General features: G+C 39.1%; 3 protein-coding genes, 1 long non-coding RNA gene and 1 pseudogene across 5 annotated transcripts in view; 2 read left to right on the forward strand and 3 right to left on the reverse strand.

Annotated features, from left to right (window-relative positions):
• Positions 1–2,166: 2,166 nt before the first annotated feature.
• Positions 2,167–3,966, forward strand: LOC139780045 (X-ray repair cross-complementing protein 6-like; annotated as a pseudogene).
• Positions 3,967–22,369: 18,403 nt separating this feature from the next.
• LOC139780039 (uncharacterized) lies at positions 22,370–42,861 on the reverse strand. The gene is made up of 6 exons (XM_071718566.1): positions 39,806–42,861; positions 36,186–36,239; positions 24,225–24,340; positions 22,816–22,912; positions 22,669–22,752; positions 22,370–22,594 (listed from the first exon to the last, which is right to left on the reverse strand). The coding sequence occupies exon 1, from the start codon at positions 42,859–42,861 to the stop codon at positions 40,240–40,242; it is 2,622 nt and encodes an 873-aa protein (XP_071574667.1). The 3' UTR covers positions 22,370–22,594; positions 22,669–22,752; positions 22,816–22,912; positions 24,225–24,340; positions 36,186–36,239; positions 39,806–40,239.
• A 6,165-nt stretch (positions 42,862–49,026) lies between these two features.
• LOC139780046 (uncharacterized) overlaps positions 49,027–72,089 on the reverse strand; it is a 32,815-nt gene continuing 9,752 nt past the window's right edge. For both annotated transcript variants that reach the window (XR_011720091.1, XR_011720092.1), the window contains one exon: positions 49,027–49,204. This is a non-coding gene — a long non-coding RNA (uncharacterized lncRNA). The remainder of the gene's footprint in view (positions 49,205–72,089) is intronic.
• On the reverse strand, positions 61,868–69,316 carry LOC139780060 (uncharacterized). Its single transcript, XM_071718579.1, has 7 exons — positions 69,187–69,316; positions 69,002–69,100; positions 68,843–68,896; positions 68,489–68,671; positions 68,041–68,383; positions 62,214–62,288; positions 61,868–61,953 (listed from the first exon to the last, which is right to left on the reverse strand). The coding sequence occupies exons 1-7, from the start codon at positions 69,310–69,312 to the stop codon at positions 61,868–61,870; spliced, it is 966 nt and encodes a 321-aa protein (XP_071574680.1). The 5' UTR covers positions 69,313–69,316.
• The window catches only part of LOC139780058 (uncharacterized), a 2,595-nt gene continuing 502 nt past the window's right edge, over positions 69,997–72,089 (forward strand). Inside the window, exons 1-6 of the mRNA XM_071718578.1 lie at positions 69,997–70,480; positions 70,742–70,845; positions 70,943–71,098; positions 71,187–71,288; positions 71,379–71,475; positions 71,638–72,089. The exon at positions 71,638–72,089 is cut by the window's right edge and continues 198 nt beyond it. Of these exons, the coding sequence (XP_071574679.1) occupies positions 70,183–70,480; positions 70,742–70,845; positions 70,943–71,098; positions 71,187–71,288; positions 71,379–71,475; positions 71,638–71,921 (1,041 nt within the window). The 5' untranslated portion in view covers positions 69,997–70,182 and the 3' untranslated portion in view covers positions 71,922–72,089. The remainder of the gene's footprint in view (positions 70,481–70,741; positions 70,846–70,942; positions 71,099–71,186; positions 71,289–71,378; positions 71,476–71,637) is intronic.

A 72,089-nucleotide genomic window follows, 5' to 3' on the forward strand; every position in this document is an offset into this window, starting at 1 on the left:
TGATCTGTATTTCGTCAAAATCTTTGGTCTCGAGAATGAAATTGACGCTATCTACCAAGCCTGATAACGCTGTTTCGAAATCAAAAATTTGACGGTGGTGAGTAAATATTTCATCAGCCGCGTTTAAATTATTACCATGAATCAGTTTCGTCATTGCCATCCCCGCAAGACGATACTGCGATTCTGTTCGAAAGATTTTTAACCTTTCCTCTTAATGGTGTGAATCATATGGGAAGAACAGATCCGTGTAGAAATGTTCATAAGGCTCTAATAAGGGCCCAACTAGTTGGCCTGAATATAAATCAGGCCTTGTAGGGCAAAATGATAAGGCCCTTATATGGCATGTAACAAATTGTTTACAAGGCCCTTATAAGGAAAGTTTTTCGGGCTCTTATAAGGAAAGTTTTTCGGGCCCTTATAAGGAAAGTTTTTCGGGCCCTTATAAGGAAAGTTTTTTTTTTCAGGCCTTGATAAAAAGGCCTTATTTCGACCAGAATTACAATTCATGCTTTCTTAAGGCCTTTCAGAGAAAATTTTAATATACTGGTCAGCGACATCGGTCCAATGCTACGTGCCAGTATCGAGCCAGTATCGAGGAGCCGACACTGATTTACACGCTTTAGTGGCCGCGCATACACGTTAAAATAATTGCGTAAAATTATTATAAGGGCAGATTCAAAGGGGATTCTTCATCTGCATACCGATCTTCGGCATTAACCGTGCGGACATGATCTATCAGTCTTGCATTCAATAGACTGACGTATACATGTTGGAATGTGCAGAAGGGGACTTCGCGGCGTAGGCGTGGATTCTCCGCCTCCAGGTCTGAGTACACTCTTTCCAACAATAGTGGAAACGTAGACATGCCAATATTGTGGGAGTACACTCGTGTGACAGGCTGTGTACCTGTGTATGGACCTTCAGTCCACAGGGGCTCGTCTCGTAACGTTTCCGTTTTTGCCTTCACTAGACCGGCAGTTACCTCCGCTGGGTCCGTGATAGTCGGGGGTTTCGCTGTTGGTAGTTTTTGACGTTCCTTGTATGTCCTAGTCCTGGGAGTAGGTTTTCCTTTCCTTATTCTATTAGGATGGTCCTGTGGATACGTCTCAGCGGCAGCCTCTTCGGCCCATTCCCCTTTCTCACTTGCTTTCTTTTGGTTGTAGGCATTCATTCGACGCGCGTTTCGGTTCATTCTAGGTGCTCCTAGGGAAAGCTGGCAAGTATTCTCGCCCTTATTACCTTCTATTGCCTTTTAATAAATGTATTTATACATTTTCTTTATATACATTTTTAAGGTATTCGATTCTTATAATTATGTGTCAGGTTTGAAAATAAATACTTTGTCTCAAAATCTTTTTTCTAGATTTATATTTGCACATTACTATCAACTTATGACTATCCAAGTCTTATAATGCTCAAAAATATAAAAAAATTTGCAAATAATACTACATGTGCATTCTTTGTAATAGTGGTAAAGATAAAGATCATAAGTACATATTCTGTATGTTTTCTTTATGTTTTCTGTAACGATATTACAATTGTGTTTTTTGTAACGGTACTACAATTATTATAAACAACACGGAACATGAGCGACAATTTTCCTTCTAATAAGTAACACTTCCCAAGTGATACACACCGATTTTTTTCATTTTTTGAGGTGTGATTCAGGAACCAAAAAATGATAATTTATGCCAAAAAAATTAATTAATATTATTTAGATGACTTATACAAGGTGCTCTCTTTTAATGATGTTGGAAGGTATGACCAAAAGATGAAAAAAATCGGCATGTATCACTTGGGAAGTGCTACTTGTTAGGTTACTTGTTAGGTTGAAATTTTTGATTTATTGGATAGAACTCGAGTTCTGAAAGAAATTATAATGGTCGAAAACAATCAGATCACTGATTGAGAAGTTATTTGATCTCAAAGGTCTGCTGTGAGCGTTATTTGTGTAACTTTTGATGATGATTTTTTTTCAATATTAAGGTTTTGCAATTTTTTACTCATCAGGAACTGTAGAACTCTCCGAAAGGAATCAAATTCAGCTATTTAGAACTGTTCTGGCTTGAAATCATATTTTTACTATTTTTTGTTTTTTTGAAAAAATAATGAAACCGGGAATGAAACATGTTTCTTCTATCAGAAACTCTAGAGTTCCTTTTTTATAAACTATATAGGGAACTCGAACGATTTTTGCGTATGAAGTCAATAAGGAAGAATGAGATAATCTTTCTATCGACAAATATAAAGATAAAAACGTCGTAGATTTATGTAAATTCGTCAGAGATTTGCAGAGTTCTAGTCTTTGTGACATCGACGTTTCAATCCCTTCAGAGAAATGGCATTCGTACAAGATTACAATACGGATGGGGAAGACGATTTGCAAGCGAGTCAATGGTACGGAGTAAGAGAAGCCACATTGTTTCTCGTCGATGCTACACAGAAGATGTTTGAGATAGAACCAGAGACCAAGCTCAGTCATATCCAAAAGTTTTTCAAGTTGTACAAGCAAATTCTTCGGCAGAAGTTAGCATGGAGTATGCAGGATTGGATGGGTGTGGTATTATTTGGTACCAAAGGAAGCGACGCGAACTCAACATGGAAGAACATTCAGAGTTTACACGAACTCAGAGTTGTTACTCTGGACGATTTACAACTGGTAAGAAAACTAATTAAAAGCGGCATGAAGGGTTACCAGAGCATGAAATCCGAGGATGCGTACCCGCTTCACGACGCGTTGACATACGCCATGGATATTTTCTTAAAGATAAAGACAGTCCTTACCAAACGCAGGATAGTTCTGATTACTTGTCACACCCCTAAACTCGCGGACGACGAAAAACATCGCATCAGATCGAAGGCAGCATCCTTGAAAGACTTGGACATTAAATTGTACGTGATTGGTTTGGAAAACAATTGGGTGCACGATCAGTTCTATAAAGATTTATAGATGCTGTCAAGGAAGACGGACATAGATGTTTACAGAATGACATCACTGGTGGATCTGGTGCAGCAGATTAAAGAACCGTCCAAAAATATTGCGCGATCAAGCTTTCAGGTATGTGATGGCCTGGAGATTGATTTGGTCGTGCGTACTTTGGGCAGAAAACGTAGATGCTTGCAAACGAAATCGCTGAGCAAAGCGACTAATCAAGTTTTATTGAGATCGACGTATTTCAAGGGTGAAGAGGCTTATAAAAAGGACAGTGACAGTGACAGTGAGGAACCTGATTTACCTTTTGTGATACCAGAGGAAGTTAACTTGGAAACTAAGGAGTCAATCGGTGTTATGAAGCTGCGTTTCACGCAAAAGGAGCTGCACCGGATAAAACATACCTATACATCCACCAGCCATCAAAATAATCGGTGTAAGGTCTATACCCGACGATTTTTTTAGATATCACATTAAACGGAAGTACTTCGTCAGAGCAGATTACGGTAGCACTCGTAAAGACACAATCTATTGTTTTTCGGCGCTTTATTAAATAAATGTGCCACTCAAGGAAGAATGATAGTGTGCGCGTTCACGTTGCGGATGAATACTCAAAGTAATCTCTGCTACATGATTCCAAATGCTGAACTGGGCGGTTTTTATCTATCGAGAATTGCATTCTAAGGGGACATAGGAGACAAGAGCGAAGCATTGCTGCATTACGACGCCCAGAATTGTGTAACCGATAAGCAAGTTGCGCTGTGGAAAAAAGCAATTGATCGACTCGACGTGAACTACCATCCGTATATGTTCAAATTCTATAAATTGGAGTGTTAAATACAAATAGTGGAGAAGTTAGCTCTGGACAGAGAACCCGGTCCTCCGCCGATCGATATCATCGAGCAATCATTTTTGAAGACCTATAAGAAAACAGCTGATTTAGTGCTCGAGTTTAAGAACATGTATATAAGCAAATCCGACGGTCCGACAAAAGCAAAAAGGGCTAGAAAAAACAAGGAAACATAATTACTCAACAATTGGAAACATAATGAAATTGAAGAATAGTTACGCGGTAATTTGAGTTGTTGTGAGTAACTCGTTCTGTAATTATTGAAACTTCAGAACCCTGATCGATTATTGCCCTGACTCTCATAAGTCGTCCTGAAGGGGAAACTATGATAACTTGTGCAGTAGCTAACAAAATAGAAGATCCGAATGACATATTACTTAACGAATGTAGAACTTTAGCTTCGGATTTTTTAGGAGTATTTGATGGAGAGACTCTTTCTTACTAACAGAATTCTCCTTTTCTTTAGACGTAGATGCGTTCGATTGATGTATCGTAGTGTGGTGCTTACGTCCACACTTTTGACAACGTTTTGTGACTCTACAAGTTGAAACACGATGTGCTCCTAAGCAATTGTAACAGAGTTTATATCTTGATATAATAGCTAATTTTTGTTGTAACGTTTTTGGACTGTATTGAGGGCAAGATGAGATAAAGTGCTTTCCTTGGCATATAACACATGTAGGTTTATAAGTAGAAGAAGTATCATTTGATTTTCCTTGGTGATACACCTTAACTGTAGGTTGTTTTGCTTGTTGCAAAACTTTTCCGTATTGAGACTTCTCAAAAGATTGCAGAGATGACATTCTTGCGAATAGGAATTCGCTGAATTGCTTCCAAGAAGGGGGAGCTCTTGAAGAGTCTAATTGAGACTCCCATATTTTTATCGTTTCCGAGTCTAATTTTTGAGAACAGATAAATACCAAAAAATCATCCCATTGAGAAACAGGCCTTTCAAGAGTTTCAAAAGTACGATAAATTTGCATGATATTAGAGTATAACTGCTCTAGCTCCTTAGCAGACTCTTTTGTCATACGTTTGAAATTTAATAACGACTGAAATGTAGTATTTACGAGCAAACGAGTATTTTCATAAAAGGATATGAGAGAATCCCACGTCTTTTGTAAGTTATCTGCTGTCAAAGTGGTACGTTACACCAAGTGAAACGCAGAACCTGTAAGATTTGTTTTAAGGCTCCTGGATGGTTAGCCGAGAACTCTGCGTTGACGGTGGCGACACAGTTGTCAGCGGTAGCCGCGGTAGAAATAAGAACTTTGTCGCACGACTCTTACAGAGTATCGCATGATAAGTGGTGCGATTCCGAGCTGAGCACATCCCTCTCCACTTATGCACACAGACATGCTCTGTCTCCGTATGACGACTGACGACGCGCGCTCGGCTAACAATAAGTTCGGCGCGTCGTGCGAGCGAGAGAATATCCTTCCCTCCTTCTCGCTCTGACAGAGTATCGCATGATGAGTAAACACTGAATACTGAACACAGAATCTGATAAAATAGATTATTGACGAAACTAATGAGAGAGAATATTATCAAAAACATGAAACGTAATATTAAGTGATGTTATGTAAATGATCTTTTATTATTATGAATAACATTAAAAATTGTCAAATTAAAAATTTTCCTATACTCATTTCTCCGGCAAATCTGCATATAATAGTACATAATAGTATATGTATAATCATCACCTGTGATTATGTATAAAATTCGCAAGGACCTTTGTTTCTACTTGCAAATAACAATGGCAATACGGAAAAGTTGCGGACACTAAAGTATGTTTCACTAAATTACGTACTAAAATGTTTTATTTTATCGCTGACACAGGGGAGTTCAGGATGGTGATCTGATCGATTTTAATAGTACTCTTTATGTAGATAGGCCTCGATACAAACCGTCATTGACCGAAAAGAGAAAGCACACTTGTCAAACATTTTCCAAAAAAATCGAAGTTAAAGATTCCCAAGCACTTAGAAGTAATTCTTGTGATAAGTACGTTTGATCGAAGATCGCGTGGCTCGGCGACAGCGTATCTGACTCATATGTCCGAGTTCGCTAGTTCGAGTTTCGATGTGTCAACATTTTTTTTAGATCAAAATATCTCTCGAAAATTTAATTTGGCAGTTGGATTTTTGATATTTTTTATTTTATTTCACATAATGAGTAATAGCAAGTAGTTTATTAAAATGTTAAACACATATATCATCTTATATCAACTTTTAAAATAAACTTTATCACATTAACATGTTAACATTAATATAAATATATACTCATTCTTTTAACTCTTTTTCTATATCTTATAATCCTATATCTAATGACTTCCTATATCTAATGACTTTCTATATCTAATGACTTTCTATATCTTATAACTTTTAACCCTTTTCTATTTCTGAAAACTTTTGTATGTAATCTTTTATATAATTTTGTAATTATTTTTATATCTTATAACTTTTAACTGTTTTATAATCCTATGACTCAATGTTTTCACTAGCATCTTTTATTGAACTTTCAGTTCTTAAACAGATTTCATGCAACATAATGCCATAATATACTTTTTTAAATTCTTTTAACATTGTGGTAAGAAATATTTCATTTCGAATCACCCTTAGTGTTTAATGTACAAGCTCACGCATGAGCCTGGCCTCTAGATTTGGGGGAAGAAAACGGCACACACCTTATATCAAGGGAGATGGAGAGAGATTGTGTATTCTTAAGTTCCTTTCAAAGTAATTGAATGTATCTTAACCTTCCTTTACAGAGATCAAACGGTTCTATATATGCGTTATTTCAATTATTTACAAAACCGTAACCTTGTTTATAACTTTCACACAACTAGATAAATTATTGAGAACAGGAAGGAAAGATAATTATAAGTTAAATTATCACATATGTTGACAAAGTCAAAATAAAATTAAATAGTCAATGAATATCGCAATATAAGAGATAATCATATAACGAGTAATCCTTTTAATGAAGAAAGATAATTGTTTCTGAAGCAAGTTAGACATAAACAGTCTCTTATTGTAAAACGTTATTGATGAAATATATCTCACGACATATATATACATATATATATATCTGTCCTGAAGTTGTGAGAGTGTTCAAATTATTATTCAGGAAGTAGTTAGTAAATTAAAAGGATCATTCGTTGAGAATAATACCAAACACAAATGAGCAAAATATCATGAACACATATTGAGATAACAAACTGAGATGAATTAATACGTCAAGTCAAAATGATTAAAGCAGATCAATTTCTTTAAATAGTATTGTAACTAATTCATACGTTTAATGTAATTATAGAACACTTCAAAAGCACATTGTGATGTTTAAGCAAATGATAATAAAAAGATATCTTAAACATATATTTGCTATAAATTGATGAACACAAATTCGTGTAATATGTGACGTATTATTTCATGTAGAATAAAATAACGAAATGGGATCGCAGTAATATTCCAAATAATAGAACTCTTATGCAACGAATAGCTCAGACGTAATACAATTTACGAAATCGAATAATAAATGAAGCGGTAATCAAATTCCTTTTGAACGCAATAACAATATACGAAGAGTAAATTCTAACTTTGTATGAGCATAGAGTCCAATGTTACACGAATACTTAAATCATCTTAACAAATCAGTCTTTTGCTCGCAAAGAATATAAAGATCATAATCTCTCGCTAAGAATGTAAAGATTATGAGATCACGCAAAGAATTTACATGCAGATTAACGAATCGTTTGAATAGCTATTCTCGGTTGCAACCGTATTATGAATTTATTAAAAAGAGTGTACTGAGCTCAGTTTTCTATCATTGTAACGCGGGCCCGTGATGCTTGCAATCCTTTAGATTTAAGACATCTCTTTCTCAATGTCTCGTGGTTTCTGAAACCAAGATCGTGATTTAAGGAACTGCCAGTCCGTTATATCAGTCTAATCATGGATTAGCTCTGTCCATCGGATCTGTGGTTTATATAGAAATCAACGAGTTACCTCATTTGTTGCTGAAGTTTCCATAATATGCAAGAGATCCTTTAAAAAGGATCTCTCAGAGCAGCACAAATATGCTAGCTCTCAAACAGGCTGTAATGGCCGCTCATCTTGGCTTTTCCTTTTCACGAAGCCACAATGGCGGGGTCTTCCTTCTTATGGTACCACGATACAATCATGGCGTGATCGTACGCTGAGCCGGTATAGTCCCGTGGCGGGAGCTCGATCCAATCTCTCGTCTGTACAATACTCCCGTGATATCGTCTCAACGGATTCAGTCTGGATACTCGCTTCTACCGAATCGTTATTCTGGAAGATTCTACCCGATCGTCTCAGGCATGAGAACGTTGTTACCTCGACCAAATCCCGAAAACGAATGCCCGCTCGGCGAGCCGCAAGCCCGGGCACGCTCGTCCCGCGCATGAGCTGTATCACGTTTCGTCTGCGTGATCTGTTGCCGGGGCGCAATTCCGTCGACGCTGTGCGCGCGGAGTAACACACGGTTCTCGCTTAACGCGTGGATCGATATTTCCACGACACAAATCCTGCCATCCGCGGTAATCTTACCGACTGACAATGAATACGATCATAATCACCGCAGATGGTAACTAACACACAATCTCTCTCTCTCTGTCTATCTTATTTAACTTTAAACACTTAGAATAAATAAATTTTTATCAAAAGTAGAATATATCACAAACGAAGTTGACTTTAAATTGAGCACTGCCATTCCTAATTGCACCTGTCAATAATATCGATGTTTTCTTTCAAATAAATTTTTTTTTAGAGGGGAAAAGTTTAATTAAAGATAAAGAAAATATTTATTTGAAAGAAAAACATCGATATTATGGACAGGTGCAATTAGGAATGGCAGTGCTCAATTTAAAGTCAACTTTGTTTGTGATATATTCTACTTTGGATAAAAATTTATTTATTCTAAGGGTGAATCGAAATGAAATATTTCTTACCACAATGTTAAAAGAATAAAAAAAAGTATACTATGGCATTATGTTGCATGAAATCTGTTTAAGAACTGAAAGTTCAATACAAGATGCTAGTGAAAACATCGAGTCATAGGATTATAAAAGAGTTGAAAGTTATAAGATACAGAAATGATTACAAAATTATATAAAAGATTACATACAAAAGTTTTCAGAAATAGAAAAGGGTTAAAAGTTATAAGATATAGAAAGTCATTAGATATAGGAAGTCATTAGATAGATATAGGATTATAAGATATAGAAAAAGAGTTAAAAGAATGAGTATATATTTATATTAATGTTAACATGTTAACGTGATAAAGTTTATTTTAAAAGTTGATATAAGATGATATATGTGTTTAACATTTTAATAAACTACTTGCTATTACTCATGTGAAATAAAATAAAAAATATCAAAAATCCAACTGCCAAATTAAATTTTCGAGAGATGAAATCGAACATTTAAATTACGATCAACCTTACTTTTACAACCGCGAACTGAAAACTTAATTCTGCTCGTAGATTTACAACGCGGAGAAAATTCCATATTAATAAAAATACAAAGCCAGTAACGCAAAGCCAGTACGACCGCACGTCAAACCTGTACAATGCCACGAGATCTGTAAGAGTCCAGTGCTTTCACTTTCGACCACCAGATGTCATGGCGACGAATGTCAGATCCCAATATCCGCGAGGCTCTCAGCGAGTCCGGCAATCTCGACAATCCGTTCGTCTGTGCGGCGTCACAGCGCAATATTTCTCCGGAACGTACCACCCGAGGTATGCATCTGCTCGCGACACGCAATACTATGAACGCGAATACGCAATACCATTAATCCGAATACGCAACGATTCTCACAATCACGACAATATGCATTAACTCGAATATGCGACGATTCTCACAACCACGACAATATGCATTAAACGCGAATGCACAACTCTATTCACGACCGCGACACGTGCACAACGTCCACGACGCGCGCCACCCGCGGCACGTCGTTATCCACAAACACGCAACAATACAAACCAACGCGACTTGACTGTCGGTCGCGTCAGAGTTTCCGAGGAGGGCCTTCCAATAAACTTTCCGGGTATGACCTCGGCCAGCCCCGCGCCCGGAATCTCAACCAAATGCGACGACAACCTAACCGGCATCCGCGATAACGGGAGCCGGTAACCACATGCAGAGGTTAATCTGTTCGATCTACACGGTAATCTAATCGATACTTGCATTCAATCGTACGGGGCCGTGGCCGAGATCGAGCCCTTAATACCGCGGCAGTACCGGAGTGGAGATCTTACAAAGGAGGGGGTCCAAAAATGGCCGTTTGCTGCTCGCTGCTGCTCGGCAGCGTCGGGGCACTCTCCCGGTGGTGATTCCTCGGCTGCGGCTCGTTCGACAGTGAAGAGTGGTCGGTCCGGCGGAACCACGCTGGGCCCCCGCGCACGCGCCCCAAGCTCGCGGTTTTTCGCCCCGCCGATTGGTCGTGCGTGCCGCCCTGCTCGCGGCGCCGCTCACAATGTCCGCCGTTTTCCGCGGTCCTTTTAATTGGCTGTCATGTATGCGGGCCCATTGTAGCTTTTAGCCAGGCTGGCCAGGCCATGGCTGTGCCGCTCGGCCCCTCGGTACCGTCGGAGGAGATGTCCGGGTCGTCCACCCGCGCTGCAGTCGCGGTGGTGCACCCTTGGTTGTGCTGCGGCGAGGCCAGGATTGTGCCGTGCGAGACATTCCATGCGCTTCCTCGGCGGCGGGCCCTGGTGGCCAACCACTCCGCCTAGCGTTCCTCAAGTGCCTGTCCTTCCCTCGTTGCGACACCAGTCGTTACATATCTCCATCGTCGTCGATCCCACGCTCCGGCATCACCTGTCGTCCCTACGAAATCTAACTTAAGAAATAATTAACGCAAGTGACCCTCCCCTACTCAAGTCGGGGCGCCATCCCCGACCTTCCCCTCGGCCGAGCTACCGTCTGGGCGGTGGACACGACAATGTCACGTCACAACTCCCCCTTCCCAGACGAGCGCCGAGGGGATTCCGGCCCCGACAACCGCGACCACCACTCTGGCACCGGTCATGCCGTCATGCCATCATCGACGAAATCAGTTTTACCCTTAGCCAACTCGGAAAGCTCTCGCAAACTGTCCCCGCTCGTCTCATTCCGTGATTAGTCCGGATCCCCGATACCGACATTAAACCGAGTCTACGACCGCCACTCGAAAGATCACCCCTCCGCGACGCTCCCGCCCGCGAGCCGAAATAGCTTGAGAACACTGACGCAACTTAGTTCTCCTTCGCAAGAGGGCAGGAAGACAAAGACACCACAACAAACGTCCTGTACATCACCCTTTATGTACTACTGGGGTTAGATGGGGTACCGGTAGTTCACCGGTAACTTGGAAAACTAACGGGGACACCAAGAAAAGGAGAAGAAGAAAATGAAAAAAAATATATAGGAGAATCCTCTATGGCCGCGCGGCGGCTACTCTCTGGCGGTTCGACCTCGGCTGTGGCTCCTCTGGCGGTCCCTTGGGCTCCGCGGGGCGGTGTATGGCTGGGCTCGAATATACGCGAAATTTTGCGACCCGTTTTCTTAAGCGAGGTCGCCCCATTTTATCGCAGTTCCAACACTGCATACTCGCGTCTCTTACGTTAATTCCCACCGCGGTATCCGTAACCGCTGGGTTCGCGGGAGCGGTGGCCGTGGTCGCGCTCGCGGTAGGTTTCGCGGGTTTCCTTCTATTCCCGGCCTTACGGCCCACAACCTCCCCGGCGGCGACCGTAGTTGGGTTCTTCGGCTTTCCCTTTGGCGCGTGGTATGCCAAGTCGGGAAAAATCAACTGTTCCAGCGGCAACGGAGGTCGGTAATACTTATCCGCGAGTAAGCTACGTTCCACCCGCGTAGCAAGGTCCTCCAACGCGTGGAAGTCGTGGAATTCCTGCCGACGTATCGCGATTTGCAAGCGCGGTAGCATATTTCGATGGGCAAACGTCAATTGCTCTGATAAACTCCATGGAGGGTTTATCCGACCGAACAAGGCGCGCAAGCAAGTCAAATAGTCCGCGGCGGCCTTGTGCTCCCCCTGAGTCCTCCGTAGGACCTCCTCCCGGAGCATGTACTGGTAACCAACATGGCATTCGTTTTTTCGTGTTTCTTTCTATCATAATTTAGAATATCTCCAATATGATACCTTTGGCCGTCTCTTTTCGTTTCGTCGGAACAATATTTAATCATTGCTTTAGAATCATTTGTAATTTGAATATTTATTCCATCGGGTAATGTTTTTTGTAAAGCAGCTAAATAACGTTGATTTTTAAAACCAAAAGTCAATTGAATATGTCTCATTCCTTGTGATCCTGTTTCATCTTGTCCGATTATCCACAATGCTTCTTCCTCGTATTTCTTTAATTTCTCTAATCTTTCTTCTTCAGTTTCTCCGGTGAGATACGCATTGAACACTCTTGAACGTGCCATTTCTCGACTACTGAATTTCTGAGATGAGTGAGGCGCGCGTCTTTTATACTTGATAATTGCGCATCGTATGACGCAACACCTGCTGAGTGTGAGTCTCAGTGCAGTGTTGTTAGACGGGCCGGTTTTTTCGCGCATGCGCGATGATGACGGGTGGGGTGCAGTGTTGCGATCGGGGCTCCCTTTTTCGCGCATGCACGGCGAGAATGATATCAGTTCGGTAACTAGCACGGACGAAAAGATGTACCGTTATTCACTCCCCTTCAAATTATTAAAAAATTTAAATGTATAATGTAACATATATATATGTATGTGTGTACATGTTAATATATATTTGCATATAAATATACATACAAATAGATACATAAGTATATAAATTACATATACTATATATATAATACAAGATATTTAAAACTTAATAATAAATTTAATAATATATTTGTATATATGTAAATTTTCAATTAAACACAAAATATAGAGAAGAAACTAAAAGACAAATATTAAGCTCTATCTCTCCTCTTTAAAAAATATATTTTTTTTGGAAACTTCTCTACGAGTTTTTTCATCGAGAAATTTAACCTTTTCATGAAATGCAAGAAAATCGTAAGTTTCCAAACTTATAAATGGTGTAGTGTATACTAATACATATTAAATATAAGTTATTATATGACATTAAAATTTAATATTAAGAATAAAGTAATACAGGGGAAAGGTGCTCTAAGATTACTTAAAAATACAATTTTTATATAGTTAATATAACGAAAAAACTTTATTTGGCAGAAATAGTCAAAGAATACCAATATTTGTTGCGTTGGGTAAGGAAAACTGCCAAAAACCTTACCAGTATTCGTACAACAAAAATACATTTTTCATTAAACTACAATATGAACGAAATAACTTTACTATATGTTATTATATGTATTAATTTAATGGATAAATCCAAATAAGAAACATGAACTTTTACGTTAATTTATAAAATATAATAAAAATAAGTAATGGAATTAAAACAATTATATTGCTCAGTAAATGAATTTTTGGCTTCTATAAAGTAATTAGACATATAATAAGTAACAATCTATGTAATAAACTCTGAAAAAATAAAACAACAGTTATATTTATGTATGATTAGCACGCTGTTAAAAGATATTGGTTAGATGAGTAGATCTATATTATGCTAAAATGTACATAAAACATAAATAAATAAACACAGTAAAATCTGAAAAAATTAAAATTAAAAAGTTAAGATGTGACCGAACATTTGATCTTGGATATGTAGGACTTACTTGGATATAAGTAATTATGGTCGCCACTGTGTTTTAAGCGATCACACAGAACGCTAATATTCTCGGTCGCCTTGACGAGAAGCTTCCTTCCTTCCTTCCTTATATATTATCTTCCTGCTGCGTGGCTCGTTACGTTTTTGGGCACGATGTCATCCGACAAGGGCACGTACTCGCACTCGGTTCGCGTTTCAGATATTGGAATTATCGGATAGGAAATGTAAATGAATGTTAAGATTTGTATTGATTTAACAATAACAAAAATAAAATATATATTTGCTTCGGCACACAAAGTACACGAAATAAAGAGATAAGTCATCTCTGAAACTGGTAACGGCTGTTAACCGGGCTCAATCCCGAATCTTAAACTCTACTCGCTTTATAAGTACGCTTCGCGAAAAACTATCTTTCCTCTGAACGTATCGCAAGATATTTCTGAGTGATTCTATATGGAATAACCGACGTTTGCTCTTCGACGATTTCCCAGGGAAAGACTTCGAGCGGTTGCTCGAGCTAGCTTATATACCCTCGCTGGGCTGGCATTCCTACCCACAGGCTTCCAACCAATCAGAATCGGTTGCGAAGCTCGCATTCGCTTTCTCTCTCTATCATGTAGTCGACTGGTCCGAGCATGTTCAACGGAAACTCTCTCACGACGTAAACAAAGATATCATATTACCTCGCCGGCTCAAAGCTCGCGGCTACATCAAAGCAATGGAATTTAATTAATCTTTTGAAGAGACATGCGACTACATGAATAACATAATTTATTCCTTCAATAAACAAATATATGTAATAAAATGATGAATCCTGCGAGGTTCCCAGTCAAAATGTCTCTCCTAAATGATCTCATACAAAAAAGTCTCGGGAAAAATATCTCAGTCCAAAATGTCTCAGTTCAAAAATATCTCAATCCAAAATGTCTCAGTTCAAAAATATCTCAATCCAAAATGTCTCAGTTCAATAATATCTCAGTCAAAAATGTCTCAGTTCAAAAATATCTCAGTCCACGCTTTCCACGCGCAGAAAGTTGTAAACCCATATGGGTGTTTCTACACCTTGTCTCGCGTGGAAAGTATATGCGTGGAGGCAGTAGGTTCTGCCCCCCTGCGGGGGGCTCCACTATTGTTAAACTGGACACATAGTGTGCCCCCAAAGTACATGCGTGGGCTTTCCACGCGTGGAAACAAAATGATATTACATTTAATTAGTATCACATTCATGAACAGCCATACATTGATATTAAATTATTCCAGTCAAATGAATATAAAAATAATAATAAAAATATAATAGATCAAACTAAATATACAAATAAATAAATAAATAAATACAACTTCTACAATGTTAAATTATGCGCGATGCCACGTAAATAAACAATAATTTCAGCTTTTCTTTCATCATACTTTCCCACAATTTTGAAAATTTTTTGTTCACGATCACGGTACCGACGCTTACTTTGAGTACCTTCATTTCCAGCCAGCAATTTTTCAATTTCACGATCAGTAAATACTTGCTCTTCTTGAAGTAACTCTATGAACTTTCACACACTGACATGGGCTGCTTGGGCATGATTATTAAATCCACTGTGCCAACCTTCTACTTTGTTATTTGTTCTGTCTTCATGCTGCAAAGTTGTATCATAATGATTCCATGATGAAATAGAGTATAAAGCCCCAGTCATCTGCTGACATCGATTACGAATTCCAATCCAGGTCTCTTCAAAGTAATGTAATAAACGATCCAATTCTTGAGCGCGATCAACATAAAAGGGGGTAGCAATAAGTTTTTCGTAAGCTCCCACAACATCATTCGGCGGTACAAACGCAAGCGCGCATAACAATCTTAAATTTAAGGCATACTCCGCATCATTGCCGTAGTTTCCTTGCAATCCACACGCTTGAATTTGCTTCCACACACACTGTGTGAAGTGAAAGAAACATCCTTTAATAATTGCATTCGGAAATATTTTGGCGCTTGCCGTGATAAATGCACGCTCATAATCAGCCATCACTACTTCCGGCTGAAATCTAGGCTCTATAGCTTTTAACTCTTTCAATAATGTGGAATAAATTTTTCGTGTTTTCCCAGTAGTCAGCGCGAAAACTAATGGCAATAGTTTGCCCTCAACAGCACCATGTATACTATACATTTGGTAAAATATATTAGGTACAGTATTGAATGTACCATCAGCATACATAACTCTACTAGACCGCAACATATTCATATTGTTGTTTGTAGTGAATATCAAAAGCCGATCACTTCTCTTGGCAGTTGTAATCGTAACATCTCGTTGTAAAAATAAGTCGTTACTTTTTGTAATGCAATATTCCTGAGGGACGACAAGCTCAGCAGCAGTAGTAGGATTAGCTGGCAAATTTTGACTAACATTACGTATACGATTTACCGTGCGACTCAAGTCCCGACGACTTGCAAGCTCACCAGAAGCAGCGACAGAGACATTAGTAACGGACGCGGAAACAATAGTTGCAGTAGGTTCTTTACTATGCTGGGCTGTATTCCTCAATTTTGCCATTGCGACCATAACCTCAACTTTAGCTGGCTCCGGAGCGTGTGTATGATCAATTTCATCTATAACATTACCTGTAAAAATAATTACACGCTTGATAACTAAAGTATTATTAGGTATTATTATTATTGAAGTATTATAATAATTGAATAACAGCAAACAAATAATTTACCGTCTTCGTCTTTTGTTGTCGTATTACAACTACTACGACATTTTCCGGTGCCGTAATAAATACACCTCCAAACATGATGATCGGAACTCTGACGATAATAGCGATAAATATAGCCATCATGGATAAGGTTATATCCTTTCTTTTGATTTTGTACTAAGTGTAACGGCATGTTAACAATAAAAATCAGCAATTAGTTAACGAGCTTCAACGTACTTAACGAGCCAATAATACACGAACCACCCAATCAACAGCGAATCAACCAGCCATCATGTATACACATTCAACTAATGCCATCTCTTATTATAAGCCAACAATAGAAACATGTGCCTCGTTTAAATCGACGATTTAGAACGTTGATGAATCCACCAGACGTTCCGTCCCATCATTATTATAATATTTTACTCGAGATATTTTTGTTCGATACATTATTGTCTGAGATATTTTTGGACTGAGATATTTTTGAACTGAGACATTTTGGACTGAGATATTTTTGAACTGAGACATTTTGGACTGAGATATTATAGACGAGATATTTTTGCTGAGATGTTTTGGGCTGAGATAAAATGAGGGGTCACCATCCTGCGAATATCATTCCTGACATTAATTCCTATTTCTTTCCTTGATATATACATTCTTGCATACAATACAATAAGTACGGATGTCCCTGCTCATTACATAAGTATCTAATCCCGTATGTACATTCGTTCATGCATACATCAATTAATTCTCTCTTTTATTTTCAGATTCATCACACTGGCTGTAAGATTCTTCAGGATTCACCAGGTAAGTATCGGTAAGTATATAATACGTTAATAACGCGAAATAATCGCTTTTCCCCTTTTTCAGGTAAAATATCATAAAACGCTTCTAGCGCTTGTAAAAGGCATCCAACGCATTTATATATGCTTATATATATCCACGCTACATGATTTTATCATTAATATTTATTTAACACGCTTAATTCGAAATATCACGTAACTGACCTACGGTAATACAATAATCATATACGTATCCAAATGCAATTCTGACTTTAGAAATGTCTTTCTTTTATCACAACAATATATTTTATGCAATAAAACACGCATATATATCAATAATCAATTATTTCATGAAAATAATAAAAATCTTTAATACTGGCTCGAATTGAGTAAACGATGGCTCGTTGGATTCGTTTTACCTTTTAGAACTTAGATCTATCGATAAAATATTAAAATTACGCCAATTACGGATTTTGACCCTGATAGGTACATTTCTTAATCAATGAATTAAATTGAATTTAAATAGCATAGGAGGGTTTCTCGCATCCCCCTGAACATGAATCCATCGTAATATTATGAAAATATTCGATAATCAACAATTTTATGAAAATTAGTAAAAATCCGTAATTTTGAGAAACTTTACGTTTTTTTCTCATGGGTGACTTTAGTTAGTCCCTCTGAACATGAATATGAAATAAAAACATGAAAAAGTTAATTAATACGAGTTTTGACCCCGAATGGTCATTTTTTGAATTATGATGAAAATTGAATAAGTCACGTCAGATTCTCTTTCCATGTGTCCCCACGAACACGTATATATCGTCGAATCATCATAATTAGGCTTAATAACAATTTTCACCACTTTACGGAAAATCTTTAAATAATTGAAAATTTCATAATTAAACTACATGGATCGCTTCTAGGGATCATTAGAAATCGTTTAAGACGATTCGCAACTCAATCGGTCGCTAATTGGCAAAGTACCCCCAAATGGGTGAAAACTCGTAAAATTGAAAAATATTGAAATTAAACTATATGGGCAGTCTCTCTGGGACTAGACAAATCGTTTAAGCCCTTAAAAATCAAAATCGCTTCGTAAATGGCGAAGTTGCCCCCGAGGGGTGAAATCTTTAAATAAAGTGAAAAATCACGAATAAATTATATAGGCGGTCTCTCTAGGATCTAACAAAACGTTTGAGACCTTGTTCGACAAAATCGCATCATTATTGGCAAAGTAGACCTAAAAGTGTCAAAACTTAAAATATCGCGATTTCTTTCAAAGAAACCATATAGGCTCGTTCTGTGAGACGATACGAATGTGTCCATACTCTTATTTGATCAAAATTATCCAAACTAAAGAATTTTATTCAAAAGTGTCAATTTTGTAAATATCGATTTAAAATCGATAACTGACATATATTTGATGTCTGGAAATCACAAGTGATCAAGATCTATCGTTATTCGTGCGAATTTATCTTTCTTTCTATTAATCAGCTGATCGCACTTAATCTCAATCCGATGGCAAAATTATCGTGCATTGGGCACATTTGGACTCGTCTCGATTCACGCAATGCGAATCTATCGTAATATGTCCTAAATAGACGTTGCTTATACGCTGTTGGCCCATTTCGCTTTAAGTCTACCTTTTGGCTAAATAAAATCAAAATCATTTCTGACTCTATGTGTCAAATAAAATAAAGTATAATCCTCTAATGACTAGGGCATTCTTATGAGCTATCGTGCTCTAACAGTCTCGTTAAGATCACATAGTAATTGTCGTCATGCATCACAATTACATGATAAGTCTCATCCTCTATATGTGACGTTATTCTTATCATTACAAAGCTATATCTAACTATTATTATTATATTTAACTCGTTTGGAAGAGCTCTCGATTAATAAAACAATAAACTATATGAATATCGAAATATATGACATCTGTCATAGTAAGTAGTGACATGAGTCACTCGCAAGGTACGTGTATCGTTATCAAAAGGGAACTTTACTTTTTTATCACGCTTTTATATTTAAACTATTTTAATAATGTCCCTTTCTATGTTTCAGCTCTCCAACCTTTATTGCTGTGTCTCTGGCGTCTCGGCGTCGTCAGGTTTCATCAGCTGACTGCTCTGCATCAGCTGCTCGACCTCTGGTGCCTCGCCGTCGCTGCTGTCCAACGGAATCGTAATGTCCAGGCTCGTGTCGTTATCGTTAGGATCGGTTTCGGGATTAGGAGTCGAGAAACGTATGTGGGTATCGATCGATTTGATCGCCGCCTTCGTTTTGACGGGTTCCCGTGTCGGTGTCACCTCTCGTCCTGCCGCCCCTTGGCTCGATCTCTGGGATGTCATCGCTTGAACGGATGAAGTCGATGAAGCCGTCTGAGTTTTAACAGGCGGTTTCAAAGAACCATCACATGTGCGTCGTTTTTTAGATAAATTTTGTGGATTATGTAATCGTAAATGTTGGGAATCTACTTCAAAATTAATGCAATTGATGCCTTCAGCCTGGAAACTAGATCGTGCTACACACATCGCGGAAACAGCATTATTTGATAACGATTTCTTTTTTTATTCTTTATATCTGTTACCATTGAAAAGATACGTTCGGCTTCAGCGTTTGAATGGGGAAAAGAAAGAACAGCTTGAACAAGTAACTCTAACTGTGGAAACATTTTTTCCCCATTAAAATTTTCAAATTCTAATATTTTTTTCCACATTTCGTCAATTTCTAAAATAGCTAACTCTTGTTTTTCATTGTCGTTATAAATTGATGGCAGAATTCTCCATTCGTAAGCTACTTTAGTTACATCAATATTTCCAATTCGCGTAGCAATAAGAGTTAAATCTTTAATTTTGTTTCTGCCTTTATGATAAAGTGCAATTTGAGGCTGTAAAAAAATTAATTCTTTAACAATAATATCATTATAAGGCAAGCGTTTTAACATTTCTCGAACCGCGGTTAAATAGAAATCTAAACATTTAAATTTAATTTTTTGTATAAATTCAAAAGGTTGTGTGTCTAAAAAACTTTCGCAGTTTGGTCCTACATATATATTTTCAAGAGCTTGTCTAATATCTTTATTATCTAAATTTAAATTACATATATTTTCTAAAAACTCTGACTTTATAAAATTTTGTGCAATTTCACGAATTAACCGTTGACTATTTTCAAATAATTTGTGAATCAAAATTTTTCGAGATTGAAAAAGTGCGTTAAAATTATTGAAATAATTTAATGAATACTTTAAGAACAATAAATATGCTTTTATTGATTTATTATTCAATTGCTCTAAAATCGTTTCCGCGGATTTTATTTTATCTTCCATTACTGCGAGAATAAAATAATTTTGTAAAACTTGCTAATTTTTTAATAATCTTTCTACACATTTATGTAAACATAACCATCTTGTATTGGATAATTTTAAAATCTTATTTCTTTCTATATTGAAAAAATCCTGAAATTCATCTAAAATTGCACATCTCTTAGCACTGCCCGAGATATAAGTACTGACTCCTCGAATTAAATTTTCGCATGACTCCGGTAATTTTTCACATGCTCTACTAGCTATTAGCGCGGATGAATGGCAAATGCAGTTAAGTGTAATAAGACCCGGTGTTTCTAATTTTAAACGAAACATAAAAGAGTTGTTGCGTCCAATCATTACTGACGTTATCACTTGCCATTCCAACTATATTTTGTATCGGTATTTTTTTCGCTTCAAGAAGATTTTTAAAAATTCCAAAAATTTTGTTTGCGGAACCATCTGTTGGGTCTACAGACATTAGTTCTAATAATTTAGTTGTTACTTTTTTATTTGATGGCGATAAATATTTTGCAAGAACGCAAATAATATTCGTATCCGAAATGTCTGTGCTTTCATCAATTAATATTGAAAATTTACAAATTTGCAAATCATTAATAATTTTATCTACTTCGCGTTTCGCGATAACATTTGTGACAATATTTTTACATTTATCTCGAGCTAGTGACATATCTGATACAATTTCAGGATTCTTGCAAAGATCTTTCAATAAAGGAGTTAAGTGATCCGCGATATTAAATGCAATATTATGTTCGGCAAACAATGCTGCTAATTTGATTTCACCGCGTTTGACTTTATCATTATGCGAAAGAGTGTCTCTATTATTATTATTATTATCATCAATATTTTCTTTTGCTACATTTAATGCTCGTTCTACATGTTTGACCGACTTTGAATGTTTTAATAATTTTGATTTGCAACATGTGATGGCTTTGTTACATATATTACAAAAAGCTTTATTCTCTGTAGGATGAGGAGCCAACCATCCTTTAAAACTATCCTCATCTAACCATGCTAAACGAAAATCTCGATTTTTTCTTTTTCTAATAGCTCCTTTTTCCATTTTAATATACGCGAATCTAATTTCTATTTATATAAATATATACCTAACCTAACCCATCTAAACCAGACTCCGGAGTCCGTCCTGCCCGCCAAGGCACCAACCGCTAAGACATCCGCCCATAACATTTCACCGCTGTCTTTTCTGCCGTATCAATGCGCATGCGCGAAAAAGGGAGCTCCGATCGCAACACTGCCCTCGTTGCGACACCAGTCGTTACATATCTCCATCGTCGTCGATCCCACGATCCGGCACCACCTGTCGTCCCTACGAAATCTAACTTAAGAAATAATTAGCGCAAGTGACCCTCCCCTACTCAAGTCGAGGCGCCATCCCCGATCTTCCCCTCGGCCGAGCTACCGTCTGGGCGGTGGACGCGACAATGTCACGTCACGACCTTTTGTAGCACTTGGCCGTATTCTGACTTCATACAGTCAGATCGACATCAAGGAGAAATGCTCCTTCTGCTACCGGCTATAATCATCGCCGGCAATAAGCGTAAGATTTTACGCTTGTACGATGCGTGAAACACGAACGCGTCGCGAAGAGGCCATCACAATAATTAAATTAATATTAAATACGAAATTAACAATTAACAATAACAATAATAATTTTATTAGCATATGAATTAATTTCTCATTTATACTTTACACGCGTTTATTCATAGCAATTAAACTATATATTCAGTAATTAAAATAGATATCCGATTGGAAACAAATCTAAATTTGAAAAACATTTTCTGTGTTGACAGCGTTTTAATTTGATCGCTATTATGAAATTTATATTAAACTTCTAAATATATAAACTTTATAATATAAACAATAAAACTTTAATTTGAAAATACATGATTGAAAATTACTGGACGCGCATTCCAATAAAATTTAAGGCCCATATGCGTATTTTTATCGATTCAAACGATTTGTTACTGAATCTCATCTTAAAAGCATGCAGAGATGAGAAATTCAGATGAATGACGTAAAATCCAAAAGGGATAATAAATTTCCCCACACAATTAGAAATGATAAAAGTTACTCTTTGTATTGTGCAAATTATTAAAATTATTTTTTGTATAATATATTATTTTAAAATCATTTTTAAGTGATCTGATTAATATAAAGAATAACTTCCTCCGCCAGAGATTAAAAACAAATAAATTCTTTATTCTCGACTACCTGGCAAAAATATAATTACGTGCACTACGTTTCGGCTCTAGGTTTGAGCCCTTCTCAAGTGCGGTCTGAAATTTAGGAACATCGCAATGTATAAAAGCATAAATAAATATAAAATAGTCATTAAAATAGAGAGCAATACCTAATCGTCAATTTGAATCGTCATATGTTAATGAAAGACATCCTTGTGTTCATGGGAATGTTCCAGCATGGTCACAAAGCACAACTGCAGGAAAATTACTTATATAAAACCAATATGTGGAGAGAGAATGCGACGATCAATTCTTACGTGTCTCATATATCAGAAATCCACAATTATACATATTCAGTTAGAGAATCTCCGATGTGCCGTGTCGTGCGAGTGGAAGTACTCAGGAGACTAAACGCTGACAAAGAAAGCAGAATCAAGGGGTCAGAAAGGTTGCCGCGAGGAATGCTAAAATATAAACAATTAAACTGACGAGATGACACCGTCATATACAGCGTTTAGATTCTTTGTGTCTCTTTGAAGATTAAGGATGTATTACCTTCCCTGTACTTTCCCAGCCAAAAGTACAGTAATCTGAGAAATCCAATTATATTGGTTGTATGCATACTTTAACGGCTTACTACTATTTAATATCATAACAAAGACATTAATGTTACTTATTTAAGTGATTTTAACCAGTTTTTATGATTATTAACAGCGTATTTGTAAATATTCTTAAGGATGTATGTCCGTTTAGTCAAAATAAAGGGATCAAGCTGAAATTTACAGAGATTGTGCACTTATATGTCCTAAAAACCTGTGTTAAATTTCAGATCGATTGTCTGACTCGTTTAAAAGATATTAATTTTTTAATTTTGATACAATTCTTTATTGAAAGAAAAGAGAAGAGGAATGCTTCGAAGCATTTGTAGCGTCACGTTGACCGTAGCCTATATGTAATCAGATCCGAAATTTGGCGTGATATGATCATATTTTTATGTAATTATAGTCTCGACTTGATCTTATTATATATGACAACAGATCTGTTGTTGAAGCAACAATGGGTCACGCATGCCAGATACGGGAAATGAAATATACAAAATCCTGATGTCAGCCACGGGAACGAAGTACGTTAGTTGCTTCTCATTTTCTTTAATAATTTCTTTGTTAAGAGGGTAGCTGCGCAATCGAGACATTACCCAAGGGACTAGATATTTTCTATCAGCCAATTTTTATGCTTTTTCATACGATAGGTTATTAATTATTATTGCATTGTTACCAATACACTTTACATTTAAATATCTTTAAATAAATCTGATGTTTGTCTAGTATGATTGGAAAAAGTTGTATGGACATCTTGATCTTAGAAATGGAAAATAATGGAAATCTTTTTTCTCTCTCTTTTCAAGTTTACTTTCTTTTTCCTCTTTCCATTTTTTAGAAATTAATAATGGTTTATGGATTGTTGATAATTAAACAGTATTCTTCAACATTTCGTCTTCGTAGGAAAGCAGTGTGGTACAGCGTCTAGTGGTAAAGGTGACTCATAAACTGCGAGGACTCGGGTTCGAGTCTATCTGACTACAGTTGGAATATTTTGTCTTTTAGAAGAAATACATTAACTTGCTAGTTTTCTTCCAGAGGTACACCACATATTTTTCAAAAGATTTAGTATTAGTATGAATACTATAAAATTGCGTAAGGAACCTTAAAGAGAAGCGTCTCCTTACCTGTGTAACACGGTTGTCTTTTCGAGCGCTCTGCTATCTTGCCTTCTAATCTTTTTTCATGCCAATAGATTCTTCTTCATCGGTTTTACTTTCTTCTACAATGTTTATGGGCAAATCTAAAAATGTTGAAACTTTTTTATTGAATATTTTTTCTCAGAAGTGTCTTCTTTTAAGAATATTCAATGCATCTAATTTAATCTGAAGGACTTTTGATATAGGATATTAAAGATTAACTTAAAAATATTTGGGTTTGGAGGTAATTCCCAAGGTGGAGGTGATATATATAGTTCATTATTTCTTGTCAAGAAGATCAACTTAGAATAATAAATATGGGTTGAGTTATCAAATTTATAAAATTTTGCTTTGTTCCAAATTGATTTCCTTGATATTAATTCTGATATTTGTTCATCACGTGTGTGTCCTGCTTTAAGCAGATATACAAGTTCTCATTTTCTTCAGCATCTTGATTAAATTTAATTAATTTTGTTAGTGTTGATGTAAAACAAGGCATCTGTTTGCGTATGTTCTTAGATGATGTATCTGGGATAATCTCATAAGTGAATCTAACGCGTCGATTGACGGATGTTAATAAGGTTGCCAAATCGTATTTTGTGCCATTGTCATCCAATTCTTGGCATAAAGATTTAATGAACCAGCTCCCGTCCGTTTCATCTCTGTAGGAAACAAATCCTGGTATGCTAGCATAATTAACCACGAAATCGGCGTGAATAGGAATACTGCCGTGTAATTGAAGTGCGTTTGAACTTAATTGGTCTGTGCACTCGTTTATTAGGTTGAAACCAGGCTCAACTTCAACTTTTTTTTCTGCTAAGCTTGGACATTTGTGAGCCGTGAAGAAATTCCACAGAGTACTTGTTGGATATACCATGGCAAAGGCCGCGAGCCGTCCCAGGTTGCCGTGAGTCAATACCGCTACGACCAAGCAATCGTGGTGTGAGTGATCAGTTTTGGCAGCTATACTCAATATTTCTTTTATTCTTTCATAAGTCGAATCACGAAATACTTCGACTTGAAAACCAAGATTTGTAAGAGTTTTGGCTAGTCTCTCATCATCAGCAGCCGTACCCAGGCGACGCTTAAGGTTTAGATTAAAGTTTCCCTGTAGCGGGATTCTGTAACTCCTTAACAACAGTTTCGATATCGTTGCGCAGCTTTTTTACCATATATAATATCTGCGCAACGATACCGAAACTGTCGTTAAAGAGTTACAGAATCTCGCCTCTGATTAAAGATTAATGCGATGCCCCGCTTACTGTGATTAAAATTATAATACATCTCTGAACTCTGAGTACGTGGTTCATTGGAAACTGGTCTGCGCCTGTTCTCGAAGAAAATGAAGCACAGTAAAATTATCACTATGCCAAAAAGGATCAAAATAATTACTAATAATATCCATATCACAGGGTTAATAATATCCATTTCAGGTGTTGTTACTCGATCGTTACCCTTTTTTTCCGGAGGAAGAGGGGAAATGCCTCGCGCATTCTACCGGGGGCCGGCCACCCGGGATATGTGGGGCTTGCACCCAGTAAAACCTCTCTCCCTAAACACCACACTACGGACTATAGTTACGACACGCGGAACACACGAGGCGAACTTCACGTGTCACAACAGTCCTCACGCTCGAGGCGACATTTAAACGTAACTCACATACACGAGACCCACGCAGGTCGAGATAGGGGTGCTTGACTCCCGAAGGAACTAAGTCCCTAGTCGAATAGCCATACACATAATGCCACTATTCGACCGCCTCGGAATCCCCTCATGATAATATCCGCGGGCAGCCATATCCTCGGGGGGGGGGGGGTCTTTATTGGCTGCGGAACCGTTCCTCGGGAGGGTCCACACCCCCCTGAGAGACGTACACGAACCACCAGACGTGCACGAACAACACTAACAGGAACCCCCTACCCGGATAGGAGGGTTCCACTCGAAACAAGACACGGGTCCTGCATTAAGCGTTCCGCCGTCAGCCGGGCCCGTTAACTTTGAGGGAAACATACCCGCCACCCATAACATGGATCCGAGCTCGGATCCACATCCCTGGCTAGGGCAGATTACCTGGCAAGAGAAGAGAGCTGCGCCCCTCCCCTAGACCCCACCCTCCGGGGGGGGGGGCCAGGGGAAGGGCGCATAAAACGTTTAACAGGGAGCACCGCCACAAAAACCACGGAAATCCACCAGGGGACGACCAACCGCGGTCCGCCGCCACAAAGAGGTCTCCAGCACCCACTGCGGAAACAGTGGGGCCGGAGCCTCAAACAGCAGCGAGCGGCAAGCCACGGCCGACCGACCTCAGGAGGACCCCGCAGCCCACAGCAACGGGCCCCTGAAAAATAAGAATAGCAAAATACATTGCACACAAAGAAACGCGGATCCCCCCGCGACCCCGAGAAGGCGACAAACGCCGACCGCCCCCGGGCCACCAACCCCCCGGGGATCCGAGAGCGTCGCACGAGGCGACGCACCGAACCCAAGGAGGAGGAAAGCCCGCCACCGACCGGCGCCCAACCGCCCCCAACAGACACGCCGGAGACTCCGACAACGCTCGCATTTGCCGTAAACAAGAAACGGCGTACGCCGCAATACAATATTTCAGATCAAAACAATGTTCGCAATCCGACAGAAACAGAGACGCTACGCATCGCCCCCGTCAACACTTGCAGAATCTTCGACGATGAGTTGTCTCATCCGCTCATTCTCTTCTTTCCTCCGCATCACCCGTTCCGCGAAGGTGGAGAAAGCACTCCATGCTTCGCGTGAATCACATATCTTCGAAACAATAGCGTTCAGGGCAAGATTCTGTCCCAAAACAGCAGTCAGTTCGCCCCGCTCGAGGCCCCAAAAGGGACATGAGGCGAGCGTGTGTTCGGCCGTATCCTCGGTGCACTGACAGTACCGACACCCAGGGCTATCCTCCTTTCCTATTCTAAATAGGAAGGACCCAAAACATCCGTGTCCAGCCAGGATCTGGGTGATCCTAAAAGACAAGAACCCTGTTCTCCTGTCAAGCCACTTCTCGAAATTAGGAGCGATGGCTTCTCTCGTTCTCCTCCCGGGTAGACGATGATCCTGAACATGAGCGGCCCATTGTCGGCGGAGCACCAACCATTCCGCCGCACGCTCCTCCGCCGGAGAGTTCTCGGTGAAAGTCCCCCGGTCTTTCATTTCGCGTAGGCGCAGATATACTTGACGCAGATAAGCCGCGTATAAATGTAGAGGGGGGATCCTCGCCAAGAGTGTGGCCGCCTCGTATGACACAGTTCTATATGCCATCACCGTCCTCGAGGCGGTGACACGAAGAACCCTACGCAACAGTCTCTTCTGGGTCTCGGACGCTTCTAACTCAGCGCTCCAAATCGGAGCCGCATATAGGATTACCGAAAGAATCATACTAAAATAGAGCCTCCTCTTGTTCTCGACGGGACCTCGCAAATTAGGAAGTATCCCGCAGAGCGCTCTGCTCATTTTGGAGGCCTTGGTTGCAACATGTTGAAAGTGGCTACAAAAGTTCCATCTGTTGTCTATTATAACACCAAGATACTTCATTTTGTTTTTTACGAGAATTTCATTTCCTTCAAATTCGAACCGAGAATTTCGCGGACACCGTCCAAAGAATATCGCCTCGGTCTTTGCCCAGGACACCTTGAGGCCGAGAAAATTGATGTTGATCATCAACCGTTCCAAGCACTCGTTAGCCAAGTTACAAGCGGCGTCATAGTTATCACCCTCGACAACTAACATGGTATTATCGGCATAGCAAATCAAATGGCAACCTCTAAATAGCAGAGTTCTTAGAGCGTAATCAAAACCAAGATTCCAAAGAAGGGGGCCCAACACCGAACCTTGCGGGACCCCCCTGTTGACTCTCCTAGTGCGGCGAGAACCGTCGGGTGCAATGAACCTTATCTTCCTGCCAGATAAATAGGCCTCCACGATACGGCGTAAATATCGAGGAAAGCCTCTAACCCGAAGAGCCCTTCTTATGGCCCAAAGTTTTATAGAATTAAAAGCGTTCTCAATGTCCAGAGAAACTGCCAAGACCACCTTACCGCGAGCACGGGCTTCCGAAACGATCTTCTTAAACAGGAAAAGGGCATCCGTCGTTGACCTTTTCTTCCTGAAACCAAACTGGTGGTCCGACAGATTGGCCGATGGGTTGTTATCCATGAATTCTAGTAAGCGTTCCGCGATTACTCGCTCAAATGTTTTCCCGATTTCGTTCAGTAGGCAGCCTGGACGTGCTTTTGGAATCTCTCTAGGAGGTGAGTCCCCTTTCGGGATTAACACTAAATCCGCCGTCTTCCAGCTGGTAGGAAAAATACCGTGCTTGAGATAAATATTAAAGCACTGTACGAGTCTATTAATCATTGAGCCTGGGAACCTTTTAATTGTCGTTGCCTTAAATCCGTCCGGGCCGGGAGCTGTACCAGTATTTTTCTTGGCCGCGATGGCGCGTCGATGAAGTCGATGAAGTAATTTTCTTTGCGTTCGTCTTTCGTTAAGTTCAATTAATTCATTATGCTCGTGAATATCCAGGTTAAATCAATATATTAGTATTGTATTACTATTGTTTCCAACTTTTTTTCAGACCCTCGATGCCTCGACGTCTGATTTTTCCTCGATCTCCTCGATTTGAGTAAACGTCAAATGTTCCGGAAAATACCTGTAGTATATTAAACAGGAGAATAAAATTATTAAGCCATGTATTAACAATAATACTAGCCTAGATATAGCAAAGGAGAGTACGCATTATAACGTTAATAACTCTCACGTGATCAAGTCGACTGCGCGAAGGGGCAGGGGCAGGATCGCCGGGCCGTTCAGTATAAGCCGGATCACTCGTAAACGTTAAAGCGTACTACAACGATTACAATGTCAGTGCATTGGACTCTGATTCCGATGCATCGAATGATAATGATCATGCAGCCATTTGCGAAACGCCAAAGGCAACTAACTCTATTCTAAAGAGAACGTCTATGATGACGAGACAGTCAGCGATCAATATTGGCAGACCGATGGAAAACGAGTACTTCATCGACGGTGACCGGGGTGCGATCTACCTCGCAATCCCCCAGATCCACCGGAACCAGGTCTTTTCCCGGAGGAAATAGCTTGTCGAGTAGACCGTTTAGAATCTCCGGTTCGAGCGTTATTGTCAGGCTAGGTGTTGACTTGCGAAGTTTGTTCATGACGATTTTGTATGGTAATCCCCATGGGTCGTCATCCAAAGTTGAAATCAGCTCTTGCCATGCCGCTGATTTTGCCTTGCGGATTTCCAGCTTCAATTCACGGTTTGCAAGGATATACGCCGATCTCTTGCCTGCCGAAACCGCCGGTGGATCTCTAATTCGTCCTCGAATCCAGACTCGTTTGGCCCTAATGGCCACAGTCCGTAGGAGTGCTATACTGTGGCTCCACCAATACGTCTGGAGGCCAGGTCCGCGTGCACGCAGACGGGGAACTGCCACCTTGCACGCGCTGGACACGCACTGGTGAATCCAGGGGTCTGGTAAAGCCTCAATCATAAAATTTTTATTCTTAGGCGTAACTGCGCAAATTCATTCAATAGCAGCCACATAAAGATTGGTGTCCATCTTTTTAAAGTTCCATCTGGGTGGCAGCAGGGGCATCGGGATGCGACTAGCTGAGTCAAGTATATTAAAAATTATGTACATATGATCTGACAGTGACTCAATATCCTCCCGGACAGACCAGTCTCGTATTCTATTTGCTATATTTGCCGATGCTCACGTCAGATCGATAACAGAGCTGCCGTGATGGCCTACAAAAGTAGGTCTGTTACCAGTGTTTATCAGACGAAGGTCCGTTTGCGCGGTCCACTCCTCCAGTAGGTCTCCCTGGAAGTCCGCAAAGTGTGAACCCCACGCAAAGTTATGGGCGTTAAAATCGCCGCAAACGAGTAGGCCACAATTACTGGGAACACTCGAGCATATCATAGTCAGCTCGTCCAGAAAACTCCGATACTGGTTTGCATCCGAATTCGGTGAGATATATGAAGAGACTATATACAGATTGTTGAAAGTGATTGCCACAGAATTTAAACCCTGGAAGTGCAGACTTGCAGGACAACTTATAATACTACTATTTACAAAGATCGAGGCTAGTTTATTTTGACTAAAAAACCAAAGTTGGGAGTCGGGCATGCGGGCAGGTTCGGACACAACGCATACCGCGACTCCCAATTCAGCCGAATGATGGATGAGGAGGTCTTGGGCCTCCTTGCTCCTGTTTAAGTTAGTCTGGATAAACTTTTCCATTTCTCACGGCAATTCGAGCAGGTGGTTCCCTCACAAAACAGGATGGGGCGGAACCAAGGCGGTGTCCGCTCTGTTTTCCAGCACCAGCACAAATGACACAGTGCGGACTAGATTTGCAGTTGTTTATTTGATGGTCATTAGCTCCACATCTAAAACAATTACCAGTCCGATTTTCCGAGAAGGAGCAGGTGTTCTTAACGTGGCCAAACCGCCAACATTTAAAGCACTGGATAGGTCTTGCTTCCAGAAGCTCCACCCGTGCCATCGTCCAGCCTATTTTGAACTTATTTGAAGAGGTAATTTTGACTGCCGCAGAGAGAGGGCACTTGGCCCACACAGAATGTAGTCCATTGTTCATCTTCTGTATGTTTCCCAGTTTTATCTGGTGCTCGTCACAATCACCCACAATAGACATTTCATTTATGATATCAACCGAGGTAATGGAATCATCTAGATTCCATATGCGGATTTCACCCATAGTAGTGGGTCGAGTTATGCGCGCCGTTCTATCTCCCAACACCTCTTTTAATTTATCTGCTAAGATGTCTGCTTTTGAGGCCCCATCAGACCCAGGAATCTCTATTATTTTTTTTGCTTCCCATAGGAAGAGGGGAAATGCCTCGCGCATCTTCCCGGGCCCCGGCACCCGAGGTATGTGGGGCTTGCACCCACTAAAACCCCTCTCCCTGAAACATAGCACGCTGGACAACAGTTGCGATACGCGGAGAACTACGGGGCATACATCACGTACCACAACAGTCCTTACGCCGAGGCGACAGAAAAACGTAACCAGACAAAGACCAACGGGCAGGTCACCAGTGGGGGGCGCACAGAGGTTCCCGGGGGAACAAGACCCTAGTCGAATGAAACGGCACAAGTGTCGCCATTCGACCGCCTCGGAGGCCTCTCATGAGACTGCCATGCGGGCGATCATATCATTGAGAAGTCTCGTCATCGGCTGCGAGACCCTTCACCCGGGAAAAACCGCGCACCCCATCCTAGAAACGTACATGTACACGGACATGCACGAACAAAACTAACAGGGACCCTCCATCCGGATAGGGGGTTCCACACCACACAGGAAACACGAGCCTATCTTGGGCCCGTCAAACGCAATGGGTTTATGACCCATAACCAAAAGAAGATCCATTTTCGGATTTCCATCTCCGGCCAAGGTATACTTGGCAATAGAAAGCTGCGCCCCTCCCCTAGATCCCGCCGAGCGGGGCCCAGGGGAAAGGCGCAAAGGTCATTAAACAGAGTGATACCGCCACCAAGCCACGGAGACCCCCAGAAGGACGACCAACCGCGCCCCGCAGCCACAACGAGGCTCGTGGCACTCATTGCACAGCAATGGGGCCAGAGCCCCGGGAGCACAGCGGTGAGCGGCGGGCCCGCGGCCGACCCCAGGGAGCCCCACAGCCAACAGAGATCTCTATTATTACCCCACCGTTTACGCCCTTCCGGATCTTAGAGCCTTTGATCCCGAGGGTGTCCAAAGAAATCTTCTCTCTCGCCTTCTTAAGAATATCGGCGTAACTAACTCCAGAATCCAGGCTAGTAATCGACACCGCAGCCGTCTTGGGGGGTCTGCGGGAGCGAGCTCCCCCACGACGACCACCTTTCGCAGCGTCAACCTTTGTATCCGTTGTTACACCACGTCGGCCTTGTCTATTTCCCGCCGCTGGAGGTGCCGGTGTGGATGGAACAGTAATCCCTCCATCCGATGTCTCCGAAATCTCCGAAATTTCACTTCTAGAGGACGTCTTCCTGGATTTCTTAACCTTCTTTGGTATAATATTATCCGGTGGTTCATCCGAATGAGATGCGAGCATTGCGCGTAACTCTTCTTGGCAAGCAGACAATTGTGCAATCTGCTCGTTCATATTATTTAGTTCTCGAGTAGGACCCATGTCATCCTCCGAGTCCTCTACCCTAGCAGAGACAAATCTGTAGCGAACTCTCGAGTCCGCTTTTCCGCTCCTACGGTGCTGATACTACTGATGTAGGCAAATTTGGCAACGAAGGGAGTCGCAATTGTTGCTGTGACTGCAGTTGCTGTTTTTGTTGCAACCACACTTGATAATTTGCGAATTGCATCTTTAGTATTTCCTGCAGCATTTCATCCCTTTTTTCTGTTCTTCCTCTTTCTGTTCTTCTTTTTTTCGTTTATCTTTTTTTCGCTTTTCTTCTTTTTTTTTTTGCTCTTCTCTTTTTTTTCGCTCTTCTTTTTTCTGCTGTTTTTTCTGTGTTGATGTACAGATAATTTTACAATTTGACAATAAAATTAAAATTTCTGATGAGTAGAAAATTGGGGAACCAAATTTTAATTAACATTAAATGTTCAAGTGATAAATACCATAAACTCTTAATCGAAGTAAGAAAGCAATTGCTTATTAAATTAAGGTAATAAAAGCCTTAACTTTTTTACCAAAATGACCGAAATAAAGCAAGTATTTATTAACAGCGAATGTTTAAAGAAGTAAAAAGTTATTTTTAATAACAGAGAAAAGCTAAATTTTGAAGATTTAATGTTTAAATAAGAAAAACCATAATAAACTTTTACCCTAGAAAAGCAGGAAAAAACATTTTTTATTGACAATAAAAGGAAAAATAAGGAAAATGTTCAAATAAGAAATATCACAAACTCTTGACTCACAGATAATCAGATAAATGCAATTTCTTATTAAGGGGGGATCCTGGTGTAGACCACTGAAAATAAAGGTATTTTCGGTAATATTTTTAACAGAAACTATTTAATAAATCGCTTTGACAACTTTTGGGCTATTTTATTACATAATTAAAGTATATAAAAAAATTTTTTTTAGTTTAAAAAAATATAATATATTAAGTTTATAAGGGCGTAAGTACGAGCGTCGGTTTTAAAACTGGAAAACGGTGGGCGTTCTAGCTCCTTTTGTACTCGTCTGAAACAAAAAAACAAAAAGATTTCTTATTGTTTATAAACATGGTTTGGAGATAAACCTAAAAAAATCCAAAAAAGTTTAAAATTGACAAAATGACGGCACTTTAAAAAAATTGCAATTTTTACTCAAAAATTTGAACTTTATTTATGCAATAAAAATTGTTTAAATTAATTATTTTATTAATTTGAGAGGTTTATCTCCTAGTAATGTAATAAACTATATGTACGTACAAGAGCCAACTTGATTGGTCAAATAGTTTTTGAGTTATCGTGCCCACCAATTTCGAAAACGTGGTTTCGAGAAAAACGCGTTTAAAGTTTTCGGTACAGAAAAACAAATATTTTTAGAAACTTACCGCTCTCTGACGTTAATCTGCTATTCCAGGTCCGTATAATAAACCTTCTGCCTCCTCGAAGAGCTCGTTTTGCTCGATTTGTCGTTGTTTTCGAGCCAATCGAGCTTCTCTGCTGCTACTGAAGCTGCGGCGGTCTTGCCTCTTCGTCCGCTCGACCTTGTAATTGTCCGCGAATAATTTACATTGAGGCCCGATCTTTAATTGTAAGATTTCCATAACCTTGAGAACTAGCAGTTGCTAATTTTCTCGCGGTCGCACTTTGTCCTACAGCTTCACTTTGTTCAGAAAACTGGTTGCCGCTAAACTTTCGCTTCCGAGGCCTCGCGCTACGAGCATTATCGTCTTTACTTCCTTTCCGAGAGGGCATCGTTTTGCCGTTAGATACGTACAGGAAATTCAGAGCAGAACTGACGCTCCAAAACAAACGCTCCAAAACAAGCGCCGGTCGCGGCTCGCGCGCTTGTATACCTGCGCGCAAGAAATGGCTGTAAGGCCTTTAAAATTTCGAATTTTTTACTGTAACTTTAGGAATACATTCCACGAATAGTGTACTATTGGTTTAAAAAAAAAATTCGATTATTTGGACCCTCTACACCAGGATCCCCCCTTAACAATAGGGCAGACAGAGGCTGTGCACTCAACGATCGTGTTGCTCTCGTTAAGCGCGGTAGGCTGGTTCAGGTCTTGGTAGGATAGTGGTCAGTATTAATATTGATTAATTATTACTTTCGAGTTCGGAAAGTAATAATGCAATGCGGTTTTTGCAACTTTTTATACAATCATTAGCACGTTTTAATGCTGTTCGCAAAGTACGATTTTCATGTTCCACAGTAGATAACCTACTCTGCAATACGTCGTATTCAGCAGTATCCACTGCTGTCAGTTTATTGGCGAAAAGTACTTTAACATCTGTTGATTTAGCTGTTGCGTTACATTGTAGGCAACGATTCGCACTGCTGCGTAGCCATTTTAAAATAAATTTTTGGCCAAATAAGTGACCACAATTTAGCGAACACAGACGGTGTTCGCCTGTGTTAGACCATGCCTCTAAACATGTAGGGCATATATTCTCGTCATAATTCACACTCGCCATAATTCACACTCGTAAGTTGACTTGAAATCTCTTGAAAAAGAATTTCGATAAGAATCACTTTATATAATTATAATACGGAATAGTGTGCCGTGCCTGATTTAGCTATCGTTAGATGCTAATCGCTTTGTCACCGAGGACAGGTTCAGCCTTATAAGAAGACTCGGCAGTCAAGGTAACGAGGATGGTGAAACGACTATATGCGGTATTGTCTCGAAAATTTATTGTGACTTGACGAGAGTACAGAGAGTTCTGAGGCGAGCGGTATTCACCGAGAGTTTCGAGACGGTAATTGCTAATGCGAGAGGGAAAGGGCTCAACGAATAGCGCGGTCGTTTCCGCGAAGAGAACGAGGAATTCGGGTAACGATTGATTCGGTGGGGAACGCCGGGTTCCGGCAAGGTCTCGCAGATAAACACTCGGAATGAAAACAAGGCGAGAAATACTGGTCGAAATTTAACGATCAAAAGTAACGAAGATATTTCGCGCTTTCTGAACAGAGGCAAAGTAAGCCTGAAAAAGTTTTTTAGGTAAAAATCAGTTCTTTGTGAATAAAAATGCATTAAAATAAATTTTAATTATAGTTTAAATTATTCTTTATTGTGTGCGAGCGGAATTAGGAAGAAGACAATTGGGCGTGAGTAACAGCGAATGCGAAATTATGAGTCAGATTATGTACAGTTTATAATGTTCAAAAATCCCCGGGGCCAATTAGTTGCCAACAGCCCAAAAAATTCGCTAATTCGACTTCGTCTAATAGCGAATTAGCTGAACTCGGGGTCGACAACTGATCAGCTGTTATTGTCGACTGATCTCTCGCTTTGCCCCGAATGTTTACCTCGCGACACTCAAGACAAAAGAAGAGAGTCGACTTCTCTACAAAAACGAGACTCGGTTTTTCTGTCTCCTTTGTGGAGAATCGCGAAAATAGCTTACTCCTGGAATTATAATCCAAATTCATGGTTTTAAATAATAAATTTTAAAGTGAATACGTTTTATTAAAGTTGTTAGCACATATGTATTTAACTTTTAAAACAAAAAATAAACACTTGAAGTACATTTCTTCACTTATAAAATTATTGATTGGGTAAATGGGCCTCGATAGCCTTGAAAGTTTTCGTACTACAAAAAACACATGACTGTACACGTCAATAACACTAAATGCACACTTGTGACAAAATAATTTATTTAAAAATTTACAGTGCCGGCTCGTATTTTGCGTTTATTTTTTGATTTAGTGAAAACTAGTTATATTTATTTATAATATTAAAGAAAGTTATTACTCACGTTATTTGCTTTGGTTTTACTAAATAATCCTCCCATTTTTTTGTAATTGAGTTTCTAAAACAAGCAGTTCAGATGGCAATTAATAATAAATAATAAAATAATTAATCAATTAATCAATCATAATTAATATACAATAGCATAATATAATATTGTTAAAAAAATATGCGTGTGGCCTCCACGCGCGGCAGAAGTAAAACTTCCTAGCTGTGTGTATAGGCCAGTCATTAAAGACAATCAATTCACTTTAATTACAAAAGTTTTCAAATTTTGATGGAATATTGGGTGAGTTGAAATAACAATAAATCTCATTTTGCAACCATCCCCGAGGTCCGGAACATGCTAAACATTGCAAAAAACGTTAATTTATTATAACTTTGCGAAAAAAATTGCAAAAGTCCTGCAAACTTAAAGCAATGTCTATTGTAATATTTTCCGCAATGTATTAGATTTGCAACCTATTTCGAGGCGCGCAACATTGAAATTTTTTATAAAATAACGTTTTTGTTTGTAACTTGGAGGAAAAAATTGCAAAAGTGCTGCAAACCGATAGAATAACTTTTACAACTGCCCCGAACAGCTGTACCAATTTGCAACCTTTTATGTTACACGCAACATATTTTTTTTAAATCAATGATGGAACAATTGTTTATTCAGTCGTAATTTTGCCAAAAAAATTGCAAAAGTTTTGCAAATTGGTTGCAAACGTTGAGATTATTTTTCGTCACAAGCTGTTAAGTTTGCAACCTCGGACAAGGTCCGCAACCTTGAAAAATTAGTAACAATTATTATTTTGCACTTTTTACAAGCGTAAAAAAATTGCAAAAGTTTTGCAAATTTTACGGAGTGCTTCAAATGTCTTCTCCTATCCGAATATAAATTTTCAACCCTCTACTAGTTACGCAAATTATTGCAACTTATTAATGACTAATTTTGTGTTACAAAATTAATGCAAAAGTGTTGCAAATTCAGGGAAACAAATTAAAAATACATTTACACATAATGTCGAATTTGCAACCTTCTATCTGTCACGCAAAATATTCAAATCAAATATATTTTTCTTTACTTTTCGATGATTGTATTAATGTACTGAGTATTTATTGATGGAATGTGAGTTAAGGAGATCGAATACAATATTTTGACTCCGACGATTGTTACATATAGAAAGTTTTGAAGAGTTAGGAAAATGATGATTTCTTTATTCAAAATACAACTACTTTACGATTTTTGCAGAATTGAAAAAGGGAACAAGACACTCTCGAGTTCTAAGTTTTCCCAAATGCAACAATCTGTAATTAAAAGTACTATGCAATTGTTTTATTGTAGTTAAAATAAAATTTCGAGCATAACATAAAAATCACTATAGTTATGAGAGTTTTCGTCTCTTACTGCCGCAGAAGGTCCAGGATTGTCAGAAACGTTCATCTCCGCATTCTCAGGGTAAATTTCTCTAAATTTCTGATGCACTCTCACATTTTTCAGTCCGACAATAAGAGCTGCCTTTCCGTCCTGTCTTTTTTCACTACTATTAATTAAAGAACTGATACCTATAATGATTTTTAAATATATTTAACGCAAAATATTTTTTGAAGGTAGATTAGTATATTTTAATCTTAAAATTATTTCGTAATATCTTATAAATTTAAGAAATTTTTATTTGCTTAACTGATACCTTTTTCTTTAACGTCGTCAATAGCTCCACTTTGTAAATCATTACCGCAAATAAAACAAACATTTTCGTTTTCCATAATTAATTTATAAGCACGATGCTGTCAAACGATGCTGCTCGTGTAACGTTTTCTTACGTGAATAAGAAACAACAAGAAAGGTCACAAAATAAGCCGAAAATGTGTACCGTTAAAATAGGAGAAATGATAAGAAAAGTCCACGTACTTTTCTATTGTCACGCACCACAACAACATAGAAAACTAAAGCCTCATACACAGGTGCGAAGCAACCATCGGGGCCACGTAGTATTGAGCATGATTTGAATATTTTGCGTGACAAGTAGGAGGTTGCAAATTCGACATTATGTGTAAATGTATTTTTAATTTGTTTCCCTGGATTTGCAACACTTTTGTATTAATTTTGTAACACAAAATTAGTCATTAATAAGTTGCAATAATTTGCGTAACTAGTAGAGGGTTGCAAATTTATATTTGGATAAGGGAAGACATTTGAAGCACTCCGTAAAATTTGCAAAACTTTTGCAATTTTTTCACGCTTGTAAAAAGTGCAAAATAATAATTGTTGCTAATTTTTCACTGTTGCGGGCCTTGTCCGAGGTTGCAAACTTAACAGCTTGTGACGAAAAATAATCTCAACGTTTGCAACCAATTTGCAAAACTTTTGCAATTTTTTTGGCAAAATTACGACCAAATAAACAATTGTTCCATCATTGATTTAAAAAATATATATTGCGTGCAACATAGAAGGTTGCAAATTGGCACAACTGTTCGGGGCAATTGTAAAAGTTATTCTATCGGTTTGCAGCACTTTTGCAATTTTTTCCTCCAGGTTATAAATAAAAACGTTATTTTACAATAAATTTCAATGTTGCGCATCTCGAAATAGGTTGCAAATCTAACACATTGTGGAAAATATTACAATAGACATTGCTTTAAGTTTGCAGGACTTTTGCAATTTTTTTCGCAAAGTTATAATAAATTAACATTTTTTTGCAATGTTTAACATGTTCCGGACCTCGGGGATGGTTGCAAAATGAGATTTATTGTTATTTCAACTCACCCAATATTCCACCAAAATTTGAAAACTTTTGTAATTAAAGTTAAATTTTCGAATTTTAGTGTCTTTACTGACTGGCCTAGTAAGGAATAGGATAGTATCTCGTTTATGGTATCTGAATTAAAACCTGTGTAATTAACAGATAAAATTTTAACTATAAATTAAAGCCGATGCAATTTACTAGCCCGGATAAGAAGAATTAAAATAATAATTAAATATTATAATATTTATAAAGAAAAAGTGTATAGTATATACATATATGTGAGCGTGTATACATATGGCTTTTCTAGGATTTTTCGTATAACGAATAACAGATATCGAACATACAAACGGATTAAGAAAATCGCGTCTTAAGTAAATAATGCGCTGATACTGAGTTTTTGACAATTATATTTATATATTGATATAACAGTTTTATATATTAACATAAAGTGTGTAATTCACACACTTCTCTCAGTATAATTGTATAATGTGAGATACACCATTTTGCACTGAGCTCTTCATTTCATTTATAGTTGTATAAAACATTAATTTACAGAAAAAGATTCGAGTAAATTTGTACTTGCGGCAAGAAATAATTGTTTGTATATGTATTAATTGATACAAGTAATCAATGAATTATTTCTAGTATTTATGTCATAAATTTAAAAAAAAACTTTACTTATTAACAACTATTATGTTCAAGTAATTGCTTTTATTAGTTTTGATAAAATAATTTTCTACTGACAAGTAATTGGGTTTTTGTTTCAATGAAACATTCTCTTCATTGACAAATTATTTGTTTTGGAGATAATTTCATTGAAACAAAAATAAATTTTATTGTTGGAAGTAATTATTTCTTTCAATTTAGAAATCATAATTCAAGAAAATGTATTTACTTAAAACAAGAACATTTTTTTTCTGTGAAGTTGTGACCGGACGGAGGCTTGTTACCACCACCACTCGTCATAAAATTCATTAATCACGGTCGCCACTCGTCTCGTTTTCGCACACCGTCGGCCTTGATACGCTCCGTGGAGTCGACGTCTCCCTCCTGGATCGCCGTCAAGCCTCGCTTCAATGCCTCGGCCTGCTTCCTGGACGCCTTCCTCGCGCGCACCAATGGTTTCGGCAGCAGCAAATTTTCCCGGATCACCGGTCCTTGACGCTGTGTTGCTGGGGCTTCCACAATCGCAGCTGACGGCTGCAATCTCCCCGTCAGCTGTATATCGCGGTTCGCCGCGCATTTACAGCTCTTTTCGCAACTCGCGGTCGGCTGCTGCGATTGTCGTTGTCGCATTTCTCGCCGTCTTGCAAGTCGCTCCGCGTGCTCCTACTCATACAGCGTTTTTGTCCGACGTTTTGCAATTTTCGCCGCTCGGCGTTCACGTGTCCCTTGTATCGTAAACCACGTACTTTGCTGTCGCTGGTATCTCACGCATATCCGGCTGGAATCTACGTCGTCGTTCTGGGCATTACCGTCCCCGTCGTTATCATCACCATCGTCGTCGCTGAATTCCTCCTCGCGGAATGTCAACGTGTCCCGGCTCTCTTCGCGCGCCTCCGCGTCGTTGTAGACACTGTCGTCGGGCCCTACGTCGCTCGGTCCCGGCTCCGGTGTAGGCTGTCTCACGTGCGTCCACGCTCGTTCGGCAGCTACGTTGGCCTGGTTCGCGCTCAGCGGGTTACGCTCTGGGGAAAGGTCAGGTTTCTCCATGCCGTATTGATCCAGGCGTTCAGGCCTGAATTTTGTTCGAGCATATATCGCTGGATCACGCTCCGTGAACCCTACGAAATATGGTAGATCACACTGTATCCCCACGCTATCGGTCGATAACTGTGACGATGGTTTAATCGGTGGTTCCGGATCACCCAGTATCATTTCATTATTGTCATTGTTATTCCCGTCCACATTCGTCTCACTACCGTTGTCGGCCGGGCGGCCAGTCATCCGCACCTCGTCCCCGTCCACATCGATAACTCTGCGGAACGGTTGAGCACTCGTTTTACCCGTGTATCTCACCGATAATGCCACGAGCGCATTCGCGACCTCGGTATGGTCTAGTGGATCGTGTATGTCGATTTCCTCACCACTAGTGTCGAATATTTCAATCACGTTGTTGTCTTCGCCACCGCGTCTCGCTGCCGCGTCACGCTCGTCGTCCGTGGACTCGAGTAATCTTCGTACAACAACACGCCATGGTTCGGCCTCGTCGATTATCCCTTCTCCACGATTGTCGTTCGACGAATCTCTTATTTCCACCACGTCCTCGGGTCGTTCATCTTCGCGATCTTCGTCATTTTCATCACTCGAAGAGTGAATTTCGATGACGTCGTCGCGTCTTCGATCTCTGTTGGTCGGGCGATCATGACGATTCGCGTCGGTCTCTTCTTCCTCGTTGCTCTCTACGTCGGCGTCAGCCTCTTCCGCGTCAGCCGCGTCGATCTCGTCATCCGGTCGGTTGTCGTATCTTTCGTCGATCGCTTCGGATTCGTCGTCGGTCGACTCCCTGTCATTGTCGGCCTCCTGTCGAGTATCGCGGTCACTCCTACGATCCTCTTCTTCTCCTTTGTCCTCGTCGATCATGCTGTCGACACTCTCGGCATCCGACACATCCTCGACGTCCTCGTCGTTTCGGTTGTCGTCGTCTTCTTGATCCTCGTGGTCGTTATCGTCACTCTCGTCTCCTCTTAATCTAGCGATTCGATTTGGTTTCAGCTGTCGCGCGTTAAACACGCCCATCGTTTGGCCGTCCAAATCTTCAGCGAGATACGCGTTCGGTCGGATGATCCGTTGTACGCGATACGGTTCCTCGAATACTAGATGTATCTTTTTGGTGAGTTTACGACTCGCGTCCGAACGTCGATGCAATTTGATCCAGATTTCCTGGCCTTCGCGATACTCCGCCGTGCCGTGTTTGTCCGCTTGGATTTTCCTCTTCCTCGCCGCCTCGGCAACGCGTTCGCGCGCCTCTTGCACCTTGTCCGCCCACTCTTGCTCTTCGCCGTCGTTCACGAGAGGAATTAGCGCGGGATCAATTGTCGGTAAATGACCCGTTTCACCGTCGTTTAACTCGCACGGTGCGTACCCGTGTGACGAATGAGTCGTGTGGTTGATAACCTCCTCCGCCCGATCGAGTATACGGCTCCACGCGCGCTGTCTCTGACTCGCGTACGTTCTAATTATTCGCCCTATCTCGCGCATCACCTTCTCCACAGGGTTGGATTGGAGATTGTACGGCGAAGTTCTACGAACGCTGAAACCTTTGTCACGCGCGTATTCGCGCCACCGATCGGTGAGGAATTGACCTCCGTTGTCGGTCAGAATGGTTTCGGGAATACCTATTTCCGCGAAAAATCTACTTTCCAACATCTCGATAATCGTGTCCAATCGTTGATCGCGCATCGGATACAACTTTACGTATTTCGAAAATTGATCCATCAAAACCAATACGTATTTGTGGCCTTGATTCGTGACGGGTAATGGACCAAATATGTCCATCGACAACGTATCGCCCGGTGCTTCCGGTAAATCATAATATTCGCTACCTACTGTCGCTCTTGTATAATATTTGGTAGCTTGGCAAATTTCGCACGACGCCACCACGTCTCTCGCAATTCGTGCGAAATTCGCGCCGTCGAAGTATCGTTTGAGAAAGTCGTGCACCTTGTCGGTCCCAAAGTGAATCAGCAATTTGTGCGCTTTGCGCGTAATTTTCCACGCGATTTTTCTCGGTAATGCGATTCGATCGTCTCCCAGACATTTTATACGTATCATGCCTTCGCGTTCGTAAACGTTATCGGGATCTGTGCGCTCTCGCTCTCTCAACGATTCCTCGTTCGCTTGCGCCGCCCTAATTATCTCGATCCAAGACATAGTGTTCATACCCTCCGTCTCGTCTCTGATCACGGCTATTCGCTTTGTCTCGTGCTCCGCATCACCATGGTTCGCCATTGCGCGTCTCGATAATGTATCAGCTATCGAGTTTTCTCTTCCCGGCAAATGAATAATTTCCAAGTCAAACTCTTTCAAAAAGGTAAACATCGCGCTATACGAGCATTGTTTTGTACGCAGGTACTTAAAAATTTGAGAGCCTGATGATCGGTATGAATCTTTACGTGGCGTCCTAATAACAAAGTATGCCACTTTTGCAACGCCCAGACTACCGCTAAGCATTCCAATTCTGTGATCGTATAATTAATTTCCGCGCCCTTCAGACTCCTACTTGCGTAACCGATCGTCTGTTTCGCGTCTTCCGCGTTCGGTTGGTATTGGTATAATCGCGCCCCTAAGCCTGATCTAGCCGCGTCCACGTATATGCCGTATTTCGTTTTCGGTTGAAAGAGATAGAGATCGGGTGCCTCGCGATCACTTTCATCGTTTCCTTACTTACTCGGTTAGGCGGAGCGCGTGCCCCGAGGGCTTTGTGCCCCGGCGGTCACGGTGTTCTAGAGCCAAGCGTGTCAGAGTGGCGTGAGGCCTCGCGGCCGATCGCCGTTAATACTCCCGCGTGATCCGATTCGAGGACACTGCCAGGCGGGGAGTTTGACTGGGGCGGTACATCTGTCAAAGAATAACGCAGAATAACGCTTGCTTGATCTCGTTGAATGCTCGGTGTCTGTCGCTGGTCCACTCGAACTTTTGCCCCTTCTTCAGCAGTTCCTCGAGCGGTTTCGTCATTCGTGCCAGATTCTTTTTGATCACCACTACCAGTGGGTTTACGTACTGAGTGGCTTGTTTCTTTATGATGCCTTTACGCTCCAGATCTTTAATATACGCTCTGACTTTATTCATGTGTATTTCCGGAATCGGATACGTTTTTCGTTTGTACGGTCGCGTAATTTTCATCTCGATCTTGTGCTGATAGTGATTCACGCGTTCTATCTCACCGTTGAATAGCTCAGCGTGTTTGTCGAGAATCTTCCGTAGACGTTCTTCTGCCTCGTCGCGCTTCATCGCGTTTACGCGCATCATTGGCGCCATTGAATTGCGGAATTTCACATCTATCGATTCATCACACGCGAGCATCAATTTATATTTGACGAGGAAATCAATGCCCAATACTATTTCATACGCTAGGTTTTCCACTATGAAAAATTCGTGCGTGTATCTTTCGTTTCGATATTTGAAATTAATCTTGATTTTATTCGATATTACCGATCCTCGTTCGGAAAATGCTCTTCGTAACGTAAATTTCTTTATCGGGACAATTTCCATTTGCTCGTTCGCGTCGCGTAATTGTTCGTAAAAGGCTTTCGTCATCGCGGTAATTTGCGCTCCCATATCGATCAGCGCTTTCGTCGAACAGCTATCGAATCTCATGCGAATCATCGGTACATCCGGCTGCGCCTCGTCGATATCCCGATTTATTTTCAGATTTATGTGTATTGATTAACAAGGGAAATTACCAAAGATTGTCCTCTCTGTAAGCGAGCGGCTCCTTGTTCTGCGAATTACTCACATACTTTGAATTCCTCTCTACGACGAAGCGAGTCATCATAGGACAGTATTCATAGTTCGATCTTATATTTAAGATCGTCTTGTCGTTAGTCTGATCATAGGCGGTCTTAATACTTTATTCAGCCAATAAAATGATCATATAGCATTTTGAAATAATGCTAACTGATGGAAATATTTTATTGAAAATATAATAAAATTATATTAAATAAAAATGTAATAAAATTTTACTGAAATCTCTCAATTGATCTCATTTCATCGTTATTCCATGAATATTTTAGTAAAAATTTCAGTTTCTTTAGTTAAATTTAATAAATTTTATGATACCTTAAAACAATTTTGTTATTACTTTTCAATAATATAATTTAAAAAAAATCTTTTCCTTATATTTTACAGTAATACATTACATTTTAGAAGAAAATTTATTATTTATTTTGAAATATATACAGCCATTTTTCAATAACTTTTATATCACTTTTCATTGATTTCATAATATTTTCATGCAGATGGCTCTGATAGAATTTTGCTGAAAGCACCATGAAATCGATGAAAAGTGAAATAAAAGTTATTGAAAAATTACTGAATATATTTTATAATGTATAATAATTTTCCCTATGAAACATAATGTAATAATGTGAAATATAAGGAAAATTAAATTATACTATTGAAAAGTAATAACAAAATTTATTTTATATGTACTATGAAACTTATGTTAGGGTTAAGAAGATCTTGAATATAAGATCGGACTATGAATATCGGCCTTATTGAGAACGGGCACGATGACCAAAATGGCGGAAATGAGCCGGCTCGTAAACACGCGAAACATGTGTACTCACTCAGTTTCGTCGATAAATTGTTTTAAAAAATCAGAAATCAGTGTAGTTGTTTAGGATTAAGGTAAAGTCTATCGGTATAATGGGGCGCTGTCGCGACAGCAAACGCCCCTGGCGCGAGCACAAACAACCCTCGGGCTTGACACGAACTCGCCCGAGATCACCCGGTTGTCGCGCCTACCGTTCCGACCGCGCGATTGCAAAACGCGCACGCGTTTTCTAATTTACGTACACCGCGCAACTCTGTACGTCGCGGATCGATGTGATTCGTCCTTCGCGAGGCAACGACCCCCGTCGAGGGTCTCCTCTCGGGACGAAGGTTGATCGATATCGATCCGCGCTCTCTTCCGTTTCTGCCTCGCTAAGGAGGAAGTCGAGCCGGTCGTTCGTGGCAATTAGCATCTCGGGAGTGTTCAGGAGTGTTCTCGAAAGTAATTGAACGAAGTCCGTATTGTTTCATCGCGAGCCGCACCCGCTCGATTGGTCGCCGCGTGAAACTTCTCATTTCGCAAGTTTTTCCGTTCGCCAGCAACGACGTGGCGAAGCCAAGGGACGGATCACGTGATCACCGCGTGCGGTAGCGTGATTCTTCAAGAGAGAACCGTGTCGACGATGAAACCGTCACACGAATCAAACCCGGTTTTTGCGAGTGCCTCTTTCTCGAGCGTTGCGATAACCGCGCGTAAGCTCAGACGAAGAGTCGTTGTACAATATACGCAGGGAGTTCGATCCCGATATCGACTCCGCTCGCGGCCATCTTGTCGTGCCGCACCGTTCTCATCGTTATCGCGGAAATACCGCGTCTCGTTACATTAAGTTACTTTTCTCATTGTGATTAGTGTGAAACTCGCGCCCGCTATCGCGTCCCCGAGTAACCCTAAAGTGCGCCTGAGCATCTCGCGAGTCATCGCGTGTTCGCGGTCGCTCATCTGCTTCGCGAGCAAGATATCCGCCGGTCGTGTTCAAGATCTCCGATCGCGAGGACGGTACTCAATCGCTCTTCAAGATCTCTGTTTCGCGAGCCATCGCAGAGAGTACGAGCGACGCAAGATTTCCGTTCCGACATTTATCGCGAATGCTCAGCCCGCTCGATTGCGCGAGTGCGAGAAAACTTTGTAAAATACCGCGTGTTGAAATAAATTGTGTTTGTGAATCAAATCCAAAGGGCGTGCGTCATCTAAAATCTACTCCTCGCTAACTCCTCTAGGACCTTGCCCCGCGCCCTTGTCAGAGTGGTCCCGGCATTCAATTACGTGTCCCGAGGTCACCTCGGCCGAGCACGAAACAGTAGTGAAAGTGAATTCTACAATTTTATCGACAATACTGAGTGAGTATACATGTTTCGTGTGTTTACGAGCCGGCTCATTTCCGCTATTTTGGTCATCGTGTCCGTTTTCAATAGACACCTGTCGCGATTAATGCGCCTTACTACTGATTGGGCGACGAATAAGAGAACGAACTCTATCTACTTATATTATTATTAAAATTCCCAACTTACAGTTTCTTTAGTCTTTTTCTTATTTTCTAAATAAACTTCCAAATTATGAAGTTCTTTCATTTAATTTTGAGTGTTCCTCGCGAGTGTCCTGTGCGGTGAAAGGAGGAGGAGAAGGAGGAGAGACCTGACGTCCTGAGAGGAGGAGGAGGTCCGAGAGAGACATCGGGCACCGGCGGAGCAACCTTGGGGTAAATATCATCTTTTATCTGCATAAAATTAATAGGTTTTTCCCATTTATTCGGACTGTTTTATTTCGATAAAAATAATTAGAAAAAAAGAAATTATTTAAAATTTTATAAAAATTTATTTTTGTAAATATTTTTTCCGGAAAATAGATAATTATATCAGTGAATCTAATTAAAAGACAAATTAGATGCGCGTAAAATTATGTGTATCTTTTGAAACATTAATCATTTTCAGCGCTTCTTTAATTTATATCTTTCGTTTTTGTTACAGTATCATCGTAGCTACGTGGCCGAATTACTCCGCCCGTTGCGCATCAGATCTGTGAGTGACGAAATTTTTATAATAGTATGGGGTAACGGATTTGCGAGACCAATATTAGGTATATTAATGTATGGTATCCATATAATAGTACTATAGATAAATGCGACTTCTCACAGATCCGTTGCCCTAAAATGGATAGACTAGATCAGACTAGGCTGAATAATTAATCCTGGAGCATCATTATTTATTGATTTATTGTGCTTACGGGAGAATGCACCCGTAACCACATACGTTATGTCGGTGCATTATTGATTAATGCATCTAATGTTCTTTGTATCGCAGAATATGCCAGTCGCCTGAAATTTATAGGCAAATTATTTAAATTTGGCAAATATACACGGAGAAAAAAATTATGTTGTATCAATAGGATTAGTCTAATTGGAAATAATCTTGTTAATTCAATACATCATGCTTTTGTTTTAATAAAATAAGTATTTCTTTTAATCAAATAAGTATTGTTTTACTAATACTGTTACTGAATTAACAAGATTATTTCCAATCAGACTAATGCTATTAATACAACATTATTTTTTCTCTGTGTATATTTTATTATCAATTATATAAAGATATTAGTTGTGATCTTTCTTATACAAAATTAAAATCAATTATTTAGATTTGTTACATTAATTACATTTATCAAATTTATTTTTAAAATTATTAAGAAATATAGAAAAGACAAAGAACTAAAATAAAATTTTCCAAAATATAGAATAACATTTTTCGGATATAAAATTTCACTTCAGTTTTTTGTAACTTTTATATTTCATGCAGAATACAAATTTTTTAAATATTTAAATTTTTTATATACAATTAAAATCAATAGAAAATAATTTTTTTATAGATAGACAATAGATAGTTTAATTACAATTAAAGAATTAAAAAATAATAAGAGATATAGGTATCTGTAGATAGAGTGTAGATAGGTTTAATAAAATATAATAAATTGAACGATTATATAGATAAGAAAATTTTTGATAAAACACAATTAATAAATGTGTTTCTTTATTTTCTTTTCTCTCTCTCTTTCTCCCTCTTTCTATCCCAAATATTCCTCCAGGATTAAATATTACATAAATTGGTGCAAAGAAGCAAAATGTATTAATAAATTCCATGTGCATGCATTACAAATGAAAAAGACCAAAAGATATTTTGATTCACGTTGCATATTCCACATAAATCTTAATTATTGTATATATACATATATAGATCACACTATAAGAAGTGTTAATCGTATTTATTTTTATTGTTTACATAATGCACCGATTTTATCCTAATCTTTTATAGTCTATCCATATAGCTTGGCTTTGTATAAACAAAGCAAAATAAAATAACGTGAGATCCAGTGAATATTTTGTTGCGGGACAAAATCATTTTTTATGTAGAATTATCTCAAAGTTGATAGTTTTCATATCAATTATATTACATTAAAATACATAATATAATTGTAGATACGTATTTTCGATATGTTATATTAAATATATTGAATAACAATTTGCGTTATAATAACGAAATATTTATATAGATATGTATATAAGAATTTGTAAAGACAAATGTTACAGCGTAAGAACTTGATAAATTCATTATATTGATTGCGATATTAATTATGTGGAGAAATTATTAGTCCCTTTGGATCTCACGTCATTTAGTCTGAATATCTCACTTGATATCTAAAGTGAGATTAAGTATTCGTGATTCGGTTCGCGGTTCGGTTCGGTTTATACTAAACATTGTTTGTTCATTTATTGATAAATAATTCATTGATCGAGTCATCGATTAATTTTTGAATTTCTCGTGTTTCTACATTATATTAATGAAATCTCAAAATTAAATTTTTCAAATAAACATTCTATTTCAGGAACTTCTTTTTTCATTATATTATTTATTTTACAATTGTTTAAATCTTCCACTATTTGCTCCATTTTATAGTTGAGAATCGACAGCATCCTCAGTACCTGCCTGATCTTTTTCATCATCATATTTCCGATTTCTTTTGATCCACATGCTAGAAAAAAAAACTGGGTATTATTTAAAAAAGTACTCATAAAACATACATGAAAACGATAAATTATCAGTATATTGTGCACTAACGGGAGAAGGTTACATTTTTCAGACAAGTGTGAAGTTCACACTGTGAACTGTGTGAAATTTGCTGCCCGAGCCGAAGGCACGGACAGCAACCACACGAGTCTAAAAAGTCTTCGACCCATGGTGCACACGATATTTTTCACAATGATCCTTATGAATTGTATCAGAATGACCCATAAACGTGGCAAGGTCTGAAACATCTAATTATTCAGATTTAATTGGATGCAATATGTTGCCACGTGTTTTCGCAATATTGTGCCACGCAATGTAGAAGATTCACTTGCATTACACTCTTCTGAAAATTTTCGTATTAATGCGCATGCTCTGAGATACTTATATCTTTTTTTATCAGATCCAGGCAATTCAAAGATATACGGATTTTTTTCTGGTACTCGAGCTTGTTTCCGAAATTTTAAAATTAAATTAATACTTTGAAATAAATTGTTCGACAGTAAAATCGGTACTGTACGTCCCAATTTGCCTCTCATGCAAAATCTTATATATTTTTCGGCAATTTTTCTATTTTTTGGAGACAATGATTTATAAATGTCATTATACATATTTTTATTTAATTTCTCATAGTTATTGAAGTCCTCTATGAGAACTCTCAATTTCTCCTGCCCTACGTCGGTTAAATACATGTATGGAAGTTAATGTTGCTTCAGCCAAAGAAATCCAGTGGCAATAAGAGAACGATTGGTGTAATGCCTCAAACGCTTCAGTTCGTTTTTTTTCTAAATGTCTGTACAATTTCCGAATATTTTCTACTGATGGAAAGTTAACTTTTTTATGCTTTTTGCGAGCCGACTGTGTTTCTAAGACAGTTGTATTAATACTTGTTCCGATGTCGACAATTAGTAGTTTTAAAAAATCTTTGACTTGTTTCTTTTTTTTTCGTCTTCTCTTTTTATACATTCAATAATGAGGATATTTCCAATATGTTTGATCAATGTTGATAAACTTGATGCTACCGCAGGAGTTTCATACATTTTTTCTTCCGAATTAAATTTTGCGACTTTATTAATCGCGCAGATGCAGTTATCATATACTTTGGGATCATAAATTGATTCAAAGTTTTCAATGTTTGTATTTATATCTTTCATCGCCAAAAAGAAACGACCAATACGCCGTAATCTAACACGAATCATATCGTGGTGATGTTGTGACACGTGTGTGCCCTGCTTTAACGAAAATCACAACTTCTATTTTGCTGCGCGTGCGGCCACTGAGCATGCGCATGTGGCCGCAGGGCATGTTCGTAGTCGCTACATCTCGTCGGTATGACAGGAATCATAACCTGATTTCTGTCAACTGTTTAATATCTCGCTTCGCGGGGCAGAGCAACACTTTTTTCTGCCAGATTCTTTCGCGCAAAAACGCGTCGATTAAGCCTAAGTTCAACGAAATCGGTGAGGAGGCCACTATTCTTCAGATTTACCCTGTTATCTTTTGGTCTTAATTTTTTTGAAGATATAATGACTTTTAACGGTACCGGTTTCGATTCTGTTCCTGTAGGCTTTATAAAGTTTCCATACGGTTTACGGTTCCGGTTCGACAAAAATGCCGGTTACGGTACGGTTTTCGGTTTCGGTTCCGGTCCGGTCCGGGTCTCTAATTAAACAGAATAAAATGGTTAATCCGCCACAGGATATTAATAATAATAATTTTTTACTGTTATTATTAGTTACATTAGATGTAACATTAGCTACATCTAATGTTATGTTTTCCGGTCTGACATCTAAAATAATAATAGTTTCTAATTAGTAAACATGTAAAAACATTAGTACTTACCCTTATAGAAATTTAATACTGTAAGTGATTATTTGGCTAGTAATTAATTACTTATTTTGAGTATTAAAATCATTAAAAACAGTACTTTTTAATACTCGAAATAAGTAACTAATCACTAGCCAAATAATCACTTACAGTATTAAATTTCTGTAACGGCTGGTGCAAATTATAAATTTGAACATTACTTCCTCACAATTTTTAAGTATGCAAATTATAAATTTGCACGTTGCTTAATCAACATTTTATTTATTTAATTCAATTGCTTTTATAGCTGCTTTACGGTCTTCAATAATATACTGTTTATCAGGGACCCGGACCGAACGAAAATATCGGTTCAGTTCCGGTTTCTATATAATTTCTTTTACTTCGTCCTCTTCCCTTTCTTTGTAACATTTCGCTGTAACATTTTTCAGTTCTGTTGCTGATATTGACTTTGCTGAAAATATGTTAGGATGTGTGCCAAATTCAGTTGTAGTTGTTTTTTAGTTCTCTTATCAATAAATTTCTTAATTTCGCTTGCGAAAGTGGTTCTCTGCTTTGAGTCTCAAGTACGAAAAGCGTCGAGAAAGCTATCTCTAAGTACTGTCACCGTAACTACTGATCGAGTGCCAACGCGGGCGCGAGAGCCGGGAGTTTTATTCCCGAGAAATTATCTCGAGTTTTCTACCCCCGGTAACGAGCCGCAAATCCGTAGGGCCAATCAGCTGTCGACAGTCAGCGAGATCACCGAATTTTGAACTTTTAACGGAACAGCTGATCTCGGGGTCGACAACCAATTCGCTGTTATGAAATATGAATTCTCGCTTTGTCTCGGGTGTTTACCTCTCGCACTGAGGCCCGGAGACAAAGCGAGAGTCGAACTTAGAAAAACGAGGCGCGGTTTTTCTACCTCTCGAGCTAGGACGAGAATAGAAACGCGATTCCCGAAACGGAACACGGCGAGCGCAAAAGACTCGTCTCTAATTATTTGCGATGCGCCAAGATTCTTTTCAATTGGTTTCAACACTCATAATTTTGTAATTCTTTGAATATATATTTTAGTATCAAAAATATGGCTTTTTTCTTTTTTAGAATTTTTGTTTTGTTTTGCAGCTGGTTTTTTTTTATCTTTTAAATTTAATTTTAAATTGATTTTGTGAAACCAGTTATGCTCTAATTTACTTTTAATTGTATGAAATACAGTATCCCACTGCATTTTCTTCATTATTTCTCACTTATCTGTTTTTTCTTTCTTGTGTGCACAGAAAAACTTTTTATTTCAAAACCCTTCAACATGTCAAAATATTATTGTATTCAAAACATTCGAGTCTTTTTTCATATATATTTTTATTTCTTCCAGTTTTTATTTTTATGGACCATTATAATATAAAGGAATATCCCGAGTCAAAATTTAACTCTCCGAATACCCTGCGTTCACTCGAAGTCCTTTGAAATATGATATGCCGCCGTACTGTGCACCCTGCTTATAACCTATTTGGACTCTACTTTCAGGTTTTGTCATGAAAAAACCACTCCTGGGACACTCCTCAAACTTCCTCTAACTATGATTGAACCTCCATTTACTCTCGTTACAATTCATGGCTTGTGCGATGACTTCACGTACCCTCCGTAGGCGTCCTAATGTTCCGCGCTCACTCCGCAGACTCTCCGTACGCGTTTCATGTGTGCTCTCCGTTCACCCTCCTTACAATTCGACGTAGGCATCTATTCCGTAAGCCTCCGTGTACCCTCTGTAGAACCTTCGAAATACTTTTTTCTAAAACTACGATAGAGCCTCCGTACACTCTATTCCCGTAAGCCTCCGTGTATCCTCTGTAGAACCTAATTGTCTATATGTTGCCGACCCATAAAGTAAAACGTTTCCCCAAAATATTAAGAGATAAATTTATTCATCATCTGAAATAATATATGATAAATGACGTATCTCCGTGCCAAAAACAGGTCGAATTTCGCTATAAAAGGATTACGTCGCAATGACAAGTTTGAACATTTAAGGTAAAATTTTCAAAATTTCACCTTATCACTGAATATATACAGACCTTTTATGTCTTATTTAAATCATAGTAACACGGTAGGCAACTCGTTTTTATGTTTCATAATTATATTTTATATCATATTTTATATTATGTGTCAATATACAATTATGTGTCAATAGATACAAGTATCAATAGATAATTATATTTTATATCATATTTTATATTATGTGTCAATATACAATTATGTGTCAATAGATACATGTATCTATTGATACTTGTATCTATTGACACATAATTGTATATTGACACATAATATAAAATATGATATAAAATATAATTATGAAACATAAAAACGAGTTGCCTACCGTATTACTATGATTTAAATAAGACATAAAAGGTCTGTATATATTCAGTGATAAGGTGAAATTTTGAAAATTTTACCTTAAATGTTCAAACTTGTCATTGCGACGTAATCCTTTTATAGCGGAATCCGACCTGTTTTTGGCACGGAGATACGTCATTTATCATATATTATTTCAGATGATGAATAAATTTATCTCTTAATATTTTGGGGAAACGTTTTACTTTATGGGTCGGCAACATATAGACAATTAGGTTCTACAGAGGATACACGGAGGCTTACGGGAATAGAGTGTACGGAGGCTCTATCGTAGTTTTATAAAAAAGTATTTCGAAGGTTCAATCGAAAGAATGTGAATATAACAAAAATCTCTTATTTTCTTAATATCTGCTTTATTCCAGCTCTACATAATTAATTACTTGTCCAATAACAAATTGATTTTCAACGTTTATGTGAATGCATACTGATTTAAGAAACGCAATTGGTATAGCGACGATTACGTTTCCTCGATGACATTTGTGCAAGTGAGACAGCCTGACCTGAAGTTCAACATCTGCACGAACGTGGAATATACCGTCTTTTACTATTTCCGTAATAATCGCAAAATGCTCTCCCTCACATACGCAATGATCGCCACAATCACAGTCGGAAATTTTTACGAAACAATGAATTATTCCTAGCTTTTTCTCTCGGTTTTTTTCATAGACAACACGCGAAGAGATCGTACTCTCTACTCTATTGTACACTCGCGGACAGAAAGGTTGTCCGACTTATACACCCGTATTCATACTATGAATACGGCTCAAAGTCGGACAACCTTTCGGACAACCTTTCTGTCCGCGAGCATACATTTCGCCAATGAATAGTTTGCTGTCCTTCAACAGTCTTAAATATGTATGAACATTCTCAAGCGGAAGATTTGAATTCATCAAGGCTTGCTGAATGTATAGAGGGAGTCTGAGAATCCGTTTATAGCTGCCCACACTATAACAACCAACAGCAATTCGTTCACGTATTTTTACCTGGTGTTTAAAGTCGGTGGTGAAATCGCGGATTGGGCCTTCTGGTAACTGATCTAGTTTCTTTCTCATTTTTATCAGAAAAATATGTGCACATGCTATTTGCGATTCTATGTTTGTTGTACCGTGAACTAGTTTTAGTATTTTACCATTGATGTCTTCGTATGGAAAGCATGAGTAGACCCAGAGTGGTCCTAGCCGTCTTACACAGTCAGGTAAATGTAGAATTTGGTGAATATTGATGCTACAGAATTGGAGACCATACAACGTTGGACATTCTCTTACAAATTCGTGTAACAAACGTTCGGCATCTTCGACATTTTTGACAGTAACGCATGACGAATTTAAAAGTGAAATACCGCTTACAAGAAGTAAATAATGTCGAAAGTAAATCGGGTTCATGATTCCTTCGAGTATCACTATAGAGTAATAAAAGAACCACATCTTCAATTCTGAAGCTTTCCAATGACAAAGATCCAATACAGTACGTGGCATTCTGTATACAAACTTGGGCGGTTTTATGCGAATTAATCGCGAATCTACGACGCGAGACAATGCACACAGCGAAAACGGCTCGCTAGAAAAGCTAGGATCGAACCAAAATTGTAGCAATTTTTTTACTACACCAGGAAAGATACAGTGCATATAATCAATAGCTGTACCTCGAATAAAATCGGGCATCAATTTGGACAAAGCACAAGGGCCTTTTACACCATTGACTGGATGCTTATCTTGCAACGCTTGATTGGCATTTTCAAGAGTTACATCTATATCGCAGTCACGAGCTGAGGATACCCAGGTAGCAGAGTGATGTCAAATGACGACGTCTTTAAACGTCATCTTGCTACCTGGGAGATTAATATCTACAAAATGTTAGGGTCTAAGGAGGGTTCTCGATGACCTCCGAGAATAGGTTCTACAGAGGGTACACGGAGGCTTACGGGAATAGAGTGTACGGAGGCTCTATCGAGGTTTTGGCAAAACCGGTTTGTGCTGAGAGTCTAGGGAGGGTATTTCGAGGTTTTATCCAGCTATGCGACATGGCAAAACCGGTTTGTGCTGAGAGTCTAGGGAGGGTATTTCGAGGTTTTATCCAGCTATGCGACATCGAATCTGCGAATTGTAGGGAGGGTGAACGGAGAGTCACCAGACTTCGCGTAACCTCCGTAGACGTTAAGTGGGTAAAAACTGCCATTTGAGAAGTGAACGAAGGTTCGGCAACATAGACAAATGCTTATTATGTGACCCTCCGTTCATTCCGTTCAAGGAGAGTGTGCGATCGCGATGTCGGGCGTTACGGAGGGTCTATTTTTTGACTCGGGATTGGCAATTTAAATTATAAGAAATCTATCTTTATATAGCCATCACGTGGAGAATCACGTGGAGACTCACGTGGAGCAAGGTCAGCTACGAAGGTTTACAAACTGTTTAGCATGGTCCCGAAAACATACCGGCATATAAGGCTATATATTATAACGGTCTTATTTTTCTTATTATTATTCACTTTTAATTGTAAGATGGATAAGTGAGAAATAATTATAAACACATAGGCATAAAATTTATATCATTATATTGTATATAAATTTATTATTATTAGTTACATATTTTTATTTCAGTAATAATAGATATATTGCATAAAGAAATATTTTTATGGAATCTATCGATAAATGACAATAAAGTCGATATTATGTTTTCTAATAATGTACGACGTTTCAAATTTGTTATCCCGTATCATTGTTATTAACGAAATTTTCTGCACATATATATGAAAGTCATTCGAATCACATTCACAATATTGTTTCTTGATATCTTTTATCAGAACTTATAATAGTACTTACTATAATTCTTGTTTAAATTAATTTTGAATCAACTGTTTCTCGTGTATAATAAATTAGAAGCGACGTCACACATAATCTTCAGATTATTTAGATCAATATAACAATATATAAAGGCGCTCGATAGTTTTTTTTTAAGATGTTAAAATAGTTCATATACAAAGTGCATCATGTTTCAACAAATTACATAAATATCCACTGGCGCCACGTCCTTGTGAGATTTTATGAAAATGTTGTTTGTTATTAAGTAATTTGTTGCTAAAGTAGTATGCAACCCGATTTCCCGCGGTCTCGCCGGCCGAAGGGGCGCGGCTGCAAATTCACCGTCTAATGACCAGACGATAGCTCGAGGAGGACAACCGTGTCAAATCTCTTACCGTAACTTCCGTATCCGGGATCTTCATCGATACCTTTTGATTGGGCGCCAGGTGCGATTATAGACGCGCACCACGTCTCGACAATGTTTGTTCTTACGACCTCGGCGCGAGCTCAGGGCGCAGTTCCGTGATACGAGGGTGACGGTGGAGAGGGGACGCAACGCAATCAACACACAAAATAAATGGTAGCAAATAATAACGATAGAGATGTATTTCACATAATGCACAGTATGGTCGGAATTCAGGAGCGGAGGCGGTACCGATGTTCGGTAGCACCGCGATAATAGAGCCGGCGCCTAACACACGCACGAGGTGCGTGATCGCCGCATGTCCGCGAGGCTCTCTCCCTTCGAGCGAGCGCGATAAGACTTGTCCGAACGGACGGCGTAAAATACCCGCGAGGCTCTTAAGCGAGCTCGGCACTCTCAACCCGTACGGTCGCGGAAAAGCGGTAACTTGCTCCGTGCAAATATCCTCAATCCGCATACGCAACCCCTCCCAAAACCCCGGCGCTACACATCGAACACGAATGCACCGTCGGCCGCGCATACGCAATACCGTAAACTCGAACACGCAATATACGCGATACCGTAAACTCGGACACGCGATAATTCTCACACGTACGGCAGAAGGCCCGAGACGCGAACTCACAAACACGCAACGTTATCCGATACGCTCGCGAAATTCCTTCGCGAGCTAACGCGACGGCACTGGCCAACACGCGTGACGCAAAACTTCCGTGAAGCCCGCGGTGCAACGCACAGTGCCCGACGCAATATCTCTCGAAACGTGCGGCACTCCTCCGCGCACGAGGAGCACCGGTACTCACAAATACGCAACACTACACGCCGTATCGGCCGGAACGCGCCGCCCGCGGCACGTCCCTGCTCACGATTCACGAAATACACAATACACCGACCGCGAATTGACTGTCGATCACGCGAGCCTTCGAGGAGGGCTCCTGACAAGTTCTCTGGCGACGATCTCGGCCGGCCACGCGCCCGCGGTTCCGGCTAATAGCCGCGATCAGCTGACCGGCGCCCACGCAACGGGAGCCGGTATCTACAGGCAACAGTTAATCAGGCCGATTCACACGGTAATCGAATCGGTATCGACATTTACTGGCGCCTGGTCGCGACCGAGATCGAGCCCTTAATTACGTGGTGGCACCGGAGTGGAGATCTTACACAATTGCTGCTCGCTGCGGCTCGGCGGCGTCGGGGCGCTCGTCCTGGGATGGCTCCTCGTCAACGGCTGATTCGACAGTGTGGAGCGGTCGGCTCGGCGGAACTACGTTGGGCCCCCGCGCGCCCTCACGCTCGCGGTCCTTCCGCCCCGCCGATTGGTTGGGTGTGTGTCGCCCTGCTCGCGACGCTACCGACGACTTCCGCCACTTTCCGCGGGCCGTTCGAGTAAGCTGCGGCGTGCGTGCGTGGGCCCCTCGCGGTTTCCCGCCCGGCTGGCCAGGCCGTGGCGGCGCCGCTCGGCCCTCTCGTCGCCGTCGGGGTGTGCTTGGGTCGTCCACCCGCGCTGCAGTCGCGGTGGCACGCCCGTAGTTCTGCTGCGGCGGGGCCGTATCGTGCTGTGCGAGGCGTTTTCGGCGCTTCCTTCGCGGCAGGTCCCGGTAGCCCGCCCGTCGGCCGACCACTCCGCCGTGCGTCCTCCCTGCGCCCGTCCTTCCCTCGTCGCGACTTTCGTCGTTACATCTTCTCGCTGATCTCGTTCTCCGGCACCACCGGTTTTCCCTACGGAACTTAGCTGAAAGATTAGTTAACGCAAATCGCCCTCCCCCGACTCGGGCCGAGGCGCCATCCCCGACCTTCCCCTCGGCCGAGCTACCGTCTGGGTGGAGGACGCGACAAATGTCACGTCACAACTAATAACCGAAATTCGGAATTAAACGATCGTATTTAATGATGAGAGATCACGGTGTTGCACGATACATATTTCTAGTATCGTGTAACGAAGTATTAGTTTTAGATAACTACAAACTTAAAATATTTAGCGTCAAAAACCATTCTACTGGGGATTATTTAAATAAAACTATTGAAAATCATGATGATAACTTTGGCAGTAAATTGATCATTGAGCTACCAAACGTGGATAGTGCAGACCGTACAGTCCCTACAAGCCCTAATGAAAGTTATTGATAAATGTAAAATTCAGATTGAATATGAAACAAGTAAAGACTCTCCTGCACTACATTGGCTAGAATCTCATCAAACTTTCGATGGTACACATCCCCTCTTAATATCTAACGGAAATATAGCTCTGGCATATGTAAACTTGCTGCAGAGCTATATTTCCCTGTCAAGATACACCATCAAATAGAATCACATTCTATTCGACGATTACTGTACCAAGAGGTCTTAACGTTATGATGCCTGAGTCTAAAAGAAAGGGTAATGCTAAAAAAATAACCAAGATGAATACAAATTTTCTAACACGCTAAACAGACCACCGCATGCGATACATATTATAGTAGGTTCACTAAAAGAGGTGGGCATATATGAAAGTAGTGGGCATGTAAAATGCAACTTGTGGACTGAAGAGAAATATTGTCAGCGGGGTACAATAACTCTTAATAAAATTATGGATATGCTGTATAACATCAAAGAGTCGTATGGTTTCTTGGATGAAGCTAATGTATGTGTGCTTCCATCAAATATGCCGGAATTTGATATGCAATATCCTTATGTGACATTCGTGTCGTCAACTTTACTTGGAGGACATTATTCTATGTCGTCAACTTTACTTGAAGGACATTATTCTATACTATATTTTTTTTCTTTTTTTTTTTAAAGTTCCCAACGTGGACGTTTACTCGATTCACCCGAGTTTACGATACATTCGATAATGCGATATTAGGCATTATTCTATGATTGATACAATTGTTTAAAACATCATTGAGAGCTTTCTCCGTGATATAAGCTTCGAAGTATTCGAAGTATTGGTCAGTTAGTAAAAAGTTTTGTTTTGATTCGAACGCTTCGAACCATTTCTAGCATCAAGTGGATCGTAGCCATATTAATAAATAAATTAATAAATAGTTTTTTAAAATGTGGTTTTTATAATTGTAGTTAATTCTATTTAAAACAATTATACACTTTGCAATACGCGCAAATTTTTTAAATATTACTTTAAATTCCTTTTTTAAGAACTCGAACTTGCTCTAACATTTTTCAGTTCTGTTGCTGATATTGACTTTGCTGAAAATGTGTTAAGATGTGTGCCAGATTCAGTTGTAGTTGTTTTTTTAGTTCTCTTATCAATAAATTTCTTAATTTCGCTTGCGAAAGTGGTTCTCTGCTTTGAGTCTACTTCTGCTAAATTTATTTTAGAATTTTTGTCAAAATTATCGCTCATAAACGTCAGCTCCCTGCGGTCAAATGTATATTGTTGATGATCACTATCACTATTTGACATCTATCACGACTGTCACTATTCATCTCTAGGTTATAACTACTGAGTGCGTTGAACGCGCTGAGCGTACACGTACATTACATACATACATTAAAAACTCATCCGTCCGCGTAATAATAAATAACTTCCTGGCCGATAAGTCTATATCGACCTAATTTACCTACTAGATCGATAATAATGCGCGCGATTTTCGATTGATTCTGCTTAAATTAATCGTTAATTGAATGATCTTCGATTGAATTCGCTCATAATCGTCAATTAAACGGCTTTCGATTAACTCGATCCGCTTAAATAAATTCTTAATCAAACATATTTAAAGTACATTCGTAAATTGCCAACAATATAATAAACAATTAAAATTTTTATTTTATCCGGCTATAATTGGCAAACAATCATCGTGAAGATTCGACCATTGGTTTTGGTCCTCAAACATATTTAATTACACATTGTTTGATATCAATCGTCAACTAAAGACGGAAATTAATTAAAAAAGTAATTAATTCCTCGCAACTCTGGACTACAATGTTCACAGCCACCTCGAAGATGGTTGAATGTGCCTCGTCGGTCTCGAAATCAGGGCGCCCGGTCGCCCGTTGCTCCTCTTCGGAGATAACTGACGCTGTCACAACCACCTGATCCCCGCGGAAGTCCAGAGTGACGTGGAACGGTCTTTGCACATCCACTTCTTGGTCCTCTGTACGCTCGTGCGTAACGTGTTTGAACGTAGGACCTGTGAAACTAAAGATATTGGATAATGCATGTGTTGCGTTAGATTGCATTCGAATGTCTTCACCTTCTAATCGCATTAGGTCAATCCAAGGATGATTCAGTTCGAGTTCGAGCGTTAGTGGCTTTTTGCAGGATGGGTAGTTCCGGAGACTCAGACGTGACTATCAGACCGTTCGCGGATGGAGCGGCCAAGAAATTGGCTGAGGCTTGCAGACGATTGTTGACTAATCCAAAGAAAGAAAAGAATATGAGAGAGTGGGCCGTAAAAGGTCTGTCGTATCTCACTTTCAATGCCAAAGTCAAAAAGGAGTTGATCGAGGATCTAGAAGCCATTTTTACGATGATCGAGATCGCCGAGACTGCTGATCAATCTGTTCTCTTCGGCATGCTTATGACGTTGGTGAACTTGTGCAACGCTTATATGACGAGCAAGAACCCGAGATGATGGAATTGACAAAGTTTGTCAAATATCAACGCGGAAACTTCCTCGGAACTTCCGCTTGGTTCGTTGGCTCTCTCAACTCTATGTCCAAAATGAGCAAATTGTCATTGTTATTTCTCTTTAAAAAATTGTTTTAGATACTTGAACTTTTCAATCCTATTTATCAGCAATGTGTCGATCAGTTTCTCCTAATTTCCAAGTTTTTTCTATAATATTTTTTTTGTCTTGATCAAATTTCAATTGTTTTTTTAATGACTCGATCTCCTGCAGTGCATTTTTTGACTGCTCAACATTTTCCACTTATTCTCTGCTAACTGGGCTTTCAACTCTGTCTCTTTGCGATTTGGTTATAAATGAGCGCGCTGAACGCACTTCTTGCTGTTACCACGGGGAGCCACGTGGAGGCGTCCGCCCGTGCGCCGAGGCGGTTCGGTCGCACGGCTCTGCCGCCGTTCGGTACCCCTTCGAACGACTCGCATCACTGATGTTCTACGGCAAAAATGCCGGCAAGGCTTTAAAATCAGGAGTGTAAATGGCTCCCGAATGAATAAATAAATAAATGTGTAATTGGGTGGATCAGGCCTTCGTCAATATATAATAAACATCAGTGAGCTGGTGTTAAGAGTTTTATTCTTCAGCATTACTGCTGTCTATGCGCAAAGGCGCGTTGTACTCCATAAACATATGGTACAACTTTACTGAGCTTCTGAGCGCTAGAAGCGATAGCGTTCTCAGTGAGCGTCTGTCTTACTTGCAGTTTTTGTAGACAGGAAACAGTAGTTTGGGGCATTGTGCTTCTCGTCCCGATAACAATCGGGAGAATCTCAGTACTTTAAGTTGTAAAGCGAGGTCCACGCTGCCTACCGGCGGAGGTGGGTGCGGGAGGGGGGACCGAAGGCGTAGGTCTCGGGCGACTTGCATTTTCGCCGCAAAATTATCCGCGGTCTGCTCTCCCGATTGGTATCGAGCGTACCGGTTCCGGCGGCGCCAATAGATTTAGAGTGGGAGTAAAGCTCCTGTAGCTCCTGTTCCAGACTCGATAAAACATCTGGATTATGCTCAAATACCTCATAAAAATCCTCATAAAAATCTTTAACCTCGGATGGAGTATGAGGGTTTATACTTTTCTCGCTTTATAACTTAAAGTCATATCAAGTTATGCAGAATGCGTCGTGGACGTTTCTCAAATGCACATATCGCATTGTGGATAATAAAAACGTCCACACACCGAAAAAATATCTCATTTCGGTATTTGGATGATCAGCACCGTCCACAACGCGTTATGGATGTTTTTTTTCGCTCACTGAGTGATTTCGGTGTTTGGGTGTAACATACATAATATATATATATATATATATATACATGAGTATATATATATATGTACTCGTTCAACGTCGCCAACGGCCAACGTCGGTACGAGACGCAGAGAGACGTTGTCGCTCGTGTAATTTTTTTCTCGTAAACGAAAAGAAGTCCAGTCACAGTGTGTGTGTGTGTGTGTGTGTGTGTGTGTGTGTGTGTGTGTGCGCGCGCGCGCGCGCGTGTGCGTGTGTGCGTGCGTGTGTGCGTGCGTGTGTGCGTGCGTGTGTGCGTGCGCGTGCGCGTGTGCGTGTGCGTGTGTGTGTGTGTGTGTGTGTGTGTTACAAGCTGAACGTACACCGAATATTCCGTTCTTTCTTGACTGTAACGAGTGGGATGCCGTCGCTGGGCGAAATAAACGCCGAATGCCGTACGTGCTGGACGCCGTACGTATCGTCATCTCCCGGCTGTGATTTGGCGTTTGAGGATCTTTTGCAGTGCGCCGTGATCGGTGAGTGAATTGTGCATGAGAAACAAATGATTCGAAGCGCGATACATCCGAATTTTAATAGAATCGTTGTCCCACGTGTCACAGTGAGACGATAACCTCGGAATTCGCGTCTCTTGCCTCCGTTTCGATTTCTACTCCGAATGAGTGAATCGCGCGGAGAGACGCTTCGATGAATAGCTTGAACCTCTCATTAAGCGGGATTAATAATCAATTGAGTAATTAAAGAGAACGATCGCACATTTGGCGTTCTCACTTTGCTTGTCTTTTGGGGTACGATCACGCGTCTTTCAGCTGATATTTATTTTGCTCGCGTCGCTATTCGCTCGTTCGGTGAAAACGCACGCAGCGGGCGCGTGATCTAGCGAGTCGTTTGATTTTCCGTTTGAACTTATAGAGGTGTTATATGAGAAATAAAGAGGCGCACACACACGTGCAAATAAATTTGAAACATTTACGACGAATTACGTGTTACGTGAACGAGCGAATTATGTGCCTGTTCTTTAATTTAACGAAAAACGGAATTGTATTCGTGGATGCACATTTCAGTTTGTTAATTCGCACTTTCGATCGCGATCGAACGAGGGAGCGAGCTTGCTTCAAGATGCGTATGAACGTCGAGAGTGCAAATTAACAAGCTGAAATGTGCATCCACGAATACAATTCGGTTTTTCGTTAAATTAAAGAACAGGAACGTAATTCGCTCGTTCACGTAACACGTGAATGTAATACCAACAAATTCTTTTACTGCAGCAGCAAATACAATTTTAGCAAACCATGATTAGCTGCAACGGTGAAAATTTTTTTTCCGTGAACATTTTTCTTTTTATGGTGAGATATATAATGTTGCTACTGTGCATTTTTTATAATTTTTGTCATTTCTAATTCGTATGAGGAGACCAGTTCACTTTCTGTGCTTCTGTGCAGTCGAAAATTAAATTTATTATTTTGCTGTTGATTTTATTTTTATTGTAGGTGCTCTTCGGAAAATTAAAAGTTTCAAAAATACCTCGGTTAAGGACTATAGTCTACTTATAGGTATATATTAGTTCAACTTGTTCGCGTCATCACGTTAGTGATGTGCCACGACGTTGTCAAATGGCTTCTTTTTAATGTCATAAATATTCCTAACCAAATTGGAAGTTTATCGTCATTACCTCTTACAAAGTGTGATTGGTATGTTGATAAAGTCAGTCCTCCAAAATCAGATGGATGGAACAGATATTGAGTCCAATCGGTATCTGTATCAGTTACAAATAATATCTTTTTTCTGTGTAAGTAATTTAGTATATGGAATTGGTTAATTATGAAAGCTGCATCTGGAGTGTAGTCAAATGTTGCTAAAGACTCAGTAATAGTATTTATAGTAGATAAAGATGAGATAATTGAGCATATCCCATCATTTATATCTGGAATCAATCGATATATCTTTTTTACCCCAACACTAATTGATTCTCCATCAAAATATCTGATTTTTCCAAATTCACAAAGTCTAATTGAGAACCATGTTTCTTCTAATTTTAATTGAAGGTTAACTCTACCCAAAATCAAGGATAAAACTTCTAAGAATCTTTCTCTAATTGTAAAATATGCAGCGTGTGACTGCGCTCCCGCGAATGATCTACGGCGTTGTCTCGCGATCGGGCGGGTTGAGAAATGAATTACACTATTTCTCTGAATTGTCTGTTTTAATATTGCAATACACACACGAGATCGAGTCCCGAACAGAATCAAAACCAATGCGAATAACTTATAATATAGCGAACCCGTGCTAACACGTGCGAACCGGCGAGGTGGCGAGACGAATCTGCAGTGCAGCGAGCCGGGCCCAGCGGGGTAGCGAACCGGCCCGAGGAGTGCCGGACGGAGCCGAACGGCCAGCTCGACGCGAAGCTCGCGCCGACGAACGGTCGTCGCAAAAGATAATCGGTCGGAGCGAATTTGACTTGACCGATTATACCGATAATAAATTTAAGGAAAGAATTTACCGAACACTAATCTTTTTCTTTTTTCGCAATTGTGATGGTTTGTATCTAATCATTACAACTTGGTTATCTCCTTGACACATTACCCTTAAGAAAAAGAACTGAGCAGTTGCACCAGTAACTGATGAAGTTGAATCAGTAACTTGTGATGTTCTATCAGTGACTGAATACGAGAGTCAGTTACTGGTAATGCTTTTCAGTTGACGTCCAGTTTTAATAATCAGTTTCTACAATACTGGTTAGACACTGAGTGTTGTCATCAGTAACTGATGACTGGACCTTAGTTTTTTTTAACGGTTTGTCAGATACTGATTATATTCTTCAGTTGACACCCAGTTTTAATAATCAGTTTCTACATTACTCTAAAAACTGGTTAGACACTGAGTGTTGCCATTAGTAACTGATGACTGGTCCTCAGTTTTTTTAACGGTTTGTCAGATGCTGATTATGTTCTTCAGTTGACGCCCAGTTTTAATAATCAGTTTCTATATTAATCTAAAAAACTGGTTAGACACTGAGTGTTGCCGTCAGTAACTAATGACTGGTCCTCAGTTTTTTTTAACGGTTTGTCAGATACTGATTATTATGTTCTTCAGTTGACACCCAGTTTTAATAATCAGTTTCTACATTAATCTAAAAAACTGGTTAGACTGGTTTTTAACGGTTTCTTAGATACTGATTACTTATGTTCTTCAATTGATATCCAGTTTTTGAGTATCAGTTGTCGATAGTAAGTTCTCTCAGTTCTTAATTCACCAGTTTGCCAGTGTTACGAAATATCAAAACACGTTATGTAAGTTTGTGATAGTAGTCAACAGTCAACAATAATATTAATGATTGGCTATAATTTTTAACTATATTCACGTAACTATTACACAAGCAACAATAGTAATAAAATAATTGTATATTATAAAGTTGAAAGTTATAGCTTATGTATATATATATATATATATATACACAATATAAAACTGGGTTATTGGAAAGAGAATTAATTGAGGGACGTCAAGAATGTTTATTGAGGCATTTATTATATATCCATTTTTTATTATATTTATTATAATATATAATATTTATATATTTATACATACATAAACAATACAAATAAAATATTTATTTAGTCCCTCTCAATACAATTGACTAGTGGTATAATACAAACGCCATTGCGATATGGAACAGATACACATTTTTGAGTTATATGGCTTGGCAGACCACAAACAATGCGTTCACTTCTCTGACATACTAATGCCAGCTCACTTGAAGAAATATTCAGATCTCGATCCTCACTAAGATTTTCATCAAGTATATCAAACTCTTTTCCTAACACAATGCAAACTTTCTTATCGGATTCAGCTATTTCAACCACAAGAATATGTGTAATAGAAAGAATACGACCATCATTCATTTTTACAGTGCTATTATCTCTGACTTTGAGACTGTTATAACAGCTCGCATGATACACTATTCCTTGGAAAATTAATCTTCTGAATGACTGTGCCAGTGGTTGAAGAGGTCCATCTCGGATAATTTGTTGAATGGAAACTTTCTCAATTAAAGAAAGTTCGTAATTTTTAGGCGCTCCAAATAATCTCATGCCAATATCAAAATTTTGAGAAAACTGATTTGAACGATACTTAGACATCATGGAATCAAATAACTTTTTCCCCTCATGAGATGTTTCAGGATGTAAAAAGATTCTAGACCCAAGGTCTAAAGTATGACGCAGTCTTAAAAATGTTCGACATAGCTGCTCCGGCAGATTACGAGTTCCAATTATTAGTCTATTTAATACACCATTAAAATGTTCATATGGGAAAGTAGAGGATGCCCAAAGTCCTCCAAAATTTTCAACAGCACGAGGTATATGGAGGAGGAGATGAACATTAAAAGTATACAAGTATGCGCAATCTGGATAAATTATTGAAATTTCCTGCACAAATTTGTTTAAAGCTTTTTTGGCCTTCATAGCCTCCTCTTGTGTAAATTTTTCTCTCAAATATATTGACATGCTATATACCAAAAGAAACCAATGCTTAAGATATCTTGCAGGTAAAAGTCCTTTAAGGGAAGGTAAAGAATAGTACAAAAGAAAGTGTCGGAGTTCCGATGCTTTCATCAATTTTAATTCATCGAGACCACGAGGCGGCCTTGTTATTTCTACAGGTGGTAAAATTGATAGTAATTTATCTGTTAAAAGAATGCGCTTCTGCTTATTCAGATACCATTTTTCTCCTTTATAAGTACTATTAGTCCAGTGTTTAAGAAAAGTGAGAACAACACCTTCTAAAACACTGTGCAAGTAATCTGGCACAAAAGATGATATAATATTAAAAACTGATAGAGTAAGCAACACCGTTGGAAACTTTACTCCGTCAATATGTTTTACTCTATTACCATTCTGTTGATTAACTTGTTGCAATTTCCGAAGAGCATTAAGATGTTGAGACAATGTGCGAGATTTACTTTTTCCTCCAACATAAACTCGTGCTATACCCCGATCCCTATTAATAGTTGTTCCATGATTCAAACAGAACGAGCAACCATAAGTGCCATTGAACTGTTGAATACCCTGAAGCATTGGTCGTGCAACAGAATCAACTGATGCTAGTAGAGTATGTACTTTTACATTACATAGCTTATTCTGGCCATCTAAATTACAAGCAATGCCATCAGAATGAAGAAAATTTAGTTCTTCTACTAAGGGTTTTAAAAAGAATTAATATAAGGCTTTTTCTTTCCAAAATACAACCCACATAAAATCATATTATCTCTACGTGTACGGTAAGGTAACTCATTAATACAGGCTTGAATAGGCCATATTGACATCTTGGCAGATTTAAATGGACTAACTCCATCTGTATTCCACTGCAAAGTAACATCATTTTCACCAATCATACCTGAAGCTCTAAGATTTCTATAAATTCTTCCTGAAATTACATCGTTCTCCTCACAACTTTTTCTCATGAGATGGAAAAGTGTATTATTCTCCATAATGTTCTGTATCTGCTCACCGATTGACAATTGTACAAAGTAGTTACCATTTTCTTTAAGTTTATTTCTGTTTAAGTTTTGATTGCAACGCTTGCACTCCAATTGCTCAAAATCCATTGGCAAAAGCTCAGAACAGTCAGGACAAGTATAATGAATTATAATTTGATTAGGCACAGGAAACTTTTTCAAAAATAAATATCTAGATTCCAAGACAGAAGAAGGTAAATGACAGTCTATTAACTGCAGCAATTGATCTATACTTTTATCCTCTAAACCCCACCTAATTATAAAGCTCATTATGAGAATTGCACTTTCGTTAGCAGTTAAACGGCAGCCTTCATAAAGAGGTTTACCTCGTTCATCCTACAACAAATATTATAGTATCTTATTATATGATCAAATTAGTATTTACATAAATAAAATGAGGCCCATTAGTGAAATGTAACATTACAATGTGGCAACAATAACCTCATTATTTTCATTTCTATATGGAATATTTTCACATGATTCATCATTGAAATAATTCACCTCCTCTTCATCGCTTCCCAAATTTCTATCATTTAATAGATAGTTATCGCTTAAGTTAAAACTGTTATTTTCATCATCTGATAAAAAGCTCACTGGTGAACTTTGTATGCTCACTGGTGTATGCTGAACACATAAAGAACATTTTATTTTTCACATTATGTATATTACGAAACATATATATTAGTGAGAGATATACATTTCATGATTCAGAGACTTGAGAAATTGAAATATCACTGACTAAACTATTTATGAAAATATAAACATAATGAAGAAAATATTTAGTGCTCTACGTACGTTTGTATTTGACTCTCTATTAGATAATGACTCACAATCATCACTGGATTTTACCTATTAAAAAAAGTTTCATATATAAAGTAATGTATATATATATATATATATTTGTATTATAGAAACAATTAACATATATATTTCATGCATAGTCGACATACTTACATTTATCTCAATAGAAGATAACTCATAATCTGAATCTCTATTGATGTGCTCTTCTTCAGATTGAATATCATTATCATTACAATTAGCGTTCTCCACAATCTATGAAAAAAGATCAAGACATAAACATTATGTTTCTCCTAATCATCAAATGAATAGAAATGCAGCAATATGAAGCAGAAACTAACTTCATCATGTTCTCCATTCTTTACTTTACTTAGTCGCCATGCCGATGTTCTTGGCACAGGAATACTCAGATCATACAGATACTTTTTATATGGTCCTCTCGATTCTCTCCTCCTTTGAGGCAACATTCTTTTAAGACTTTAAGAGAAACATATAAAGATCGACTAATTATTATAACCTACTTTGTGAAGCAGATTCTAAAATAACTTTTATGTTTATTTCCACTAGTATATATTTTTGCTAATAAAACAGATGAGAAGTCTTTCAAGGTGCGATTTCACGATGACGCTTGACGCTGGATTCGAGCGTCAAATCTGGTCACGTGATAGATTCAGAGGGACGGGAAATATAACCTAACCACTGGATTGGCTGAAATCTATCACGTGACCAGATTTGACGCTCGAATCCAGCGTCGAGCGTCATCGTGAAATCGCACCTTCACACAGAATTCTAAATATATTACCGTATTTATATTGACTATTAATGTGTATAATATCCCTAGCTGTTATTTATTGCGCGCCTTAGCGCCACACGTTTGGCTTCGTTTGGATCATGCAAGGCAGACCATGAAACGCGCTGCGCCCTGCCACTACGCTGGGCCGTGTCCCCCACTCTCTTCCGTCGTGCGCCCATGTCAAAACACGCTGCCGCGCAGCAACGTCTTTCCTCGTACTAAGCACGGTATTTTTCCGTGCATCGCACGTCGTATCTTCGTGCTACGTTCGCAACGCGAAAGCCGGTGAATACCGTTTTCCGTGCGGGTTGACGAGTACCACCGCCCGGCTCTCGGTGGTCTAACCTCTTTGTGTATAGAGGTTAGATCCTATGTAGACCGGGCTTTACACACTATTGCGCGCCTCAACGCCTGCGCTGTTTTGCACGATTGTCATTTGGGACGGGATTCCCTGGCCTTCTGTCGGTTACCCGCCAAATGAGATTTCTTTGCCCTCGCTCAGATCTCAGTTTGCAAGTGAATCAGTTCAAAAATAAATTTCAAGATGGATAGTTGTGATTCCGATAAATTTTACATATTATGTGAATTTAACAATGAACAGAAGATAGATAAGGTAGACGAGCAACAAACAATACCTGTGCAGGTTGGTTACGCCGAATGGATAATATGGGATGACAAGAATAAGGAGCCCAGAAAGCCAATTTCTAATTTGATCCAAAATAAAGAGTCTGTTTTGATGAAATGGCCCTCTAACTGTGATGTGCAGTCTAAAAATACCATGGCTAAGCGCAAACATATCAAATGGATCCAAACTGTAGGATGTATTTTAGCACAGAGTAATGGTAAGTCCCTTGTAATATCTTCTTTAAGGAAATTTTCAATTTCTTTGAATATTTTTAAAGTATTTGTTGGTTGTGTTGTTTATATTTTACTTGGCGGAAGAATGAAATCTAATTTTGACTTCTGATTTGCACACACACACACACACACACACACACACACACACACACACACACACACACACACACACACACACACGCGCGCGCGCACATTTCTGTTCTTATTTTATTGTAATTTTTGTATCATTAATATGATCATTCTAGATTGGACCGAAATAGTAGAGGCCTCGAAATCATGTTTGAAATATGGTGTACCATTTCCGAGCCGAGAAATGCGCAAAGATCTAGCTAAAAAGAAAGATGAAATTGTAAGTAATTTTTTTAAATAATATGTTTAGTGAATGGTGAATTATATAAAACGGTAGTTTCTCTAATTCTCTTAATCTTAAAATCATTGTTGTATAGGTCAACTCAAATAGCAATAGGAAACGCAAATTAACTAGTGATGAAAATTTGGGACATGTGAATAAAGAGATCACCACCACCAACAAAAAGCAGAGAGTTTCATCAAGTGAGATTATTAGAGTAGCTGCACAAAAGACAGATGAAATTGGGGAATTGGTATATATTTCAATCTATGATTATTTTATTGTAGTATCTTTTTAAACCATTTTGACTTTTATACGTCTCTTTTATTTATCAACATTAGGACATCTCTACAAGTGATGAGTCCCAATCTTTGTCGACAATTAGACAAAACCTCTCTCAGAAACTCAGAGAAAAAAATAAAGGAAATAAAGGCAAAGTAAAGGTTTGTATATACCTTTTTTATTCTTACGCTATTTGCTATTTTATAATAATAGTTAAATGGTCTCTAACCATTTAATTCTTATCATTACAGAAAACACAACCATGTTTGAAGACTGATGAGTCAGATTCAGAGTCTGATTGGGAGGATCTTAACTTAAGTAAATGGAAAGATGTAACCGTAAAAAATGGTATAAAAATTAAAAATATTTAAAGAGAATGAACTCAATATGTACAAGATAATTATTTCTTTGGAAAAAAACTTAGTATATTTAGTATATTCAATTCTCAACAAAGTAATAAGAATATATTATTATAATTATCAGAACAATCGTGTAAATTTTATTTTTCAGATTTTACAACTATGATTCAATGTACTGAACAGTTAAAACATGTAGTTGAAGATTTAAAAACCGAAATAAGAGATTTTACAACACAGACAAAGAACTTGAAAACAGCAATAAAAGGTTTAAAAAGTAAGATAAGGCACCTTACAAAAAATATGTCCTCTGACAATGGTAAAGAAGAAATATCCGAAACCACTTCAATACAAATTAAGGGAACAGATGAAGTATGTATCCCAGGACAGTACGCAAATCAAAAAGACGTCGTACAAACGTCTCTGTGTGCTGTCTGAGTATATATTTTTACATGTTTAAATATGAGATTCTGTACCCTTACAAAAATTTAATACTGATGTAATTATTTGGCTAGTGATTATTTACTTATTTTGAATATTAAAAGCTATACAAGCACTATTAACAGTGCTTGTAATACTCAATAAGTAATCACTAGCCAAATAATC

Source organism: Temnothorax nylanderi, unplaced genomic scaffold (assembly GCF_030848795.1).
Source record: "Temnothorax nylanderi isolate EJ_2023f unplaced genomic scaffold, tnyl_v1.0 TNYL_tig0259_pilon, whole genome shotgun sequence".
NCBI lineage: Eukaryota > Metazoa > Arthropoda > Insecta > Hymenoptera > Formicidae > Temnothorax > Temnothorax nylanderi.

Excerpts from the sequence above, each read along its gene's own strand:
- LOC139780039 (XM_071718566.1), bottom strand. The coding sequence starts at position 42,861 with ATGGCGAACCATGGTGATGCGGAGCACGAGACAAAGCGAATAGCCGTG.
- LOC139780060 (XM_071718579.1), bottom strand. The coding sequence starts at position 69,312 with ATGTTGCCTCAAAGGAGGAGAGAATCGAGAGGACCATATAAAAAGTAT. Across the intron at positions 68,672-68,842 it reads ATAGAGAGTCAAATACAAAC|CATACACCAGTGAGCATACA; the intron begins GTACGTAGAGCA and ends TTATGTGTTCAG. Across the intron at positions 61,954-62,213 it reads TATTGGCGCCGCCGGAACCG|CGCTCAGAAGCTCAGTAAAG; the intron begins GTACGCTCGATA and ends TATCGCTTCTAG.